Source organism: Lissotriton vulgaris, chromosome 1_1 (assembly GCF_964263255.1).
Source record: "Lissotriton vulgaris chromosome 1_1, aLisVul1.2, whole genome shotgun sequence".
Classification (NCBI taxonomy): domain Eukaryota; kingdom Metazoa; phylum Chordata; class Amphibia; order Caudata; family Salamandridae; genus Lissotriton; species Lissotriton vulgaris.
Genome location: NC_141685.1, coordinates 881,669,899 through 881,741,987, shown reverse-complemented (window position 1 = coordinate 881,741,987; position 72,089 = coordinate 881,669,899). Strand labels below are relative to the sequence as shown.

Sequence of the window (72,089 nt, the reverse complement as noted above, 5' to 3'; positions counted from 1 at the left end):
CCTCGCGGGGAAGTAGTGCGCTTTACAAGTGACTAATTGATTGATTGATTAGTTTGCTGCAGCAGCGGCCCAGAGAAGGTAGGAGCCAGCTGCGAATAATAATTGCACTAGTGGACTAAGCGGTAAGTATGCAATTAAGCTTTTGTATGTTGCTGATAAAGGTGCCATTCTTGGACAGAAAGCATGGTGAGGCATTTAATGCCTCTGCTAAATGTTGTCATAAACCCTGACCTGTCTATGATGGAGCTACAGGATGCAGGATGATCTAGAAGCCCCCTCTTCACAAGCATACCAATTCCTCTACCTGTAGAGAAAGAGAGGTATGGAACATATTTAGGATGTGGCTGACTTACTGGCCTCTCACTCTAGAACTGGAGCTGAGTAGATTTATTCAGAGATCTGACAGTTCACCATGAATCAAGATAAAGGCAATGCCTGCTCTCAGGTACTGCCAGGGGTGTTTATTGACTTTCTCTCTGCCAAGACACTTATCTCCACCCTTGTGCTATGTTGCATACGCTAACAGACTTTCTTCTTTCTTGGACTCCTACTACCCCTGCATCCTATTTTTAATTATTTAAAAAGGGGGGGAACACTTCTACTCATCCAGGCACAGTTCACCCCAATGATTTCTGGTAAATGCAGTATGCTTACTTCAAAGTTGTCGTTTTTTACTACATTTGGTGCAGGTAGAGGTGTTATCTGGGTCTCTAAATACAGAAACACATGTGTAGAGATAACAGCACTACTGGCACCAACTTTGGATTTGTATGAGAGGCAATGGGCTTCATTCCCCCTGGTGTTTAAAAGGCTTCCTTGAGCCAACCAGCTGACGAGCTGATCTGGGATGCACCTGTGTGCCTGTGGAGTGGTACAGTGACCCGTCAAGACTTGGGCAGCATGTCAGCAATTCCAGATTACTTTTCTATGCTCTTTAATACTTCTGCTCTCTACTGATGATAGGCTAATCCCAGAAACACGTCTAGAGATAACAGCACTACTGGAACCAACTTTGGTGATAAACCTTTGCAAATTTGAAGAAAGTGTACTGCATTTACCAGAATGCAATGGGGTGAACTATGCTGGGACAAACGGCAGTGTGTTTCCTCCCCCTTGTACTTTTAATTAATCATTACTCCTTTCCTAACCAGTGCCCCCCTTTTTTCATCTCATTCTTCTATCTGCTGGCTTCCATTATGCACATTTGTCTTTTTTTGTTTTCTATATATTACTTTACAACATTTTTCGATGCTCAGGCAAAATCCCACTTTATCATTTGGGCTCTCCGTACTTATTCTCCCTTCACTCACTTTTGCTTTATGTCCTTCTTTGGCCTTGCCACTAAGCTCCCAGTCTGCTTTGCTTCTTCTTTACATTCCTTAGCCTCCTTTTAGGAATCTGGGGCATAGCTACCATTGGTGCAGCAAGTGCAGTGACAGCAGGGCCCTGGGGCCTCATTGAACCCTGATAATTGCTGTATTTTAACATCAGTCAACGGGGAGATTCCTTACTTGAACCTGGGCCCATGGCATTGTTGCCACACTAGTCCTAAAAAGCACCTGCTTGCTTCTGATACACATTCATAATAATCCTGATGCAGTTTCCTTTTGCCTCTCCTGTTTGTGTCATATCACACACTGTTCAGTGCCTTTATGTCAGTACTCTAGAAAGTTGATGAAATAAAACACAGTTTTGTGCTGTGCCACTTTTTATATATGTTCTACTGTATTAACAAATCGCGCAAGAATGTCATTTGTACGACAGTCGAACAGGACGCGAACCAATTACTAGCCACATTCACTTGATAAAAAAGAATGAGGATGTTGGTAATACAACCATTGCCAGATCCAAGATATAAAACAAAAACAATAACAAAAAAAATACTAAGGAAAAAACATGCAAAAGACTGAAGGTGAGTTAGGTGTCGTAAAGAGCCTTCAGATGTGTTTATCACAAATGTATTGTATTGTAATTGCATTTATATAGCGCTTACTACCCCTGACGAGGCGTCTAATCCCTTTTTCGGCAAGTAGCACGCTTCTCCGGGACCCATAGAGGATTAGTGTTGAATTAGTATAGTGAAACATGCAAGTACATTTTAAGTGGTGTATAGGTTAGTCAGTTATTTGGATTTGGAAAGATAGCAGAAGTATGGAGGAGGAAAAAAGGTTTGTTTTTATATAGCGTGTGTTACCCCTAATGGGGTATTGATGCCTGCTATTCAGGAAGCCCGAAAGGATTAGTGGTGAATTAATATGGTGAAATATGAAAGTGATTTCAGTGGTGGATATTAGTCAGTTATTTGGAGTGAGAAAGATAGCAGACGGATAAAAGGGGAAGAAAGGTTTGCATTCAAATAGCACTTGTCACCCCTGATGGATGCTGAAGCGCTTTTCTGGTGAGTAGCACACCACTTCGGAACCCATAAAGGACTAGTGTTGAAAATTAGTACAGTAAAATATGAAGTAATTTGAGTAGTGGATATGTTATTCAGTTATTTGGGAAGAGAAGGGTAGGTGGCCGGATAGTGAAGGGAAAGAGGTTTGTACTTATATAGCGCTTGCTACCCCTGAAGGGGTTTAAAAGCGCAAGTAGCATGCTTCTCTGGAACACATCAGGATTAGTGTTGAATTAGTATGGTGAAACATGAAAGTAATTTTAGTGAAGGATATGTTAGTCAGTTATTTGGATTGAGAAGGGTTGGGGAGGGGTAGAAAAGAGGGAAGAATCTCGTAGGAGAGACAGACAGGCTCAATCCACACTTTGGACTTCTGCAGGTAAAGGTCTCACTAACTTGAAATCTAACAATACTGTTTGAATAAAACTTTACTCCCTCTCCTGGCCAAACAACGAAGTGCACAGTCCCTAGTAAACACAGTTTAAACAGCTCACAGAAGCACCCTCTGATGTAGAATATCCCTGTTGCTGGGGCGGGGGAGGCAGAGGGGCTGGTTTCATTGGCTTGTCAACACAAAATGGTGGATGGGCTGCACTGTTTTAACATACAGGTTTTAGCACAGAGCAAAGGAGAAATTTGGAGGGAAAACTGAATAGTCACCAGGAATGAGAGGGAAAAACGACAGAGTTTGGACTGCAAATTCCACAATTCAACACGGTAAATGGAAGCAATCATGGGCAGGAAAAACCACAAGTTTAAAACACAAAACTGGTGATAAAATATGCAATCACAGGCAGGTTAAAACTACAATTTTAAACTGCAACAACCACAGGCAAGGACAGTATTCACAGAAAATCGTTTTTGTTTAAACTTTTGTTTTGGGGAAGAGACAGCACTAGTCTGCCTTCATACCACTTCCTGGACTCTGCTCACTGCAATCTGGGGCCCAGGTAGGCTGCAACTCACAAGATGAAGGAGAATGATTTGGGGTGCACCCAGCAAGGCCTTAAGGGGCATGGGCAGTTGTGAGGGAACGGCTCAGTTGCCTGGTAGTTGAATAGCCAATCCCCAGTCCTGGGTCTGCTGGCCTTGGGGGGGCTGGGGAGCTGCTTTTCCTGTTCAGAATCTCCTAGGAGACTGACAGGCTGAATCCACACTTTGGACTTCTCTCAGGCCAGTTTGCAAAGCAGTGAATGTGAAGATGATGATTAGTAATACAAAATGCACATGCAACCTTTCTGATCATTTATTCCAATTCCACAAAATGTTGCAGCAGTCACCCACTGGTTTTCAGATTGTAAAATAATCCCTTGTCAGTCTCCCTCCCTTGTATTTGGTATTACAGCCTGTACAGGCTAGATCAAAGGATGAAAATGCAATCCAGCCTAAATTAGTTTTAAAACTTTACTACATGCTCAAAGTGAGCGACTTGAAAGCGAGACGTAAGCACGAGAGCGAAAACGAAAGATTTTTAGGACTATTCAATATTTCAAGCAGAACAAGCAGCACAGAATGCCGCCCAACAAACTAACCTCAACCCCCACCTCACCCCGGTTACAGTTCGCAATAGGTCATTATTAGGACGTGCAATGGGCGCCAGGGTGAGCAAAATGAACTCAGACAAAGCAAACAACTCAAAAGGGATGCCTTGCTGTCGCAGCAAGACACGCTTAAGGAAGCAAAAAAGAAAGTCAGCACAAGCTAAATTCTCAACTCTAGGCTAAAGAAAGGACGCCAAGAGCAAAAAAAAATAATAATAAAATAATCGATACTTCATGTATGGTCCAGCTTGTTCTACCTCATTTCTAAATTAGAAAATTCTGCTATGACCTAGGACAAGGTAGCTCCTTAGTTTCAATAAAGTCAAAAAAAGACAATTAAACACTCAGAATACACTTGCTGTACCACAAGGAACTTTATACGAAAAAAAACATATAAAGCGTACCTATCACCCAAGATACACCAGGTCAAACAGGTCACGTATTAGACCTGCACAGAAATCATGGAGGGGCCGAGCTTGAAATCGAGTGGATACAAATCGCTACTAAAGTTGCCCGTATTCTCGTACAAAGACTGGAATGAGTAGAATACAATATGAAAACGCTGCTTAAAAATCCAAGGATACAATGATAGAGACCTGTTGGATGTAAAGATTAATGAGATGCCTCTAGAATGAGGAAAAATTGACAACTTCAAAAATCAGAGTGGAGAACATGGCTGAAGAACTTAACAGAAAATGGAATGGATAGTCTTCAGTACTGGACGGGCACAAACTAGCCAAATCTCAATGAAGCCACTGACGAACCATTTCTTTATAGCTTATTTATTAGCTGCCCAACCAACTTCGCCCTGTGGCCAACCATGCCAAGGTAAGTTTATTCAAGAAAGCTTCTATCAACAAGCCTGAAATCGTAGCTGCAACTACCCTATTGGCAGCAGGTTAAGCCAGGCTGATGCCACAGATTCCCACACTTCTCTCCCCACCTTACTCCCAAAGTCAACTTGTTCTGGGCTATGACAGGATTTACCAACAGCAGAATCAAGCATCTGTACTTCAGTTCATCCCATCACCCATAAGGCCAAGCCTTACCACCTAAGAATAACCAAAGTTCTAGATTTGTGAAACCTTAAAGGCAATTTACCTTGACAACCACACAGCTGCAGCCAACTACTTTTCGAGGTTTGCCTTCTCCGTCAATTTTGCAAAGGCCAACCCACTCCCCCAGCTTTTTGCTGTCAATTTTAGCCTTATCTATTATACGAAAACTGCAGCATCCTCCATTCATTGCAATTCCTCAGGCTCACTAACTTGAAGACAAGGCTGAGCAGGCGATAGCAGGTCCAGAGAGGTTCTATCAATCCCTGAGAATGTGCCTGTGCTAGTATATTATGGTATTCACCAAGACGTCATGAAACCTGGGCACCCTTGCTGCTCCTTTAAATGTCATTTGTTGTTGCCTGGTGGGAGTGATGGAGCAGCTGCCCTCTCTCTCCTGTCCCGGCCTCTTTGCTGGGGACAGTCTACTAACAATTAGGCATCCTCCTTTTCCCCTATCCAGCAAATGTATTTTTTCGGCACCTGTGGGGTGTAGACAAAGACTGCCCTGTGCGGTCTGACCTTCTTGCTCGAACCTTCTACTGAGCCAATTCTGTTTCTTACTTGCTCATTTCTGTAGACTGTCTCCGATGATGGATGTGGGCGGCAGTGCTTCAGTGCTTATATCCTCTCTTTGTTAATGGCTAGCAAACTGTACCACTGGCAGCAGAACATCCTAGCGCTGAGCCTCTGGACTGCACATGCCTCATGCCAATGAAAAGCTCCAGTGCCCCCTTAATCAGCTCATGCCCTATCGCACAGTTGGTGGCAAGTCTTTTTAAGTAAAAATAACAGTGAATGACCTTGAGAAAATACATTCATCAAGATGTATTTTCAGTTCTCAGGCTTGAGGACAACATATTGTTGATTCTGTTTCCAGGCAGTTTATGCCTCGTGAGTAAGGACTATTTCATCGCACCCGGTAGAGGTGGGAGGGAGTGTGAATGCACGGACTCACTCCAATGAGATCCTTTGGTTGATTCTTAAAATATCCCTCCCCTTGCTCCAGGATGGACGAGTAAACACCCACATCACACACTCTCTCTCTCCTAGTGTTAGGGATGTTAGTGAAGGTCATCCTCTGACTGCCCTGGCTTAGTTCTGAAGTACCAAAATCGGTCTGTTGTGCCCAATTTCGAGGGGATAACTCGGAGTAGGCAATAATATCACTCAATAATTTCCTAACACAGAGGTCTTTCATTTTATCAGCTGTGATATTTATTGCATCAGACGATGGGCCCTTGAATTTGATGCATAGGTGTCTCTGGACCAGTGGCGGCTCTCCTTTATGGGTCCCATAGCTTCCCTACACCCTCCTTGTTTTCTGGTCCAATCTTATTATATCAAACGTGGTATATTACCAAAAATGCAGACCCGCTTAGCGTCCAGCAACAAACTGAGGCAGCTGGTGACATTGTCCGGTTGCTGCCACAGGTACATGAAGGTACCTGCGCCAGCCATCGGAGAGATTGTTCATTGCTCATGAAATCCCAACACTGTGAGCATGTCTGTGTGACTATGAGTGTGAGTTAAAGTGAGAGAGAGCCAGTGAAGGAGTGAGTCAGAGTGAGTGAGTGGGAATGAGTGACATTAAGAGCGAGTATGTGTGATAATGAATGTGAGTGAGGGAGAATGACAGTGAGTGTTAATATGAATGAGACTAGGTGAGTCACAGTAGGACTGTAATTCAGAATGAGTGGGAATGAGTGAGACAGAATGCTCAGAGAAGAAGGAGTGGGATTGTGTGAATTAGTGAGACTGAGCGAGTCCTTTATTCTGAATCAAATACCTTTATTCGGTCTAGTTAAAACTAAGCCTTAAAAGTACAGTATATTACATTACAATACAATATTATTTTTTTTAAAAAAAATGCAACAAAACATTAAAAATAATAAGCCATCTTTACGGATCTTCGGTCCTCTACTCCTTTTGGAATTTATCAAGGATTTGTTGACTGTTTTGCTGACTTTAATTCCGTTCTGATGCTGCTCTCTGGAACTCATGTAGACTGACTCTTAACAAGAAAAGAGGATTTGTTGCTCTCAGTCAAGATAATTATCACAGTGCTTGACGTCCGATTGCTAGTTCTATAGTGATGTAATGTTGTCGTTTTTTCAAAGGGTTTTCTAGGTAATGTAGTGGGTTTTTTAACTTCCTTTTTTTACGTCTCGTTTAGGCAGCGCATGTGCTGTCTCTCAAGACATGCTGTATCTACTGTATGGGCTTTCAGCACGCTCATCCGTTTTCTTTCGTTCCTCATGCGCTTTTCGAAATTCCTTTGTTTTCATTGGTGAATAGTTTTACATTTGTCCCTCCTTTTGCTGTTTTGGTCACACCCTGGAAACTGGCCCTATGACATGGATCACTTTGCTATCGGCCATATATGGTAGTTTTGGCACACTACTTTTTCTTTTGCCTTGGCTTGTTTGCCTTTCCGAACATGCTCAGCTGAGGGCTGCAAATCATTTCCTTATCTTGTTCTCCACTGTCTTTGGTTTCACAAGCACTTTTTCACCTGGAGGCTATGCTGCTTTTCATTCTATAATATTTTTGTTTAGCCGGAGGCTATTTTGTTTTTCATCCTATAACATTTTTGGATCCTTAGCTCAAATGTCCAAACCTTAAATAATATACCTACTTAACGGAAGTATAGTTTGAGAAGACGACCAACAGTAGGATCAACATACCTGCCAACTTGAAGAACAATCTCACTGTGTGAGCAGGAGGCAGGCCTTGAAGGGGGCGTGGCCTTGTGCCGAGAAGTACCTACGAGGCACTTTTGAACCCCACCCCCAAACACCCTCCTCCCAAAAACAAAAAGCTTGCTGAGCCTGGTGCCGATGTCCTGGAGTGTTTTCACACCTTTTAATGGACGTAGGCAGTTCAAAGCCTCAAAAAACAAGCTGGAAAACCATTCTTTTCTGTGGCTTTGAACTCGTTTTCCTGCCTCTGTGTGATATCCACTCCTCGCCATGTGACCCTGTGAATGGAGCCTATATTGTGTGTCACACAGTGGCACCACGTGAGTTGGCAGGTAAGGATCAGCCTATTTACATTGTGCTTTTGTCAGTGTGAATATTTGGATACGATTGAAGAGGTAAACATCAATCAGTGGTAAAATAAAACAATATCAATGGATGCCTCCTCATGTTCTCCAAACACGGCAGGTAATGTGAGGTTACTTAACAATATATCCTGCAAGTAGACAGTGCAACATCACCGCAGCATCTTCCTCAGCATCAGAGTAGCACCACTTCAGCGCCAGTCAGCGTCACTGAGCAGCACCTGAGCACCACCAGAACACCAGCACAGCACTACCTCACCATCACTCAGCACCAGTGCAGCACCAACGCAGCACCACCTCAGCACAGCACAACATCTGCACCAGTGCAGCACCACCTCACTACCAGCACAGCACTACCTTACCGTCAGTGCAGCACCACAACCTCATCGTCAGTGCAGCACCAGCATTGCATCACTCAGCACCACCTAAACACCAGTGCAGCATCTCCTCAGCCCCACCACAGCACCGCATCAGCACAGCACCACCTTTGCATCAGTGCAACAGCACAGCGCCACCTCAGCATGAGCACAGCAGCAACTCAGCACCAATTCAGCATTAGTGCAGCACCACCTCAACAACAGTGCAGAATCGCACCAGCACAGCACAACCTGATCACCACCACAGCATCACCTGAGCATCACCAAAGCATCACTCAACATCCTCAGCATCACTCAGCACAAGCTTAGTTTCACTTAGCACCACCTCTGCAAAAGCAGAGCGCCACCTCAATATCACTCAGCACCACTGTACAACCACCTCAGCACCAGCACTGAATCAGCACCGCACCACCCTACCAGTGCACAACCACCTCAGCACCAGCGCAGCACCAACTCAACATAAGCGCAGCACCACCTCAGCTCCATCTCAGCAGCAGCACCACCTCCGCGTCAGTGCACCACCATTAGCACAGTCCCACCTAAGCACCACCTGAGCACAAACACAGCATCACCTGAGCACCACCAGAGCATCACCTCAGCACCAGCACAGCACCAGCGCAGTACCACCGCCACATCAGCACAGTACCACCTCATCATAGGCACCGCACCATCTCAGCATCAGCACAGCACCACCTCCGCATCAGTGCCCCACCACCAGCGCAGCTCCACCACAGCAGCAATTCTGCACCAATGCAGCACCACTTAAGCATCAGCGCAGCTCCGCCTCAGCATCACCTCAGCACAGCACCAACTCAGCATCACCTGAGCACCAATGCAGCACCACCACCTCAGCATCATTCAGCAACACCACAGCATTACTCAGAACTACCACAGCACCACCTCAGTATCACTCAACATCCCCTCAACATCACTTCCACACCAGCACACCAACACCTCAGCATCCCATTTCAGTACCACACAGCATCACCTCAACATCGCCTCTGCACCAGCACACCACCACCTCAGCATCACTCGGCACCACCTCACTCTGCCCTTGGAATCTGCTATATGTTAATTCTCCCCTAGTGTCCGTCCGCTGCTCGTGTTGTAATTCAGGTACTATTTCCCAACCTCCCTCTCCTGTTGTTTATGTCCCTCCGCCCTATAACAAAATAAAAGCTATAACAAACATGCATTAGAACAGGCAGGAAGAAGTTGCCAAAATTGCAAGGACAAAAAAAAACTAGACTCGTTTTGTGTTCATTCTTTTTTAGGTCTCGGCCTTACGTAAGCAATGCATGCGCTGCCCTTGTCACACAAGGCTTCTTGGAATCTATTTGATTCCAGAAGCCTCGTCCCAGCTCCACCTTAACTTTTGTTTTGTGCACTTTGTTTTGCGTCACGAATTATGCCAAAGGCAGAGCAATGATTGCACTGAAGACATGTCACTCCCTCATTGTTGCCACCCTGTCTCCTTTTATCTACTCCCTGCGGGATTGGATCTTTTACCCGCGGCATTACACTAGTGCCTTTGATTACTGGGGAAGCACTGTTTGTTTTGCCTTCCATGTGTCTCTCTCAGAGACACAGCTGCTTGTTTACAGCGGCTGCCTGGCCAGCGCTTGTTAACCTAGACGTGTCACTAGGAGGTTTACTTCACAGAGGAGCGTCCTAAAACACACCCTCCTCACTTGCTCTGTAAACCAAAATGCGAGTTCCAGAATTTCGTCTAGGCGCTAAATTATATCCAGCGCTGCTATCAATACAACGTGCATGGCTCACAGATGCCTCATTTATTATTCTTGGTGCACGTCACTGAAAGCCCCACAGCTCCTCCCCCACCCCCATTACATTCTGCCACCCACCCGGCAGTGCGATATATCCTGCTGTTGGCTTGCACTTGATATCTCCTAGGATGCAGGGGTACGGCTGCACCCGTGCCAGCTGTATGGCTACCTGCACCACTCTACATACACCAGGGTCACAAGTAACAAAGTTAGAATTAAGGGCGGAGGGGCTTAACTGCGAGAGTCGGACTAGAGCAGTTAACTGCAACTTTAGAACTGGAGAACCAGGTTTGAGTCCTGGTGTCGCTCAACATCCTGTGATTCTGGGCACATCACTTATTTGCCCCGTGTTTAACAAATACATGAATCCGAACTTGTGTAATGGGACTAGTGCTCATTTAAAGCGCTAAAATGCCTTTAGACCAAGATTACGCTATATAATCATGCAAAAGAGTTACCCCCTCGCCTCCGAACCGGCAATAAAATATTCTACCCGTCTGTTCCAAGCCCACCAGAAGCACGTCACACAAGACAAATACGCAATAAATAACCAGTCCCACGATACAAATGGAAGTTTACTGGGACCAGTTTAGTAGTGTTCCAAAAACCAGTGGATATTGAAATCAGATGAAACCGCATGAACTTATCCACTGAACCAGGCGGTGGTTCTTTAATGAGACTGGGTCTTGGCTACCATGATGTGTGACTCTCTACAGTTTGGGGTGCAGAGCATAACGTGGATTGAGGTTGTGAATATAGTAGTGTTAGGTTGTGGGCCCAAGAGTCCCCTATTGTGGCAGCTCGCTGCCATAAGACCCCAGAAGTTCAGCAGAGCCCACATGCCTTCTATTGCTTTATTTAGTATTTCAAGCTGGAGGACCTATAGACCCTACCACACCCTACCCACTTGTGACGAACATCTGTGAATTGGAGTAACTTAGTCCCCGTTGATTACATTTCCATCAGGGGTGGTTGGGAGTCTTTAGGTTTCGCCTATTACCATTCGCTTGCGAATGGAATGGCGAAAATTCATGGGCTCGATCGAATAGTCAAACCACTGCGGTTTCCACTGCGGTTTCATTACAGTGCATGTGAGGTCACGTGACCACAAAAGCGGGTCACGTGACCACACACGCACGAGCATCTCCCTAATCCGCCTGCCCCCACCAGGCTCTCCCGCCCCCATCCGGCTTCCCTCCGCGCATCTGCCTATCACACTTCTCCCCTCGCACGCATTCCCGCCCCCCCCACCAGGCTCTCCCGCCCCCATCCGGCCATTTGCTTTTTCGAGCCGAGCATGGCGGAATAGTCTTGCTTTCCCGGTTTTAGCTTCTATTTGTCGATTCCCATCACTTCTCCCCTCGCACGCATTCCCGCCCCCCCACCAGGCTCTCCCGCCCCCATCCGGCCATTTGCTTTTTCGAGCCGAGCATGGCGGAATAGTCTTGCTTTCCCGGTTTTAGCTTCTATTTTTCGATTCCCATCGTTTTCTCGTCATTCTATACCTTCCCGCCCCCCACCAGGCTCTCCCGTCCCCATCCGGCTTCCCTCCGCGCAGCCATCTGACTGCCACACTTCTCCCCTATTCCCATCGTTTTCTTGTTTCATGTGCCCCTCTCTCCCAATCTACTTTACATGTTGCTCTGTCGTCAGCGTCCTTCTCCCCCACCCGCTCTACACTGCTCTTTCACCCATTGCTTCTCCTACCTACCCACGCCCTCTGTTGCTTCACCTCACCCGCACCTCACTGCTCGTTTCACTTCCCCCCAGCACTCCATCTACTCTCTATTTGGCACTCCGTCCCCCCGGCTGGTTTACCATTAAGGAGAAAGCTTTTCCGCAACGGCGACAGCTTGTTAATAGTGCAGCACAAGACGAGTTCTCAACACAGGCCTACAGAACAGATCTCAGCACACTCCATGCACGTTCGTGAGGTGTTTTACACGAGGCATGCCGACATATTCTCCGTCCAGTGTTTCCAGCATTTCTTCATTACATTTGGAGATAACTGGCCAGCTACAGACTGGCGAGTGGCTAAGGGCCCATGCAGTCAGTGGGGACGGAACATGACGTTTTCAACTTAAATGTCACATCGCATAATGCATTACTGTTCCCACGTTGTAACTGGCAACATTCATTACAAAAGGAGTTCCATTCCACTGTGTTTTTGCTTGAGTCCTTCTCTCTTCTCTGAGGCGATGGCAATACCTCCTAAAGCGTGCACGCGGCCCATAGACTGATGTAACCCACACACCATGTCTGCCCAGTGCCATGCTGCAGACTCCCAGGTGGCGCGTTGGCTGTCCTGTGGACGAAGAGCTCAAGTTTCTGAGCCTCTGCTCCTACCCCCTACCATGACTGATGCCCGGCTTCCCCGGCGAATGTTTCTAACCACATTAGCCGGAATCTACCCGAGTGCTTTCAGGTCGCTCTATGTGCATGACCCTGGTGAGTAACTCTGTCTGTTCACTTCTCTTGTATGAAATGAATCGCTTTGCCTGTTTCGCTTGTCTCTACATCGTCGCTACTCCCTTTCTCAATCTCCAATCCCCACCCCACCCCCTTGTTTGGTTGATCGCCAATTCTGAAGCTTCATGGTGCTACTTTGATTCAGCCTTGGCAGGACGCGGAAGCAGTGGCAATGGTACAAGGGAGCTTTAGACACGGGACCCCAAAATATAAAACGGAGCCGAGGTCACAAAGAAACGCACTGATACCCCTCTGCACTTTTCCAGTTTGACCACATCTGTCCCCCATCTGCCCCCGCCGATTCACCTATCCAGTTTTACCACTAACTCCCCCTGCTGCCCCCTCCTTTCTCCCCTCCTCGCTTTGTCTGTCCCCACCCACCTATTCTCAAGAGGAGCCCCCATGCAGGAGGGGGAGGAGGGCTAGGGACACAGGAAGCGAAAAGCAGATGTAAAGTGCTTCCCTGCCCCCTTTTTTTGCAACCCGCCCGGCTGCTTCTTTTGAGGTCAGTGATGAAGTGTGGGGTGGGGTGGGGTGGGGGAAAATGGCTCTCACGCCCCTGCTAGTCTGCATTGTGTCAGCATTCAAACCTGTGACCTGCTGGTTACCCAAACAAATCTTAGCAGCCGCAGCATCCTTTCAGTGAGCAAAAACGCAAACATTGACACCTGTGATCTGCGGGCCATGCGCCATTCTCGCCTGCTGGTGCATTAGCCACCCGAGCTGGCTCTGGCTCAGTGCCTGTGATTTACAGGTTAAACAGGGACCCTTCCAGTGGACCGAATCCATGGAGCAATGGCCTTCAAAGCATATAGTATCCGGCTGAACATTTATTTATTCAGGAAACTATACGCCGCGAACAAGGCTTCCGAGTTGGTCAGAGCGCCTCATATTTTATGCATGTTAAAATACAGTATATACAGCATTCCAGGCCAATAAGAAAGTATGGGGACTTTGATCCTGAGCACACTGGGTGCAGCGTCCGTGAGAGTCGAGGAGAGGTCAGATTACTAAACAAGCATTGGAAATGCAATAGGTCTCGCACCATTAGAGTTAGTGCTTTTAGAATTGTTTATGGGTTTTTTTTGTAAATGTTTAGCATTTTTGTTTCCTGTAGCCAATGCTAAAGTATTACAAATAAAAAAAGCCATAAACATTTCTAAAAGCTCTAACTGAAATGGTCTGAGAACTATTGCACTGTGTGAGGGTGAGGGTGAGGGTGAGTGAGGGTGAGTGAGGGTGAGGGAGGGTGAGTGTGAGGGGGGGTTGAGGGTGAGTGAGGGTGAGTGAGGGTGGGTGAGGGGTTGAGGGTGAGGTGTTGAGGGTGAGTGAGGGTGAGTGAGGGTGAGTGAGGGTGAGTGAGGGTGAGTGAGGGTGAGTGAGGGTGAGTGAGGTGTTGAGGGTGAGTGAGGGTGAGGGTGAGTGAGGGGTTTTGGGTGAGTGAGGGTGAGGGGGAGTAGTTGAGGCTGAGTGAGAGTGAGGGTGAGTGAGGGGTTGAGGGTGAGGGGTTGAGGGTGAGTGAGTGAGGGTGAGGGGTTGAGGGTGAGTGAGGGTGAGTGAGGGTGAGGGGTTGAGGGTGAGTGAGGATGAGTGAGAGTGAGGGTGAGTGAGGGGTTGAGGGTGAGGGGTTGAGGGTGAGGGGTTGAGGGTGAGTGAGGGTGAGGGTCTGAGGTCGAGGGGGAGGGGTTGAGGGTGAGTGAGGGTGAGTGAGTGAGAGTGAGGGGCTGAGGGTGAGTGAGTGAGGGTGAGGGGTTGAGGGTGAGTGAGGGTGAGGGTGAGTGAGGTGTTGAGGGTGAGTGAGGGTGAGGGTGAGTGAGGGGTTTTGGGTGAGTGAGGGTGAGGGGGAGTAGTTGAGGCTGAGTGAGAGTGAGGGTGAGTGAGGGGTTGAGGGTGAGGGGTTGAGGGTGAGTGAGTGAGGGTGAGGGGTTGAGGGTGAGTGAGGGTGAGTGAGGGTGAGTGAGGGTGAGGGGTTGAGGGTGAGTGAGGATGAGTGAGAGTGAGGGTGAGTGAGGGGTTGAGGGTGAGGGGTTGAGGGTGAGTGAGGGGTTGAGGGTGAGTGAGGGTCTGAGGTCGAGGGGGAGGGGTTGAGGGTGAGTGAGTGAGAGTGAGGGGTTGAGGGTGAGTGAGTGAGGGTGAGGGGTTGAGGGTGAGTGAGGGTGAGGGTGAGTGAGGATGAGTGAGAGTGAGGGTGAGTGAGGGGTTGAGGGTGAGGGGTTGAGGGTGAGTGAGGGGGTGAGGGTCTGAGGTCGAGGGGGAGGGGTTGAGGGTGAGTGAGTGAGAGTGAGGGGTTGAGGGTGAGTGAGTGAGGGTGAGGGGTTGAGGGTGGGTGAGTGAGGGTGAGGGTTTGAGGGTGAGGGGTTGAGGGTGAGTGAGTGAGGGTGAGGGGTTGAGGGTGAGGGGTTGGCGATTCTAAGGTGGCCCCTTACTGCAAAACTGGTTGCGGAAATCCTGGTGCATGAGCTGGATTGCTGCTGGGGCGCATTGGTGCTGTTACAAGGGTGTAAGTGCAGCAAAATCACCCGATTGAGCGCTGGGCGCTGCGCATCTAAAATGACGGCAGCGCACTGAGGGGGAGACTTCCACCGGCTGCGGCAACGGGAGATGTGCACTCTGTTTGTGAGCAGCTGGGAGGCGATTCGGCGTGCAGACTCACAGCGGAAAACTGCGGAGGCGGCAGTCCTGGGGGAGAAGTCTGAAGGGCGAGATCGCCTTAACCTTCCTGTGGTGCACTACGCTCCCAAGATGGCAGTTATGGGATGCGGGCGGAGGCCTGATGCCGGCGAAGGTGAGAGGCAGACCGAGGCGGTGAGGCGAGGAGGTGCTGAATGCTGGAGTGGCCGCTGGGACACGCACCTTGCGCCCTGACCTACAGCATTGAGAGGTGAGGTGGCAGCGCTGTACCGATCCTGCTACGCAGCAACAATGGTGTGGAGGCACCGAGGACGGAGGCTGACTAGTGGCTGTGAGGCGTGAGACTGCTGACCGGCGCTGGGTGCTGGTTGAGGAAATCGCAGGCGGCGCAAGATTAACTGAGACACGCCGTCTGACTCTCTGAGGCTCCTTACTGCAGAGCAATACTTGTGGGAAAATAGAAGTGTTTCCCTTTCATAACGGACTTGCTGGGGCTGTATGGCAGAGGGGGAGAGACCACGAAGGCTATGGCGGAGGGAAGAGAGGGGAGGGGGGAGGAGAAATGCGGGGGAGGAGAAATGCGACACGGCGGGAAGGGGAGGGGGCGGAGCGGGTAAAATAAACAACCAAACAAGACGGAGGGAAGAGAGGGGAGGGGGGAGGAGAAATGCGACGCGGCGGGAAGGGGAGGGACATCCAAACAAGACGGAGGGAAGAGAGGGGAGGGGGGAGGAGAAATGCGACACGGCGGGAAGGGGAGGGGGCAGAGTGGCCCCCTTGGCAAGAGTGATGCGTAGATATGGGTTCATCCCCGTATCTTACGCGGATGACACACAGCTCCTCTTCCCTTTTGAAACTCTTACTACTGAAATAAAAAACTCCTTTTCGGCTGGCATGAAGGCCGTTGCACAGTGGATGTCCTCCAATTTTCTGCAGTGCAACGTCAGCAAAACAGAACTCATGCTATTTGGAGAGGCCAAGCTTTTATGGGCTCCAGACTGGTGGCCTTCTGACCTTGGTGTGGTCCCAGAACCTAAACAGGTCGTGAAAAACCTGGGGATCCGCCTCGATCAGGAGTTGTCATTAAAGCAACACACTAACACTGTTGCAGGCTCATGTTTTCATGTCATCAGCATGCTGCGAAAAATCTTCCCTCTGTTGCCTGACACGTTCAGGAAGACCTTAGTGCAAGCCCTGGTTCTAAGTCGTATTGACTACTGCAACGGCCTGCTCCTATCTGCCAACGAGGGAGTGTTGGCCAGACTTCAGGTAGTCCAGAATACAGCGGCGCGCCTAGTTTTGAATGCCCCTCCAAGAACTGCATCCAAACCTCTTCTACATAAACTCCACTGGCTCTCCATACGACAGCGAGTCAAATTTAAAATTTGCTGCATAATACATAAAAACATAAATGGACAAGGCCCCACCTACCTGCGACAGAAATTCACTCCCTACATCCCGTCCAGGCCACTTAGATCCAGCACAAGCCACCAACTAGTGGTTCCTCGTGTCAAAAAGACCAGACACGGTGGCAGAGCACTGTCCGTAGCTGGACCTAATCTATGGAATCGACTCCCCTTACATCTCAGGATCTGCCCATCTCACATACAGTTTAGAAAACTTCTCAAAACTATATTATTTAAAAATGAGATCTAATCCATAGTAGTGTTCTTCTCTGTTTTGTTCACTGGCGCAAAAGCGCAGAGATATTCCTGTTGGAATCGATTCCAGCGCTATATAAGCTTGTAAATAAATAAATAAATAAATAAAAACCAAGACGGACGTGCACACGCTTTTAAGCTCAATGCGCATGCGCATTGAGCTTAAAAGTCACGGGCACTGCAAGGAATCGCCACGATTCCTTGCATGTTGGACAAAGAGTGGATAAGTCCCAATACTCTCGCTTGCTCGATGCGCATGCGCATCGACAGGCGAGACCTAAAAAAGGCTACATTGTTGGACTTCCACAGAGAGTAACTGCATATACAATATAATGCAGCTAATCTTTAAAGTGCAGGAGACCCACGTCTTTCCTTTCAGCCTGAGGTAACACAAGGTCACCATTGACTCTGCCGGAACAGTTCTTTTTTGACAAGAAGTGAGGGTATTTTTTTCATAACATTAAAAATGACTGGAAACATAGTTCTTCATACATCCCGTTCAGTTCGACTTCTGACTATATATAAGGGGTGCACAAGCAGATAGCACCGCCTGTGAAAGCACAGAATGAGCGAGTGTTGTCGACTTCACCCAACGTGGGAGGTAAATACCAGTCACAGCATACAAATAGTAAAAGCTATATTTTTCTGGAAGTAGTGCCTTGGTTTAGATGTATTTGCGTACATAAGCACCGGTAAATCAATATTACAAATAGTAAATTGCATCGCCCTAAAATATTGTCATGGATTAGGCGTACTTGATTGCTGAAACAAAGATCAAATCCCGTTCTAATGCTTATGGCATATCAGGTTTCGAGGTATCTGTCTGACAAATTAAACAAGCACTGGCGTTGCCAATAGGTTTCGCATTGGAAAGTTGGAGCTATTGGCTTTGTAAAGGACATTGTATATTTATATATTGTTATTAACAATGCCAATAACGATATATAAATATAAAATGTCATTTACAAAACCAATAACTCCAACTTTCTAAATGCGAAACCTATTGGCAACGCCAGTGCTTGTTTTGCTTTTGCTTCCGACAAAGTACAATGGGGAGGAAAAAGCACTGGACCAAACACAATGGATTCTGCGGATCTGAATACAAACAATGTTTAAGGAAAGACAAAGTAGATTTATGAACGAAATGGATGCTTAATTGGACAATGAATAAACATGGCTTAGAGATTAATAATGAGTGTCCTTCTATGCACCAATGCTAGAGACATTAGAGAAAACATTTCTTTCCCAGGTCTGACATGCTAGGTGGGTTTCATTGTAGGACGTCCCGAAGAGGCAGGAAGGAGGATGGGAGGGGGCATCTCACACTGCACACATTCACATCTGATTTCACTCAATGCATAAACCTACAAATAGGTAGAAGACACTGTGCTGCATTTAGCAGTGGTTTTCAAGCTGAGAAGTGCTTCTTTGTTATTGGTAGAAGCTACATTCTATCTTTTAACTTAATGCACATCATAAAATGGACTTGTGTTTATGTTTCTGCCCCTCCCCCCTTCCCAGGGTGATTCTGAAGGTGCATTAGTAAACAAGCATTTGCAATGCAATAGGACTTGCATTTGCCTGAGTTTAAGCTATTTGTATAGTAAATGACAATGCCTTTTATTTAAGTATTGTTTTTTAAAACATAAATAAAAGGCATTGTCGTTTACAATGCCAATAGCTTAAACTCTCAAAATGCAAGATCTATTGCATTCCAAATGCTTGTTAATTATGCTTGTTCAGTTGTACATAATGTCGTCTTGGTTATATAGAAGATAACGAGAATGCTTATAACACTTTTTTATTATAACTTTTCAGCATGCTGCACAGCAGCCACACTGCTCTTCTACATAGCTTAAAGACATTGGCAAAGCCAATAGCTCTGGATAAACACTTATAAGGTCCCAAAGGCGAGACCTATTGGCCATGCCAATACTTATCCTTCTTGGCTGCTGTTGATATTAAAGCAAGAAAAGAAAGCAGAATACTCATCTCCATGTCTCTAATAAAAACTCACCTTTCTGACACCAAAGGTAGGAATATCTCAATTACAGGATAACAGGCCACGCACACAAGCATGAGGGGCCGAGGAAGGGTAGTCAGTTTTCATCATACCATTATGGACCCTATTTCGAGTACTGGGCGTTTGTGTGATAGCCTAGTGCATTCTGGGTGTTGTAGTCAATTGTTGCATCCATTGAACTAAGCATGCTAACAAACCTGAAATCACTGATTTATAGATGACACGTTCAGGTCCGGAGCAAGTGTCTTTAATTACCAAGATTAAGGTGGCCACCGTTGCTTGGCACAGGCCAGTGGGCCACATGCAACCCATGCATAGGACGATCTGACAGGCTTTACTCACTGGTGTTATGTAAGCGCTCTGATACCCAATTCGGTTCGGGTCAAGTTTGCGATATATAAAAGCATTTACAATGTAATAGGTCTCCCAATAGCGAGATTTTGAGCTATTGGCATTGTTAATGGCAATTCCTTTTATAATAATAAAAGGCATTGCGAGGGTGAGAGGGGCGAGGGGAGGGTGGTGAGAGGGGAGAGTGGTGAGAGGGGAGAGTGGTGAGAGGGGAGGGTGGTGAGAGGGGAGGGTGGTGAGAGGGGAGGATGGTGAGAGGGGAGGGTGGTGAGAGGGGAGGGTGGTGAGAGGGGAGGGTGGTGAGAGGGGAGGGTGGTGAGAGGGGAGGGTGGTGAGAGGGGAGAGTGGTGAGAGGGGAGAGTGGTGATAGTGTAGAGGGGAAAGAGTGTTGAGAGGGTAGAGTGTTACCGCATTTGTAATGCAACATGTTTAGTATTAACGTGACTTAGATGTATTGATATAACAAATAACAATTGTTTTTTCTAAAATAATATTTAATACTTAAATAAAAGTAATTTTAATTTATAATGGCAATATCTTAAACTTTACTAAAAAACTTTTGTGAATGTTATGTTCAGTGTATTGTGGTGATGTCCCTGAGTGGTGTGGTGGTGTCCCTGAGTGGTGTGGTGGTGTCCCCGAGTGATGAGTGGTGGTGTCCCCGAGTGATGAGTGGTGGTGTCCCCGAGTGATGAGTGGTGGTGTCCCCGAGTGATGAGTGGTGGTGTCACCGAGAGGTGTGGTGGTGTCACCGAGAGGTGTGGTGGTGTCCCCGAGTGGTGAGTGGTGGTGTCCCCGAGTGATGAGTGGTGGTGTCACCGAGAGGTGTGGTGGTGTCCCTGAGTGGTGTAGTGGTGTCCCTGAGTGATGCGGTGGTGTCCCTGAGTGATGCGGTGGTGTCCCCGAGTGATGAGTGGTGGTGTCCCCGAGTGATGAGTGGTGGTGTCCCCGAGTGATGAGTGGTGGTGTCCCTGAGTGATGTGGTGGTGTATTAGAGTGATGTGGTGGTGTATTAGAGTGATGTGGTGGTGTATTAGAGTGATGTGGTGGTGTATTAGAGTGATGTGGTGGTGTATTAGAGTGATGTGGTGGTGTCCCTGAATGATGCGGTGATGTTCCTTGATACGAGGGGGTGTCTGTAAGTAGTGTGCCGGTGTCCATGAGTGAGGTTAGAGTGTTCCTAAGTAATGTGGTGTTGGCCATGAGTGTTGCCCCAGAGTGATGTTTGTCTATAAAGTGATTTGTAAAACGTGAATGAGAATGTGAGCATGTTTACATAAAACAGTAGAAACGAGTTTGGGCGCGTAAATTTAAAATTTTAAAAAAAAGAATTGTAAGTAAATAATTGTAAAGCACATGCTAAAAGCTTAAATATCAACTTTTTCATAAATACCCAGTGGCTAATGCAGGTGCAGAGATGGTATTATTTACCTTTCACAGATTTCAAATGTGACATTTTGCATTTTTTCTATGGATGGGCTCGGTATTATTTCCCACAAAATAATAGTGTCTATTTTTAGAATGAGCATGTAGTGTGCTGAAATGCTCTTATTCCGTCTGGGAGTCGAAGCCCCCTTTCCCCGTGGCTGCAAACCTGAGCGCTTTTCAGAAGGTGCCCCATCCTCCATGGCGCCCGTCCCCCCTCCCGCAGATATGCAAGGCAGGGCTTCTTTTGTCTTGCAGGCGTACGAGGAAAGGGTGTGAATTGGCGATTGCCCAGGCAATTCTGCATGAAAACGGGCCTAGACCTTGACACTCCCAGCTCCAGCCGAGTCACTTCCAGCCCCTCGCCTAGGTGTCTCCAAGTGAACTGCAGTCTGCAGTTTCAATAAGCGCACTCACCCCAACAAAAGCGTAGCATACAGGGAATGCCGTGCATTGAACGATAAAGGTCATCAGAGCTGTATCCCTTCACCATCCTTTCCCTCATGTAAAAAGGCGCAACTTGCGTTGGAAGGACTCTTAAGGAGATGTCCTACGAAAGGAATTATATTGCAATTCAAAGACAAAACGTATTTCCTGAAAACTGTGACAGTGTAACATTATCTTAAATGCGTGTTCATACACAAATGCCGACTGTCACCATGCCAAAGTTTGTGTGATTTTGGAGCTTGACCTTTCCAAATGTTGCCATCTTTCGTAAACAAGCAACGGCGTTGCCAATAGGTTTCGCATTTGGAAAGTTGGAGCTATTGGTTTTGTAAATGACATTTTATATTTATATATTGTTATTGACAATGCCAATAACGATATATAAATATAAAATGTAATTTACAAAACCAATAGCTCCAACTTTCCAAATGCGAAACCTATTGGCAACGCCAGTGCTTGTTAATGCTTGTTTCAGTTGTTTCAGCTCTCTCCAAGAGTGCATGTTGTCTCCTTTCCTCCGCCTAGCGCTATGTTCCTTTCTCCCATATATGCCTTTACCGAGGGCAATGTACGCACGAAGGTCTGTAAATGTACAAAAATGAAACACTATCAGTTTTGAAAATTTCTCCCCTACTGTGATTCGTGTGCCAAGGATGTCTCAGTGTTACATAAACAGCCCCTCTCTGCGAACCCTTCACAGACTGCGGTGCCCCCTGGGCCCACCTCCATGTAATGAAGAAATACCCTCCTTCAAATGAGCCAGGGTTAGGCTGTAAGCCGGTCACTTTAGGCTGCAGAAGTGGCACTACCAGAAGCCCCCCGCCACACACGAGAGCACCCTGGTATTCTCACAGCGGGATGTTATTTGTCACAGAGAACATGGCACCATGCTGGCGCAGCTCGGATAACAATCCGCAGTGACAGCACTAAAAGCGTTGTGTGTGTTTGTGCTGGGAGGCGGCGGGAGGAGTGTTTCACCAGTGGATGGCTGGGGAAGCTTTAGTAAGCACAGTAAATGGGAGGCATCTCGCAGAGAGCGCACACCAGCCATCTCAAAATGAAGACACGACCAGGAGGAAGCAGCTATAATGAAACTTTAAACTGGCAGCAGCAAATGCGTCTCAAAGCACACAAAACACGCTGCATTCTAAACAAATAATTTTAAAAAACATATTGCCAACCGATGAAATAAAGGAAGCAAAAAAAAAAAAAAAAAAAGATGAAGCACTGTGTCCGGAGGAGTGTTTCACCAGTGGACGGCTGGGAAAGCTTCAGTAAGCGCGAAAGTGAAAGCATTTTGCTCGCGCTTGGAGATGAATGCCAAAGAAAAACAAGCCGAGCCAGAGAAATGAAAGGAGCCTCAGCCATTGTTAAAGATAAACGCGTGGCAGGCGATTTAGGAAGATGCGCGGAGGGAAGCCGGATGGGGGCGGGAGAGCCTGGTGGGGGGGGCGGGAATGCGAGCGAGGAGAAGTGTGGCAGGCGGATAAGGGAGATGTGCGTGCTTGTGTGGTCACGTGACCCGCTTTTGTGGTCACGTGACTCACATGCACTGTGGAAAAACCGCAGTGGTTTGACGAGTCGATGGAGCACTTGAATTCTCGCCTATTACATTTGCAAGCGAATGATAATAGGCGAAACCTAAAAACTCTTTTAAAAGAGCACTCCGCAAGCAGCATTTCTTTTAGTAAAGACTTTCAGTGAGCTGGTCTTTGCATAGGAGCCAAAAGGAGCAGGGGAGTGAGCGAGTGGGAGGGAAGCCTGCTGGGGAGGTGATCCCCAGCCCCTGCGGGTGTGATGGCAGCACTCGGATTTTGTAGTGCGTTTAATTGTACACTTCTCCTCAGTGGCATAATGAAACTTGAGGGAAGAGCCTGCAAGGTACATGAAGGGGGACCCTCACAAGAGTTCTCAGTCAAGGGGCCAGTGCACAGTGCCGGAGGGGGGCTCTCCCGCACTGCGGGGACCGATGTCACGGCACTGCCCCTCCTGCGATTACCCGGGGGGGGGGGGGGGGGGACGGGTCCATGGAGTCTCCGGGGACTTTCACACGCCTCTGCATCTCCCCAGGCCCCTCCTTACCTCACCATCCCCAATTTACATTGTGATGTTAAACCCGGCGATAGAAACCACCATTTACGATCCCGAAACTTCTTAAACTCACAGCTGGGCGTCCCCATTGGTGTCCTCTTACAGCTCAAGGAGGAGGGCTTCAGTGAGTTGCTGTTGCTCCCACTGTCGCTGCTCTCCAGCTTCCTCCCGTGTCTGCCAGTTTCACCATATGCAGGTCTCTTTAGGTCCTTGCATTATTTATTTATTTATTTGCAGTTTTATTTTGAGCGAACTCGACCCGATTTGCTCAGATAAGAAAGCCGGGACTAGAACCTGCGACCACAGTTCCAAGGTAGACAGCGCTGGCCGTGACGCCACATCCTCCCACCCATGGCCTCTCTGGAGCAGCTATGGCGTCACTATATACGTGTGACACCTTGAACTCGTTCTCATTTTTAAGCGACTGCGCTTTGCCTCCTGGGATATTTCAGTCATGACTAGAAGTTACAACGCTAGTAGATACAAAACTTTGAAACGGGAATTCCTGGGGGGTGGGGGAGTATCTCTCCCGAAACTACGGAAATCCCACCCCCAATCCCTTTGTTGATACTGTGACAGAAGCCTGGTTCCATAGTTTCTTAAATCTGCAGCTCTTTCCTATTTTGCACATTATATATATATATATATATATATATATATATACATATACACACACACACATTGCAGTTTCTGCACAGCGTTCCTTTGCCCTGGTGTTCGCTGTAAAAAAAAAAAAAAAATTAAATTAACAGACCCCGTATAATGTAATCTGGTTATCGTGTAAAGCACTCCAATGCATTTAGGACATATTCACGCTATATAAAACTGACAAAGGCGAACGGCAAACCTACAAGTCCCAGAATGCAAAGTGCTGTTGGCATAAAAGGCCGGACAAGTTTAAAGTGCCACCACATATGACATGGGATTACTGAGGGGATGTATCTATTGTGGGCCTTAACAATGTAGAAATGTAGTCTATAATTTGTCAATATTTTGTAACACCCCCCCGCCCCCTCGGTCAGTGCCACCTACTGCTCCAGTGCCTGCCCCTTTTCTTCACCACCTCTGATGGGCTCTTGCAGTCAGATGAAAAGGTTCAAAAATCCCACCACAAATTAACAGAAAAACAAAGTTGCTTTTCAAACAGGAGGACGAGTCCAAGTTAATGAGTTTCCTCCCAGGAACGCCGGCCTGAGCCTGGGGAGTGGAGGGGAAGGGACTCTCCCTCCCTGATTGATGCTGTTTACCTGCTGGGGTGGGGGAGGAGAGCGCGTCAGGTCCTAGGGTGCGAAAACAAGGGGGGGGGAGGCCATGGGGTTTCCCCAGGACACAATGGGGCTCAAGGGGGTTGTGGGGGAGAGGGAGGGGCTCTGGGAAGATACTTCAGGGCCCGGGAGCTGTAGAGAGCAAAGTCCAGCACAGGAGAGCTGTAGCAGTGACACTCACAGTTAGTCTTCGGGGCGCTAGATTCAAGAGGGCTCCTCTCTGCCCCCGCAATCCGACCCCTTCTTCAAGCGCCAGGAGCTACCAGGGCTGATCTCCGAATGGGGCCCGTCGCCAAACCAGAGGTAAGCGGTTTAACTCGTGAGACAGTCATATTTTGCGCGAACATACAATCTCTCTAGACGACCCACCTGCATCTTTTGGCACTTTTCCTCCAACCCCCAAATCTGTCGTCCAATGTGTCAGTGTTTTGGGGAGTAAAACGATAAAGAAACTTATTTTCCAACTAGCAACTAAGAGTCCTAATTTAAGTGGTTGCCAAGTAGCTCAATGTGCGTTATCCTCAAGGCGCACGTTTAAAAAAAAAAAATCCCGTAACGCTTTAGATGCTGGAAGCTTTCAAGGCCCTAAATACAATGGAACTACATGTCCCAGAATGCAAAGTGCGGGGAACTCGAGCCAGGACCGAGCGGGGTGACACGCGGGTGTAGTTGGCAGCTAAGGATGCAAGGGCGCTTCTCTTGGAGGGGTGCGGGCTCGCACCGGACAGAGTCGGCCGTGAAGGAATGTTCCCTCTGTTTTATGCCTCATCCCCATGCCAGTCGCTGCTGTAATGCCAGTTTTCCTTGTGGTTTTATCTTGGCTAGCCTTGGTACAGCCTCTGAATGTGCGGTAAAAGCAGCTCAACAGGTGCTTGCTGGCACTATCCGGCTTTCAGGCAGTTTATTGGGGCTTCTGCCTGTTTTCTGGCAACTCGCGAGTCGCGGCCAACCACTCTTGCTGACCTTTCACCCGGGAAGGACAGGTCGAACCGGTTCCTGTCACTAGGAGGCGCAGCCAGGCCAGAGTCCTATGATGGTCGCTATTTATTTACTCTTTAGGTAACGCTTTGGCTCTGGGAGAAGGAGTCGGAGCGCTTTACATATTCGAGGAACACCGAACGTCATTACTTATTAAACAAACCCAGAGGTTGTGCAATGCGGAGCTTTCATGGTGTAGTTTATACAGTAGGTAAGGCTCATTTACACAGCAAGACTCCCGAGCCTCCTTCTGCAGAAATGCCCATCTATCTGTCTATACCTCTGGAAACCTGCATCGAGGTGCTGCTGGAGACTAAACCCACTTCTAGGCGCTAGCGATATCGAATCCACGTTTATGATTTAAGGGAGCCCAAACGAAGACGTGCAGGTTCTAGTGGCGCGAAGTCCCGCGGCTAGGAGAACAGGATGTTGAGGCTTATCTGGCCCAAATCGTTTTCTGCTCTGACGCCTTGGTTTGTGCCGGAACCATACTTCTCGTGCAATAAAGAGCCAACCACAAGCCTGTTATAGCAACAAAAGGCTCCTTTATTAGGACAGGCTGCAGTTATTAACATTCATTTATTTATATATGCAAACAAAATAATCGTTATCACTAGTACATAATATATCCTTAGACTTGGAGGTGTAACCTTACGGCTAGAGCGGTCGACCTCGAAACTGGGGAACCGGGCTCGAGTCTCGGCAAGAAGCTCAACATCCTGTGATTCTGGGCAAATCACTTAATCTCCCCCCGCCTAACAAAAATGAATGTGTCCTTCTGTAAAGAAACTGGTGCTCGTATCAATCAATCAATCATAGTACTTGTAGAGCGCGCTACATACCAGTGAGGGTCTCAAGGCGCTGAGGGGAGGGGGTGCTGCTACTGCAAGAAGAGCCAGGTCTTGAGGAGTCTTCTGAAGGAGAGTAGGTCTTGGGTCTGCCGTATGTGGGTAGGAAGGGTGTTCCAGGTCTTGGCGGCGAGGTAGGAGAAGGATCTGTCGCCGGAGGTCGTTCGTTGGATGCGGGGGACCCCGGCGAGGGCGAAGCTGGCGGGTGGGGGTGTCGAAGCTAAGTCTGTTGTTCAGGTAGGCTGGTCCGGCGTTTTCGAGTGCTTTGTGCGAGTGGGTGAGGAGCTTGAAGGTGATCCTCTTGTAGACAGGGAGCCAGGGTAGGTCTCTCAGGTGGGGGGTGATGTGGCTGCGGCGGGGGACGTTGACGATCAGTCGGGCGGAGGCATTTTGGATGCGTTGTAGTCCACGTAGGTGTTTAGCTGGGATTCCTGCGTAGAGTGTGTTGCTGTAGTTCAGGATGCTGCTGACGAGGGCCTGTGTCACCGTTCTTCTTGTTTCGTTCAGTATCCACTTGTAGATCCTGCGGAGCATGCAGAGAGTGTTGTAGCAGGAGGAGGAGACAGCGTTGACCTGTTTAGACATGGAGCGGGAGGAGTCGAAGATGAATCCTAGGTTGCGTGCCTGGTCGGTGGGTGTTGGTACTTCTCCCAGTGTGGTTGGTCACCAGGAGCCGTCCCAGGCTGAAGGGGGTGGGTCCGAGGATGAGTACCTCCGTCTTGTCCGAGTTCAGCTTCAGACAGCTGCTCCTCATCCAGTCGGCGACTGCCTTCATTCCCTCATGGAGGTTGTTTTTGGCGGTGTGTGGGTCCTTGGTGAGGGAGAGGATGAGCTGGGTGTCATCTGCGTAAGAGATGATGTTGAGGTCGTGATTGCGGGCCACTTGTGTGAGGGAGGTCATGTAGATGTTGAACAGTATCGGACTGAGGTGTGAGCCCTGGGGGACGCCGCAGATTATTTTGGTGGCTTCGGATTGGAAGGGTGGGAGGCGGACGCTTTAGGTTCTGCCGGAGAGCAAGGGCGTGGTCCAGTCAAGGGCCTTCTCTTGGATTCCGGCTTCTAAGAGGTGTGTCTTTAGAGTGCGTTGGCAGACCGTGTCGAAGGCGGCCGACAGGTCCAAGAGGATGAGGGCTGATGTTTCGCTGTTGTCTAGTTGGCGCCTGATGTCATATGTGGCGGCGATGAGGGCTGTCTCGGTGCTGTGGTCTTTGGGCACAAATCGCCAGTGATAGTGACCAGGCACCAAGGATCTGTGGGGATAGGACTGGAATTTCTCCACCTTGTCCCCAGCCGCGGCCTTAGGCATGTAAGCTGTGCACCTGCACAGGGCAGCCAAACCCCAGGGGCTGCCACGCAAATATATATATCCTTAATATTATAATCCTCTGAGGATGGATACATATGTGCGTGGCGGCCCCTGGCAGGGATTTGGCGGCCTTCGGCTCTGTTCCACTTTCAAACACTCTGAAACCCCCCCGCGCCCCCACCCCTACCCGGACCCGCTCTTCCGAGCACCTCTACCAACGCTCCCTGCCCAGGGCCGCCATGAGCCTAGAGCCGCCCCTGCTTGTCCCGACAGATTTCAGTAAATGTTGCACATTTCCTGTTTTTCAGAGAGCCGACTAAACACAGAGGAAGGCAAGTTTTTACATATTCTAATACAGAATTAGCAACCCCTAGCAAAAAGTAACGTATTTAACATTAGCATTAATTTAATTAGCCCCTAATGTCTCATCGTCTGTAGTTTCTATGTTTCTGAGCACTGACATTTAAGCTAGTCTGCTGCTTGATTGATGCAAAAGTATAGTCCTTCTTCTATCTTCATTTAATCTCTTGGTTTCAAACTTTAGTCACCTGACTATAATATATATATATATATATATATATTATATATGCACTGGTGCATCCTGGGAACTGGAGTCCGTTGATTTGCTCGGACTGGCTATTTCTTTCACCTGAGGATTGTACATGCTGTGGGCGGAGCGGACATTTGCACCTATCAGTGTGCGGTATGGTGCATTCAAAGGCCGAGCGTCAGGACTTCCTTTTTTCACCCACCGCAGGCGCTGACGAAGGCCAACCCGGCCGAAATGCATTCGCCATTCAATTGAATAAAACGGTGCTGCACCTTTATCCCCGCTGAGGCTCCTGCTTCTTTCTTTCAAGAAGACGCTTGCTTTATTTATATATATATATATATATATATATATATATATATATATATATATATCTGCAGTAATAAATCAATGCCCAGCCAAATTTTATTTTAATGAGTTTTACACAACGCAGAGCTACTCAGAGTGTGTCCCGGCACTAACAGATATAACAACACCTACAGTGTGTGGCCTATGCAGATTGTTGAAAGAGCCATGTCTTTAAGTGAGGAGATCGAAGGTAGTATGTAACCCCAAAGGGAGTTTTTAGGTCTCGGCTAGCATGGCTGCGCACATGCGTAGCTCGCTCGGTGAGATTTAATGATTTTGAGTAACTTCGGTAAAGGGCTTTAAGCCCCGCCCCTCTTTTCCATTGGCTGTGGCCAGCCATTGGAAAAGAGCTTTTTATGTCGTGTACTTTTGGCTTTTTCTGACGGCCCACTTGGGCGGGCTTGCCTGCTTTACTGTGCGTCACAAAAGGTCTCTTATCTTTATGGGGCCATGTGTTTCAAACACATGGCCCCATAAAGACAAGAGATCGGCTGCAGCGCGGTCCATGTGGTTGAACGGGTTTTGATGATCTACGCTCCAATGACTGTGAAATAAGTGTAGGCTTTCTTTGCAAAGCTCTGAGCTGCGATCGGCTAAGGGTGGATAGTTGTGTGATAACAATGAAACCTGGGACGTATGTGGACTGGCTCTGTAAACCTAGCACCTCGAAGCGCTGTATCTTCAGCGAAGAATCGTAGCAAAGGGGAGTTTTGTGGGTTTTTTATCTACGAAAAGATGATGGTCTCTCTTGTGCAGAGTGTAAACATGGCGCTCTACCATCTTTTATTGCCGGGGTCCCTGACTGCAAAGCCTCTACCTGTCTCCCTTCAGAGTCTGTATAGGGGCATTGGGGGGGGGTTTGGCAAGTTAGGTTTTACTTGACACACTTGGGTATATTTGTATTTGAGGCAGGGCTCTTTGCGTGAGCCAGACACTGACCGCCTGGGAGAGCGAGTTCTGGAGTTCAGTTTCATTTTCATATCTTAGCGCCTGGGTAATCGTTGATTGCTTTAAAGCACTTGTTGAACTAGGGATGGGGAGAGGAAACAGACAGAGCCCTTGTAGTTATTCTGGGTATGATGCTTGAAGGAAGAGGTAGGTCTTAAGCTGTTTACACACAAATTATCTAAGATTTGCGTTGAGACCGAGGGGCAAAGGAGAGCGCCTTATCCAGGGAGGGCCAGAGAGTGCAGAGACCGCCCCAAACCGCTTATCTTGACGGAAGCAGAGTGAGATGGTTGTGGGAGGTACATTCACTGCATCACCTGACGGGCAGCCTGCCTGCAGTATGATGAGCTTCTTGGAGGCGGCGGGCGTGTGGTTCTGACGGAGTTTGAATAAAGAGCAGTTAATGGTACCTTCTGAAGGAGGGGGGGGGGGGGGGAGGTGGGATGGCCGGGTTACGTGGAGGGGGCCAGTCAGTGGGACAAGGGGTTCCTGTCACCTATATAACTAGGGGCCAAGTCGAGGATCTATCTTCAAGGGCGAACTGCCTCAATCGATCATTGATAGTTTACAGGTGGGGGTCTTCGGCTGGTGTTGGTTTTACTCGCTGGTCTATTTGTGCGCCTCCCTGCCCCGGTGGAGCGCCTCCGAACTACATGTTGGAAGGGAGCGATGCCTTGCTAGACGTTCCTCTATCAGTCTATCTGGTTCAGGAGTAGTACGCCCCCAGGGGCATAGCTTCCATTGGTGCACCAGGTGCAGTGACGCGAGGGCTCAGAGACCTGAGGGGCCAACTGAGCACTGTTTATTACTGCTTTTCACAATTTAAACAGTGGCTAGCGGTTCCATTTCCAGCCTTGCCCTAGGGCCCATGACACACTAACTTCCTAAAAATGGCGGAGAGAGAGGGTGTCAGTGTGTGTGAGCTGTACAGATCATAAACACTTACAAGCTAGGTGATCCTTACCTAGTCACCAGTTTTAATCTGCCAGTGTGAGAACAGTTAGTTTTAAGTAGATGTACTAAGAAGCTGCCAAACAGTAAACTTGCTGCCTGTAGGCTTGGTGTCAGAAATGCTTCCTGAACAAAGCATTCAGTGTTCCTCAAACATTGTGGTTCACATGTTCACTTTTGGTATGCCCGGGGAGATTAAGGGCCAGATGTATCAAAGGGTTTCACCCATTCTGTGCCTATGGGAAAATGTGTTCATACATATGGCCCTATGTAATTTGCCCAGAATCACAGGCTGTTGAGCTGATGCTGAGGCTCGAACTCTGGCCGTCAGGCCACATCTTCCCTCCTTCCCTGGTAGTATCCATTACTGTATTCAATCAACCGTAAAAACTGCAGCAGTGGTTAGCTGTGTCAGATGAATGAGTAATATCCGTGATTTTGTTGCGAATAATAAGATTTTTAGATATGGAATTGTAAATCTGATATTAACAAGGTCGGTGGAGGGGTACTATATTCGTTGTTGAGCATTTCTACATCTACTCCCCAAAACGATCAGCTTTGGCAATTCCGGACTTTGATTAGGCAAGAAAATATAAAATAAAGTGTTAAATAAAGAGCTCTCTCTTCGCAGCAAAGTTGTTTTAAATTCTAGGGAACGGAGCCGCATAAAATTGGCTTTACCTTAATTGTTATCGATTTGACCACATATGTATACTAAAGCCTTATGTATTCATGAAATAATGTAATCTGTAAGAGAAAGTGCACTTAAAGTGACAAATGAAGTGCACATGTTTGTAATCAACAGACAGCAAGTCATCCCAGGGCACCAGTCGCACACATCACTTGCAACCAAACAAAATATCTGTCTGTAAAGATTCAGGGCGGTCTCAATACGGCGCTATTTTAGATATCTGTTCGCATTTCGTTTGTGTTTTAATGACGTGTCTACAAAAAGCTTGTCACTTGATCACGTCAACATTATTTGTTTCGTCACTTGCTATTTTACTTTTCAAATTAATGTTTATACATGTTGTTGCCCGCCCTCCCTCCTAGCAGCCTGCCAAACTGTTTGATAGTAAAACAAGCATTGAAAATGCAAGAGGTCTCGCCTTTTATTAAGTTAAAGCTATTTGCTTTGCTAATGGTATGGTATAAAAAAGTAAAGCAAATGGCTTTAACTTAATAAAAGATTAGACCTATTGCATTTTTAATGCTTGTTTTCCATGTAACCGGACGAAGATAGGCGAAGGATCTACTGCCTGTTCTGAGCCGATGGATTTTCAGGAACTCTACCCAGATGTTCTGAAGAAGAATGTAGGGTTCTGGGAGGACGTAGTCCTGAATCCTCTCCCTCAGATAGCTGGCTCCTGAGCCGTGCAGAGCTTTGTGTACCAAGACCATGGATTTAAACAAGATCCTTTTTTTTATTATTGGAAGCCAATGGAGGGTCTTCCTATGAGAGGATGTGTGTTCTCAGGGGAAAATTGAGAAGCATCCGGGCTGCTAAGTTCTGTACCACCTAAAGTCTGCCAAAGAGGTACCCTGGGAGACCTAGGTAGAGAGCATTTCCGTAATCCAATTATGAAGTAATTAATGCGTGGATTACAGTTTTTTGGAATAGTCTATGTAAATGACAACACCTTTTTTATTTTGTTTTAAAAACCAAAACATAAATAAAAGGCATTGTCATTTACAATGCCAATAGCTGAAACTCTTGTAAATGCGAGACATATTGCATTGCAAATGCTTGTTTTTTCAACGTCCCTACTGCAAAAGTATTTGTAGATTTGAAGGGAAACTAATGAGGCAGCAAAACATAGCCATACCACTAAATGCCGCCAGATGCTGGAGCTGCTGTCTCTCCTCATACATTGTATGATATGTGGTTTACGCTCCTAGGTCACGTGATAGGAGAGGGCTAATCACATCCCTTGATTCACGTCTCTAAATCTTTCCTTTATCTGCAGGTCTCACCTGGACGAACCCGCAGCCCGGCCGGTGATGGAGAAGAGGCGCAAAGCAGCACTGGGGATTTCGAGGATAAATTCGCCTTTGAACAGCTTGCCAAGGACGTGACGAGCCCCTTGGAGTCCACCCACCTGAACGGGTACAGACAGAGGGAACAGTAGGGGGCTATCACTGGCGTCACGAGGCCTCGCACTTCAAAAGAGTCTCACATATTGTATATACTGCATTACACACTTAAATGGAGTCCCTCTTCTTAGACACCAATGCCTGGCTTAAAGGAGTTTCATATTCTATACCGCTGCCTCATACACATCACTAGAGGTTTATTCATGCCCCATTTGTGGCCATATATGTTAAGTTTGCCTTTTCCTTTCTGCCCACAGAAGTTTCCAGGCTGTTTGGCCCGAAACATTTGAACTTCCCACTATCCACGAGGACCAGTTTGAGGACTATGGCGAAGTCGAGAGCCCCAGCCTTCATAGGCGCAGCCCCGCTCGGTGAGGAGTCGACGGGATGGGTGTATTTCTGGCGGGGGTCGGGAGGGATGGGCACTGGGAGGAGGGTGGGCACCTGGCTGTGCAATGACCTGTATTTAAAAAAAATTAGGCAAATAATCTAAAGTCAGTATTTTCCCTTAATCTTTGCATACTTTAAACAGTGCATATAAGACGTCGTCATTTTAAAAGGATTTTGGGAACTTTAATGATCCCTGACTGATAATTAAATTAACATAAACAAAAAAAAACCATGGCAAAAATGAATACTGAGGAATGGGTTCTGTTCAAGTATCGTTTCTGGTCCTTTGCAGAATCTTAAAATGTGAACAAATGGCTGACATCTTTCTCTGGGAAAGGTGGCATTCCTAATTGGGCGGGAGAGTCAAGTACTGCCCTTACAGTGACACCTGCTGATCAGTGCTGGGAGTGCTGCTGAAATAACAGAAAAAGGAGAAAGGAAAGGCAAGTGATTGCTCTTAGCAGAGACGCCTGCTGGTATAGGAGCCCGGTTCATCAGATTGTTGGTGGGGCCTAAAGTGGCCATCTGGTACCAGGCAGTGTATAGGAGATTACCACTAACCTCGATGCCAGGCAAGTCAAAGGGGGGGTTATAAAAGGGGCTGGACGGCGCAACAGTACAAAGCATACTTGTCGGGTGCTAAGTGTGTGCCTTCATGCAGAATCGAAATGCCCTGTGCCACGAAAAGTCCTAGTTTGGTCCCCGGAATATGGACCACAAGGTGGTCCTCCATTGCGTGTTCCTGGCTCCCCCTGCAACATCATCAGCTGATCGGACGGATGACATACATGTGTGACTGCGACTGGCATTGGTGACCTGAAGTCACAACATCACCAAGTCACGTTGCTGGTGCACTGGAGGGGGGTGCGGGGGAGACATTTTAGGGTACGGGAAAAGTGACTACTTGCCCAGGACCCCCACCTCTGTAGGTGTCTCTCGATACATGTTCAGAGTAGTCCTGTGATTTTCACAATTCCATAAAGATGCCTGCTGTGATGGAGATGTATTTGTGATTACGAATATCCAGCAACTTCTAATGCAATGTCCATGTTTTTTATTTTTATTTTGTGTATTACTCCACTAAACATTTACCAATTTGCACTTGCGGTGTCATTTAAAAGTGGGAGGAACAGCCTATTTAGACACTGAACTCTCTACTTAAAATATTGTTGTCGCAGGCAAGAAATATAGATTTAAATGCAAAAAAGAATAGCTTAAAAATGTGCTCAAGTTTCCTTTTGGTGTTGACTGGCAGGCAGCAGTCAGTTTGAGATTTTGGCTGATTGTGCATGTCCCTGGTTCTGAAAGTTTAACTTGAAATTACATTCTATTTAGCATCAATGTGCCTTGAATGAACCGAAATGTATTATAAATGTAAAGTTTTTCCAAACAGGACTCCCGAAACATGTCTCTTTCGGTGCCTTAAAATGGCACTGGGAACTGGATTGGTGGCACAGGTCTGTCACTCTTCTGATTGGTTGCATATTTGAGCTGTGATTCTCCTTGGATGGCACGTTTTGTCACTCTGTCACTTCCAACTTCTTTCCAGCAGGCAACGCACTGTCCACTAGCAATGGTGAGAGGAAAGGGGAGCAGGGGGAGGAAGATGATGAACAGGAGAAATGGGAGGACAAAGAAGATCAGCAGGAGAAGTGGGAGGAGGAGGAGGAAAACAGGAGAGGAACAAAAGCTTGCAGCAGGGGCGTTGCACACAGAACAAAGTGAAGGAATAACTTGTTTTGGCTTTAGCCATAATCAGAATGAGATCCCATGGAATGAAAAAATAATAAATCAAACATCAACTACAAACCGGAGTGGGAGGAAGATGTAAAAAAAAAAAAGAACACTGGTACATTAATACAGTGAGCTGTCTTTGTGTAGGAGTAAAGAACGTACTGAGAAGCTTGACTGTGCAACTAGACTGCACGCGCACAGGGCAGCACATCATCGCTGGACTTTAGGTGCACCATTTGCTCATCCCTTGTCCTTCACCAACCACATGCCGCTATGAGCGACAGTGACAACACCATGGACAAGGGCCGAAGCAGCACTCCGTGACAAGAAGCTAAGCGAATCGGCGGACTCCGCCCCAAAGGTACCACCCAACAAGTGGAGACTCAGTTCCCAAAGCACCCATCCACCAGGTAGGCAGAGCAGCAGGAAACCCCCTACCTCCACTCAGCTGGCTTTCCGACCCACCAACAGCAGTGCCAAGATGGCATATATGGCTGGACACGAAAGGGTATTTTAAGACTCCGAAAGAAATCCGCAGTGGTGTAAAAAGTTCCCTGCAGCTGCACTGCGCAAATGAAGAAATATTCAAACCGTACTAAACCTTGACCAACACAGGGAGCAAAGACGATGACATCACTGTGGCAACAAGGCAGGCCTGAGCCAACCCACAATAGAACCCGGTCTATGAGTAGTTCAAACTACGACAAGCGAAAATGCATGAAAACCAATCCATCAACCGGTTCTGTGCACAACTGCACAATCGGGTCAGCATCCTCACGATTAGACTACAGACACCAGGGATGTAAGAACCCTGAAAACACATTGACAGTGAGAAGCTTCCTCAGGATGACCATCTACTCTGGGAGGTTCCTTCCCTAACGTAGGCACACTGATAGTCACTCAGACCCAACAGAACGGAATACCGCTATACGTGTTGAGGATCAAAGTAAAAAAGCATAGAAAACCTTCAAATCACATGTGGAAAATCGAGACCTGGAAAGTCAATAAACAATGATGGCTCTTTGGTGGGTGGTGGAACAACTCTGCTTGACACTGAATGCCCTTTTTAGGTCTCGGCCTGAGTAGGCTGCACTTGCGCAGTCTCGCCGGCGAGATCTTATGTTTTTTCAGAGTGGGGCTTATTAAAGGGAGTCAAGATCATAATACTCTTGCATATAAAGGAATATATATATATTTATATATATATATATATATAGTACATATTGCACAACAGAGCCACCAGGGTATTTTGAAGGCTAATGCCCCTTTATTGGAAAAGTTGTGGTACTCAGAAATGGACTGACAGCTAAAAATACCAATGCCAATAGCGAAGGAAGAAGCCTGCATTGCTCCTTGGCTCATCTTCAGTGCAGATTTCAGTTTTTTTCTTGATTGAAGGCAACTGCACTTGGTTATTGATCCCCACTCCAAATATTCAGCTATGTTTATTGTGACCACGACTGCCTATAAGCAGGCAACAGAAACAATATTTGTGGCATATGGCGACTGTAAATAATCAAACATAGACAATGGACCCTGTCGGAACCCCTTTCAGAGGGCCATGGGGCCGAACTGTGGAGGTTGAGGCCTCTTTACTCCTGATGTCCTAGGGCGTGACCTATTACTTGATCCTGAACAACTGGATCAAGTACGCCTTCTGTACTTGACTCTCAGGATAGTGCAGTTCCAGCAGTCTACGGCTCAATCCGGGAGAGGTCGTAACACGCACTGGCAGGCGCAAACTAACTGGAGTTCCTGAGTGCTCAGGTAAGTTGACTGCACTTTGCAGGTGCTGAGTCTCACTCGCGGTCATGCTCCCGAAGCGACTGGGGGCTCTCTGTGGCTCCTCCTGCAGGGTAAATGTCCAGTGCGTTCTCCCATGGGTGTTGGCTGCGAGGATCCTGTCTTGGGTCCCACGCCTATATGATGGTGCGCAGGTGTTTCTACGGTGCCCTCGCTTCTCTGGTGGGGGGTGGCAGAGCAGGTCACAATTTTTGGTGCTCCCGGTGACCCTCTGGCTTACAGATCACTGTATTTCAGAGTGCACAGGCTCCTTCGTGATTGGCATGGTGAAGTTCTTCTTGGTGGCCCCTTCTGGCATATCGGGTTGCTGCCCTCTACCGCAGAAGGCCACTGCCCTTACCGCATTGCAGTCTTTTTAGGTCAAGCTTAAGCATACGACCTCTTGTATACTTTAGTATACTTCTCTTGTGAGCTTAAGGCCATCGCCCTGCTTTTGATTAGTTTGTTTCAGTGTCCGTTTAAAATCCTTGCTTGCTCGTGGTCAGTCTGGCATCTTTGTCCCTCCTTTTCTTTTTCGTTTCTCCCAGGATCAGGGACTTACTATAGTATCATTACACTTTGTCGTGTTTATCTGTTCTTTTGGGCATTTTTTTTTCTTGGTTTCCTGTTCGTGTTTGCCTCTGAGCATTCTTGTTCTGAGCCTAGCTTTGCTACAACGCTGTTTCTATAAACCGCTGTAAATCATGCTGTTATCTCAGTCACATTTACTTTTACCACGCCCTTGCCTCACTTGTGTTTAATTTTTATTCCCCCCTCAGCCGACTGCTGTGCTCGGTTCTGCTCCCAGTGCCCCTGGCCCCACCCTCCAAACCTTCTTGGCCTTAGTCACTTCCTTGCAGTCTGCCTGCTATGCTGAAGGTCACCACGCCCTCTGTGGATTTTTTTGTTAAACTTTCCATCCTTGCCAAACTATAAATCGTACAGTAACCCCAATAATGCAATGGACGTTATTTACTGGAAGGCAATAGAGTACATTCTTCAGACCCCCAACTGATTTCGCGACCAGCGATTTGCCGGTGAAAGAATAAAATAAGAAACCATCGCCGTATTTTATTTTATGTTCCTTTGTTTACAAAATGCCCGGCAATGTTTTCCAAGTAGCACTCCAGACGTACTTCTCTATGCCATGCATCCCTGCTTCACGTGTAACAGTAGAGGCGTAAACCTGTATGCGTTGCCACCCCTTCCCTACTTGCATATTCAGTTTTCACAAATGCACTGCGAAATGTGAGTTTAAAAATACAAGCAGATTCTCTTACTATTTTCATTTAACATCATGTTTGTGCCTTTGCTAAAAGTACAGGCTTATTTTTTTAACCTTTTACATTACACTTGCATCATGTTTTAGTTTGATCTACTGCACAGATTTACAGCAATTCAGTGAATGTCCCTAAACAAAATCCATATGCAGTTCAGGAGAGCGATGGTAATCTTTACAGCTATGCCTCTCCTTTCACAACACAGCTATAAGCTATTCATCCCTCTTCCGTCACCCCTCCCTCCTGCTGGTAGCGTGTTTCACTTCTAGGGGTGGGTGGAATTTGCATAGTCGTGCTACGCAAAGCTCAGTGAAATGGTAAAAGATCTCCGCGAGCAAGCGGAATTGCTTGTTTGCGAGCTTTTTTCCTGTTAACGACCTATCCCTCTCATTCCTCCTCTGTATCCTCTGCAGCTCTTACCCCTATCTATTCACAATGCCACATAATTCCACTTCACAAATACACTGCACACAATTCCACAACTAACAAGTGCAATACAACCCACATAAATCCACACCACATACATCCTGTGCGCTCCAAACAAAAACACATGGGTAAAAGACATTATCATTTATAACACAGATAGCTCTAATTCTTGCGAAAGCGTGACCTATTATATTGCAAATGTTTGTTTATCATGGCAACCTGTCCTGGCATATGGAGTTGCCGACTATGCAGAGCTCTGGCCTGATCGATGCAGTACAGCACACGGCTCAAGCCATGGCGGTCCTCTCTTGGCATACAGCGTTAGTTGAATCTATCTTGCACACAGTCCATGCCCCAATCAGTGCAGCAGCTGTTTTCACACCCCTCGCAAAGGGAATCCACTCAACAGGGCTCCCCACTGGACTATGCTTCTTCCAATGATCTGCTCTCCCTCAGAGGGCACACTGGTCTTAGCAGGCGCTGGTGCTCAAGGGACCAGGTAGGTGGTCTTTGTCTCCCTTGGTGGTGGGTCCTCACCCAGCAGGGAGACTAGCAGGCCTTGGCCCCAGTCCTGGTAACGGGCACAAGTCTTGCAGAGCTTCCACTCCTCACACAGCCCGTAAGGCTGCTTGGCAGATGACAATTTTTCTTTTTGGGTGGGGGGGGGGGGGGGGTGTTTGGATGGGTTCTCAAACTTCTCTTCTTATAGTCCATTTCCAGACACCAAATGTGAGTTAGGGTCTGAACCTCTTGAAATTCTAGCCGCTTAACCGCGGCGCAAATTCCGCGGCGGTTTGACTGAGTCAGTGGGGCCGCGTCGGATAACGGACATGCGCAGCACTACTGAGGTAGTTCTCGCGACGGTCGTTGGCCGATGCGCGCATCAAAGGGCTTGTGTTGGGTTCTGCTTCTGTGGAAGTGTTCAAACCTCCACTCTACTTTCCTCTTGAAAGCATTCCGATACGGTCTAGGGGTACATTGATGCAAGCAGGGTGGGAATTAAGGGACTGGTGGGTGTATGTGGAGTGAAGGATGTACATGATGTGCACTGTGAGCCATGCTGTCATTCATCCCTCTTTTCTACCCCTCCCCAACCCTTCTCAATCCAAATGACTGACTAACATATCCACCACTAAAATGATTTTCTTGTTTCACCATACTAATTCGACACTAATCCTGAGGGGTTCCAGAGTAGCGTGCTACTTGTGCTTCAAAACCCCATCTGGGGTAGTAAGCACTATATAAATACAAACCTCTTTCCCTTCACTATCCCGCCACCTACCCTTCTCTACCCAAATAACTGAATAACATATCCACTACTCAAATCACTTCATATTTTACTATACTAATTTTCAACACTAATCCTTTATGGGTTCCAGAGTGGCATGCTACTCGCCAGAAAAGCGCTTCAACATCCATCAGGGGTAACAAGTGCTATATGAATGCAAACCTTTCTTCTCCTTTTATCCCTCCGGTATCCTTCTCACTCCAAATAACTGACTAATATCCACCACTAAAATTACTTTCATATTTCACCATATTAATTCACCACCAATCCTTTATGGGCTTCCTGAATAGCGTGCTTCAACACCCCATCAGGGGTAACAAGCGCTATATAAATACAAACTTTTTCTCCTCCTCTATTCTTCTGCTATCATTCAAAATTCAAATAACTGACTAACCTATCCACCACTTAAAATGTACTTGCATGTTTCACTATACTAATTCAACACTAATCCTCTATGGGTCCCGGAGTAGCGTGCTACTTGCCAAAAAAGCGCTTTGACGCCACGTCGGGGGTAGAAAGCGCTATATAAATGCAATTACAATACAATACAATTCCAACTTGCCCTTTAAATTATGCCTCATGTCTCTTAAAGAGGCTCTGATACAGCCTAGAACATTATTGTAAAATCTATCCCTATACCACACCCCGGGGTAAGCCTTCTCTGGTCACTATTGCTACCTTTGGCAAGCCAAGTATGCAAAGGCAGTAATTTGGGGATGAAATTAAATTTTAGGCCCCATAATCCTCCTTATTCCTTCGGTCTCTCATCTGGAAACCTTAGTAATGCTTAGAAACTGGCTCTGTAAAGGAAGCAAGTGCAATAAAAACTCTGGCACCGAGCACTCCACTTTATGGAGACGAACTAGAAGTGTTGTTGATAGAAGGAGCGTATTGGCGGGTTCCTCTTAACTGTGCTTTGTAGTGTCCGTTTACATACTTCCTTTATTGCATTTGATTATACCAATGTGCAGTTTTGGATACTTGTGTGAAAAGTCCTCTGAATAGGCCCTTGCACTGTTTTCAGCTGATCCTATTAAAATCTGTCATAATGTTTTGTGGAGATGGGAATTAGAAATAACACTATATATATATATATATATATGTTTCCTTGGTGAAGATTAGTCTTTTTCAGCACTTGCGTTGATCTTCAGTACTGAATTAAAAGCATAGAAGTGTGTGCCAGATATATGAGCCAATGCTATTTACATTAAAGTATGCTGCTTCTTTCAAGACCTGTGTAAAAACAGGATTGTTAAAAAGATGTGTGCCAACAAAGGTTCATTCATGAATTGACATTTCACAATTGCCGTGCACCAGTGGTGCTGGAACAATTTTCAGAGTGGGGGTGATGCCATTAATGTTTCATGACCTCCCGCTGGGACACTCTAGGGAGTAGCTGTGCTTGATATACATTCATTCATTCATTCATTCGTTCACTGTGCTTTGTTATAGCTAGGATTGCTGAAGTAACAACTCTTAGAGGGAAAGCAGAGTACTGGTCTAACAGAGACACCTGCTGGCCTGGGCTGGAAGTTCTGCTGACATAACACAGCCCCTGGAAGGGAGCTAAATATACCAATATTACTTTTACAGTAACACCTGCTATTCCTTACTCTAACTGTCTTGGAATTAACCAAAAGATGACCCTCTTTCATTCCATTTCAGTGGCCTTGAAAGTTGGCGGAGCACCTGCGATCTCTCTGGCTTGGATGGTGAGGGGTCCTGCTCTTCCTGCAGCGAGACCAGTGAGAAGGTAAGATTGATCTGACTTCCATTGCTTTCCTACCTTTTAGGGTAAGCTGCCAGACAGTTTTTGTAGTCTAGAACTGTTCAGTGATATCCTGGTATGTGTATAGTGTTAAAATAGACTCTCCTCCATTCCTCTTAGGAGTGAATTTTTTAAATGTCGGATGAAGACATCAAAGGGATTTTAATTCCCAGAGTGGTCTCAGCTGTGGAGTTTAAATCATCAGTCTTCAGACACCAGGTTGGTGTCGGAAGAGGGATTTTTGAATGGCCAGCCTCTGGACACTGGTATTGTGCTAATGGGCGGATTTGAAACCAATTGCCTCCTGACAACAGGATAGTGTCCTATAAAGAGATATTAAATCACATATTATAAAAGCCTCAGAAATTCGAAAGCAAATTTCCCCAAAAACTATCTGAGCTTGTTAAACTTCAATCCGATAGCTTACCCAACTCTTCCTCAGCTGGATACAGTCCACTACCAAATCATGAAGTATTTGCCTCCTTCTACATTGCGAAGACCGAAAACATGAGAACTGACTTACAGATGGCATTGGAGCAACGTCCTCTCTTCCCTTTCCCCTTCCCGGGCTATTGTGCCCTCATGTCTGCAGGGGCACTGCCTCAAAAACGCCTCATGGAACTCTTTCAAAACCTTTGAGGAACATGCCATTGTAAAATTTCTAGTAGACTTGAAACCCTCAAACCACTTCAATGACCCACTGCCCCCAAACCTATGCAATGAGATCAAAACGTAGATACTCCCCCTTTAGACTAAGATTGTTATTGACGCTCAACTCCAAGGCACAATCCCTGATTGCCTAAAGTCTGGGCAGGTTACCCCTGTCCTTAAAAAAAAAAAACACCGGCAGATCACATTGACCTAACAGCTCTGTAACCACATTGAACAATTCCATCTTCTTGACAAATTCCTATCCGGCTACCGCTAGAGGCATAGCACCAAAACTGTCCTCAAACGCACAGTTGAAAATGCTCTAAAAATATTGAATCAGGAAGAATCTTGCTGACTAATCCTCCTGGGCCTATCTTCAGCATTTGATACGGTTAACCAAGCCTACCTACTAGAGTTATTGGAACATAACATGGGACTTTCAGGATCCGCCCTAAATTGGCTCATCTAGTTTCTCCAAAACAGAACTCAAAAAGTCATGGTTAATCAATCCCTGTCTGTGACTGCTCCAGTCACATTAAGGGTCCCACAGGGTTTCTCCCTTTCACCCACCCTCTTTAACTTGTACATGGAGCCTCTAATGGAAATTCTGAGTTCTTCCGACATCCACTATCCCATGTATGCGAGATGACATCCAATTATACCTGAAAATGTCCTCCCCTAAAGACCTCAAAGCCCTCAATCTAACTCTACGAAAAAAGAAAAAAAATTGGCTGTCATGCAACCACCTCAAATTAACACTCTCTCAAAACCTGAATTCCTCCTAATCATCCCACCCAAACAGTCATCCATCATTAATGAATGAATGGATGCAGCATCTAGCACCATTTAACTGCTTACCACAAGTTACTGATCCAACAAGATCATTGGGATTAACGCTCAACAAGAACCGTAACATGCAGCTGCACATTAGTGCTGCCACTAAAGGAGCAAACCTCCAAATGAACATCTTAAGGAAATTAAAACCCTTCCTTCCCCGCAATGACTTCAAGTCTGCTGCCTAAACCCTAGTGAATCCCAGGTTGTACTATGGAAGTGCTACCTTCTATGGCTTGCCCAGATCCAAAACCACTCTATTAAGGGCCTCATTCAACTCTCCTGTCACAGGATAATCACAGGATCAAAAAGAAATAACCAAATCACTCCCGATTTTAAATCACTCAATTGGCTCCCCTACGAAGCAAAACTTCAACTGAAAATTGCTTGCATGACCCCCAAGACTCTATACTTCCAACACCCCTAGCTACCTTGCTCAGAAGCTTGAACTTTCAGGAGACTCCAGATCCTCGAATCTCCAGCACCTTACTAATTTGGAGCTCCTTCGTCCCTGAAATCAAAAAGAATCTTTTAATAACATCTGTCAAGAAAGAAGTCAACCTACTATTTATGAACACATTTCTGCCCTAGACCCTAGAAACTCCTCTCTCTGAGTATTTCATGATTCTTCAACATCACTCATGACTACTGCTCGTCTGTTATCTATTGTCTTTTTTCTCTATCTGTCGAAACATTGAGCTGACACCGCCCTCATTGGGGGAATTGCCTTATCCTGTACTGTTCTTGATTATGACATTATTGGTTCTATATGTCTCTGCTCCTTGAGCATTTGTAGAGCTCTCTGATACTCACGAGGATACTGTCCGTGCTATATAAAGCTTTCGAAATAAAATACATTTATTCTTCAAACTCCAGTATAGTGTCTGTGGTGCCTTGTAACCCAGTTGACCTCCGAATACCCACAGGAACTGGTAGCTCCAGATGAGTTGATTGCTATCTCAGTGGGTCGGAATGGCTCTTCTGGATCATGTCCGATCCTTTCCATTAGCCCTCTGTCTGAAAAGTGGGGATTTGAAAGGGAAAGTTGTGGTAAAGGCGGGAGTGAGTGTCGTGAAGTACTTACGAGTTGTACTGTTTGCAGCTCAGCTTCATGGAAGATCGTCTGTCTGACATGGAAATCGAGAGTTTGAAGCAGGAAGAAACTGCACGGAGGCAGAGGAACATCAGCAAGAGACTTGTAAAGAGGTGAGAATAAAAAATAAAAAAACGTTCTGTCCTGTGATGTGCAGACACTCAGCATTAGGGTTCAGAGCTGTGATTAATTTTTAGGGATGTGGATTCACTGCATTTGTTGGTGATAGAGAAGATCCTTGCCTCTAAGACAAGCAGGCACACTGGGATTGCATGCTGGGATAGTTGCACAGTGACAATGTTCTCTGTTATTTTTCTATGTACATAGGGGCGCTGACAGAACCTGGATGAGGCCTTTCCCCTCTGTATCCCTTTGCTCCCCCCACCACTATTATACCCCTCTCTCAGGATCACTAACCCGTTTAACAGACCCCCCAGGATTTTGCGGCATGGATTAGCAAATTTAGCGGCACAAATATGGAAATTTAGCGGCATTTTTGCGGCACTTTATTTTACTCATAATCCTTCATTTTCAGCCTGAAATTAATGGAAGCTGTTTTAGCAAAGTATTCCACTTTGAAATAGGCATGTTTAAATTGTCTGCAGCTCTACTGAAGCACAGCTCCAGTCCTAACCTTGTGGGAGGGAGCTGCATTTATCCCTGGGATGTTCTAGTGTCATGTATGCACCACAGCTGCCTAGTGATCCAAGAGGCTGGACACCTTTTCCTTAGGCACCCTCTTTTGCCAATTGAGGGTGCCACTGGTGCCCTGCAACAATGGTTGCAATATAATATTTCTTTTTTTAAATTTGCTGTAAAGATATTGGTAACAGATGACAAATGTGACAGTAAATCTGTTCTAGGTTACTCAATTGGTTACATAGAGGCTGCATTTTAAAATATCTTACAGAGTTCAGATATCTGTTGTAGAGACCATTGTGTGCCCTGCCATTTCGAGGGGACAGAGAAAAACGTAATTACGATACTAACCAGGTACTACACATGTTTTAATAAAACAATGTTCAGGGCTTAAGTAACAGTTCTCTGGGTGCTGGTGAGGGTTGAAGGTCCTCTGTGGCCTCCTCCTGGTGTAGAAGCAGGTAAACCTCTGACCCTGTCTCGTACGCAGTCCTTGGATGAAGGGAAACTCTCTAAAACTAAATTCAGATAAAATAGAGGTGGTGTACGGGCCATTTGGTATTTCAGAGCCGTCCAAATTATTCCTGACTGCTTAGTGCGATAATAAGGCAAACAAAGGCATCGTTTCTATGGTAAAAAGGAATACAGAGGATTTCACATACACATGTTTTAGGTGCCCGCTCCTGCCCTTCCAGTACCTCCAGACAGGATCAAATGGCTGCTTTATTTCTCGGAGAAGCATGCTAGTGAAAGCAGCCGCGTTTTATTGGACACTGCACGAGGCAAACCTGGATTTTAAAACCACAATCAGTGCTGAAAGGAGAATTGTGTCAAGGTGAGCATGCACATATTGACAAAAAGCTATGAAACCAATGCACGTCTGATCTTGCACATCATAGCTTATTAAATTAGGCATCATTGCGTTATGACGCACTCTTTTCGAATGTAGCACTTGTTCTGCTAAACCTTGTAGAGTGGCCCAATTACCTTTATGTTCCCAAATACATGTTGCTACATCATTTTGTGACATATAATAGGACGCACCTCTGTCGTCCCCCCCCCCCCCCCCCCCCCCCCCACCTATTTCGCCTGCTCCCCCACAGGATGCTCAGGCTATCCGAAATCTCGCTTTTCCGGCATCTACCGTATATTCACCTGGGGGGGGGGGGTTACTTCTAGGAGTGAAGTCGCCCCCCTCTTCCCCACGAGGGCGACGTGCAGGAATAGACACGTGGGGGCCGACATTCCAGCAGGTAAGGCAAGTTCGAGTTCTGCTAAAAAGAGACCTTCCTTAGCTCCTGAAAGATTAGAAGACATATCTCTGATACAGAAGCATGTACTTCTCAGCCGCTAGAGCAGAGCTGAGCCACTAGAGCAGAGCTGTACAGTCAACACAGACCTAAAAGGAACCTCCTTCCAAGAGCTGACCGACCGTCCAAATTTCGCGGGCAGTTTTGTAAAAATCACGGCATTTTTTCAAAACTGCCGATTTCGTGATTTTTAAAATAGCCATTTTGTGGCTTCCCTTTATGCCCCTTCTGTAACACTATCCCTTTGTGTGCCTCCTGTTCCTTTGCATCTCTCCTATCACAAAATGTCTCCACAATCCTTTTGTCTCCCGTCCCTATTTTTGTCTCCCGTCCCTATTTTTGTCTCCCGTCCCTAATTTTGTCTCCCCCCCCCCCCCCCTAATTTTGTCTCCCCCCATCCCTGCATGCCTTCCCCATACCTTTTGGGTTCTCCTCCACGTACTATTTCAGTCCCTCATTTGGTTGTTCCACTATCACTTCTGCTTTATAATTAAGCAGTTCCCTTCACACCTGCTGACAAATAGCATCTCATCAGTTCTTGTGATCTCATTCATATTGCAGCCACTCTCCTCGCTCGCCACTGGCACCCGGTTCAGGAGAGATCACGGTTCAAAACATTGTGCCTTGCCCACAAATTTTCTCATGGTTATGCTCCATCATAACTCAAGTGAGTCCTTCACCCATACCAATCTGATAGGAGCTTAAGATCATCCTCTACAAGTCTACTTTTGGTTCGTGCGCACAAATTAAAAAAGAACAAGCATTGGTAAAGCCAATGGTTCTGGCCTTGATATGCTGGCGGAATCGTTATTTCTTTTTATTGAAAGCCTATACCACAAAAAGGGAAACTCACCATCTGTAAGTGGATCCCACAAACTTCAATTAAAAAATTATAAAGAATATGGGGTTTTCTAGTATATAAATCCATCTTCATTTTTAATGCACATCACAGGAAAATGTTTCTTATGGTAAAGAAGAAAAAGTACTTCTAGCTTTGAATTATTGGATCCTGAAGACCTAATTTAAACGCACATGGATGAGAAAAAAGTTAAAAAAAATATAGAAAATGCAAAGAAAACAGTACTGACAGAGTAAAGTACTAGCCGCAACCCTAATGCCGAGGTACACTTGTTTAAGTTAGTATGCACATGATCATGCAAAATGCTGCCACTTGCAGTGCAAGAGAGCCAATGGCTGCAGGGGGTTGACCCATTTCCCCATGCTGTGGTGGGAAGAAGCAGAATGTGAATTGTATTTGTGCAGACCTCTAAATGAAGGGACTGACCCAAGGCCCCTGCAAATATGTACATAAATGTATGCATTTTTATGTATGAATTGTTACTTCTGCTAGAAAGCACTGCATGAAATGAGATTGTCATGTGGGATACCTCATGTATCACACCTATGGACTAGTTGATTATTGTCAACACACGCACACAATATTTGTTTTGTTTGTGCAGCTTTTTTCTTGTTACCCCTTGATCTGGTCCTCTGATGCAGCATTCTGAAGTATGTAACATCTCACAAAAATCATACATAAATAAAAATAAACAAGTATGCTGCTTTGTGCTTTAATAACATGTAGATGCTGAACTTACAGGCTACCAGCAACTGCTGCAAAACAGTGGAAGAATAGGCTTGGTCTATTTTAATACAGAGACAAAAAAATCAGTGATGAACTAGATTTCACCCGGCATGTATCTGTGCTTCCATGTTTAAATTGATCTAGATATATGTACACAGCTGCATACATATTTATATAAACACACATAAATATACATGTGAAGGTGTATTTTCAATTTCCTTTTCCAACAACCAGGAAAGAGATACTTCATATAAGCAGCAAAGTAAAACTAAGTGCTTGTGTCGCTTTTTTACAGCACTTCCAGTGCAAACTGCTTTTTGGCAAACTTTGGCACTATGAGATGTAGAACACTGTCATTTGTGCCTATACTCGTATATACACAAAGATTTAATTGCCAAGTCAAGTTGTTACACAGAATAGCTCACTAATACAGACAGTTCTTCTACCTGCTTTGTTAGAATAAAAACTCCATTGCATTTTTGTTAGAAACTAGCATTGCCCCTTTACAGTTCTTAAATTCAAAACAGCTGACACAAGTTAAGATGGCCTGCACAAATTTAAATAAGGCTAACAGCAATTGCAGTTCGGCAGCCCTACATTACCACAGCTCTTTTAAGTTAAAAAAGAGACATTTAGTGATATATTCAGTATGCAGTGATTTCAAAGGACAGGGATACTATAGGTTCCCCCAGGGGACATCGTTTATGTCAAATACTTCCTAAAACCTCCACTAGCGATAACAGTGTGGCTAATTTTAAGGGGTATGTCCTATAAATCATATCTTTCTCACACCAATATTCTTAAAATGTAAAATTATAGAATGTGCGTGCTTTACAAGGCATGCTCGGTTGTGCGAAGCTACCTTACACCATGCTTTGCTCTCATCACTGCTTCTACACATTCTATTTAAAGGCAACATCAGGTAAAGAAAGGGTAAACGGAGTAATCTCTAGTAAGAAGGGCTAAGGATATCTTTATAAAGATTTGATAAATACAAAGAAAACATTTTTAAGTTGACCATTGGCCACTTGCATGTGCTATACATGCGCAAAAGGTAACACGTGGATCTGCATAGCTCTACATCGAGATAATGCCATTCTGTTTCCTGAGTGTTGTCTCAGCCATACTATGATGTGTTGGAACATGTAACAAGACTTATGCTGCTGGTCCCTCTTGCCATCTGCTCTTACTGTGCAGGAAAATTTGCTCTCTTTTAATCACTCACTTTTAGAACAGAGCCTTAACAACCCTGACCGCAGAAAATTTCAGTAGAGATTACTTTACCTGACGGTACCCTTGGAATCCCTAGTCACAAGGCCTTTTTTTTTCCATTGCTTTCAACTAAACAGAATGTATGGTGCACTTATTTCTTGTAAAATGCAACTTTGGTTTCAATTTTTGCATACAGTTTTGCTGAAGGTGTCAAAGTTGGGACACACTTTGTCCTCCTGCAAGGGCATAGGGTAAAGGCAAAAAATCCAGATATGAAAGCATACTACTTGCATCGTTATTCTGACCTCTCCTAGTACCCAGCATGGGTTAGAGTAACTTCAAGACAAAGCAAAGCACAAGGGTATTTAGGTTGCATTTCTACAAGACTCACTTAAATACTAGAGGTTGAGCTAGTTATAAGAAATTCAATCACAGGTTCAAGTATACACTGTTGACTGTAATGCCCATTATTACACCTCGTCAAAAGAAAGTTGCGGTAAAGAAAGAACAAAGGCTTAACAATCTTACCCTCACCACACACTATTTAAAGACCAATGTTGATATCTCAGAAAAATGCAACTAAAGCCATTTACAACAAAGAGTGTCATGAGCTGAGGTATACTCCACAACAGTGTCATCACCAAGGCAACAGAAATATGGGCAAGAAAGGTACAAGGATGACCTCTTTTAGTGAAGCCAAAAACGCAACATCTTGTGGGTAACAATACAACAGTAAGAGCACAACTAGCATTGGCAAAGCCAATAGGTCTCAGCAATCCAAGAGCTATAGGCGTTAGCAATGTTAATGCATTTGTGTATATTAATAAAAACCGCCCCAGAGCCATACACAAATACATTTTACATTGCCTACTCCTATAGCTCTAGGATTGCCAAGACCTATTGGCTTTTGCAACGCTTGTTATCCTTACTTCCCCAAAGTTCAACACGAAACACATGGTTTTAGAGAATCCATTTAATAATCTGCCCTCATTGTCTCTAGACCTCGCTAATCGAGTGATTTCCACCAATTTCGACCAGCAAAGTGAGAATGCCGTCAGTCATCCAATACCGAGGCTGTAAGTATTGGCAGAATTACAAAATGACCAGAATTAGAATCACTCTGGTCCCCTTGAAAGTTAAACACATCAAAAGTAAAAAAGATATGACGTTATGCTTCCAACAGTCAGGGTGGCAGTAAATTGATTTGTAAACGTGTTACTTCCTCCCACTTAATGCAATTCAAGCCAACAGTATAATTAAAGTCTTCCAACTTTTTCCAAATTCTCACTGAGTGTGAGGTGGGCCAACATTTAACAACAAAGAGGGTACAACCCACTAGGCTTAATGAGAAGAATGATACAATGCTACACTTGCAGGCCCATAAGAGCCGTATTCCCAATGTGAACTCTGCGCATCCAACGCTTCTACTCGCATTGCTGGTATACCATTGAGAATTCCATACAATATTACTTACCTGTGTGCGAGGCTGAACTCGGACCAGAAGAAGGATGGCACTGGATGCCTCCAGATACCTATTGTGACCAGGCTAAGCACATCCAACTGTACGCTCATTTTCAAACGAAAGAGGTAAGTAACATGGTGGGAGGGGTGAGGGTCAGGGACAGGAGCACAAGAGGGAGTGGGAATGGGCTGAAATGCTTCATGCTCTCCATGCAGAACAGACCTGTAATGAAAATGTAATGGAGAAAGGCATCCAAAATGGATACAGTTGTTAAAACAAGTTTGCTTTTCACGTTATCAGTCTGAGAGAATGTGGGGTAACATACAGGACTACTCACTTTGGAACTAGTCAAGTCAAGTCAAGTCAATAGATTTATATAGCGCGCTACATACCCATAGGGTCTCAAGGCGCTTGAAGAAGTGTGGAGAGTTACTTGTCAAATATCCATGTTTTGAGTTGCTTTCTGAATGCTAGGTGGTTCTGAGTAAGGCGAAGGTGAGTGGGGAGTGAGTTCCAAGTTTTAGCTGCTAGGTAGGAGAAGGATCTACCTCCCATGGTGGTTTTGTTGATGCGAGGTACAGTGGCGAGGGCTTGGGTGGAGGATCGTAGCTGGCGGGAGGGGGTGTAGAAGGATAGTCGTGTGTTGAGGCATTCGGGTCCTATTTCGTAGAGTGCTTTGTGTGCGTGGGTTAGGAGCTGGAAAGTAATCCTCTTATTGACGGGGAGCCAGTGGAGGTTTTTCAGGTGATCAGAGATGTGTTCTTTACGCAGGATGTCTAATATGAGCCTGGCTGAGGCGTTCTGGATGCGTTGTAGTTTTTTCTGGAGTTTTGCGGTGATGCCGGCGTAGAGGGTGTTTCCGTAGTCCAGTCGGCTCGTGACCAGAGCGTGGGTGACTGTTTTTCTAGTATCGGTAGGGATCCAGCGAAATGTTTTTTTGAGCATGCGAAGAATGTTGAAGCAAGATGAAGAGACGGCGTTGACTTGTCTGTTCATCGAGAGTGAGGCATCCAGGATGACGCCCAGGTTCCGTGCGTGGTCCGTCGGGATGGGTGCTTTTCCAAGGGCCTCTGGCCACCAAGAGTCGTCCCAGGCGGGACGGGTTTGAGTCTCGGCATCGGCTCTCCCCGTGCCTACAAAAAACCATGTCTCCTGTAACAAATAAAATTAAACAATGGCGAATCCAAACAAAATACAGAACTGAAACAAAATTACAAATGATAATCGGTACTATGGCAATTGATGAACTCCCTTTTTGAATGTATACAGGATCAGGTGAAGAAATGGCACAGGACCAATTCAAAGAAGAAAAAAAAGAATGTGGCGACCAAACCATAAATATACATAAGAGTAGAAAGACATGTAACAGGGGCAGTAGCCATGAAAATGAAAAAGACCCCCAAAGGCTGGACAAGGCTGGACAAATTGCAATGTTTCACCACTGATAAGAAAGGAATTCAGAAAGGCACATGAAGGAACAAATTGAAAACTATGGGCGTGATGAAAGCCAACAATGTCGATACAGCATGTCTTGGTTCGAGACAGCGCATGCGTGCCGTCTAGAGCTGAGACCTAAAAATGGCCCACCACCTGACTTCAAAAGACGATCGGTGTGCTTGAAACAAATCAGTGATTCAACTTCCACAGAGGAGCGATGTGTTAAAAAGCATTCATACATGTCAACTAAAAGGGAGTCCTCAAAGCTCAACTTCCGAGTACAATTGAGGCTGTGTAAAAGTGGTCCATGACTCTGCTTTGTAAGATGATTGAGTACGTGTTGAAGGGACCCGATCATAACCTCCAAACCAGGCCCAAATAGGACAAATCACACAAAATGACTTTGAAAATCTGTCCATTTCTAATTTGTCTTAGAAGGCAAGCCAATAAGCTTCAAGAAACCCTCCATAAAGAAACCAGTGTACAATTAAACCAGGGGGGTTCCACACCAAATGCAGGTTGACCTCCCTGACAACAATAAAAATTATATACATAATTAAATAATTAAGTAAAAATGAATTTGCAGCAGACTGACACAAACTGCAGTCGATCACTCATTATGGAAAAGACCCAGAAAACTGCACAGTGGTCCTGACACACACACACAGGACAACAAATCCTTCAGGTTTCAGTCATATAGGTGGACAATTCCAGTTAACTTTTAGATACAAAAACAGTTGCACAATCGGAATTAAGGCATCCTAGTGGTTGGTAACCGTGAAATCAACATCCTACAATTACAAATTGAGTTAAAACAAATTGAGAGCACAGAAATTGAACTAAATATAGAAAGTCTGTTTCATGCTAATTAACCACATGCGCGCTGCTCTTATTCTGCTGGTATGCTGACTTTTTAAAAAACGCACTTTACATGACGAGCTGGGCTCGTCATCAGTGTGCGAGGAGGCTACACCATGACGAGCCCAGCTCGTCATCAGCCTCGAAGGGGTTAACAACAAAAACAGACATTCTCTTTAGGTCAGTGGCACAGAAGCCTCTAGTCATTGCTGATCATGTTCCATAAACTGTTGTATACACATGCAATCAAATGTCTAATAGGGAAGACTTTTTTGTCACCATTCAAACTTAAATACTGCTACATAATCTATGCACAGTGTGTGAATCTAGAAGAGATTCATGCTGCAAAAGAAATAAACTACCTGTAGCGAAGGTTTTGCAGCCTGAAGTTCTTCTAGGTGACCCTACCACCTCCCCAGTAAAGAGAAAAAAAAGAAAGAAAAATAAAAGGGGGGCAAAAAAAAGTGTGTATATGTAAATGGAAACAGAATCAACTCCCAAAAAAGAACACTCAATAAATATAGAACTATGTACTTTAAACCACTTGAGTTCTTCAGAGAAGTCAAATATACCATGCTCCACATAAAAGAAATCACTTCTGTACTCTCATATAATGGTGTGTTCTGCCTATTATCAAAACACGTAATAATGCTAAAAATACAGACCGCATTGCTCTTGTGTTGTAAACATAACTAGAAATAAAAAATACCATAAAAATGAGTGTGTGTGTGTATGTATGTATGTATGTATATGTGTATATGTGTGCATATATATATATATATATATATATATATATATATATAATATTGTGCTAAAAGGTGAGGTATACCAGTACACAAGATCAAACTCTGTCTACTGCAACAAAGGGTAATGATCCATATAAAGTCACTCATACCCTACTGCCTAAATGAAATACAAACTGCATCTCTGCATACTGTGGTCTTAGACCAATAAGAGGATGTGGCAGGGCACTTACTGCCAAACGGGTCCAATGGCATTAGGGGGTTTCTGTGTGCAGAAGGTCACACAGACACACTATTGCAAAGTTAATATTTACTAATTCTGATTATATTCCTCGCATTTCAAGGATTATTCCATTATTGACTTGAATACTATGCATTTTGACTTTTTGATGGAACAATAAAAAAAAGTTGAGGTAAAATCTGAGGTGCAGACATTATGAGGCGCAAAAATGCCAATGTCCATGTACTTTATGAAATAAGTATTTGATGCACCAAAATGAGTACACCCTGATAATTTACTTTCTGATACCCTAATCTCCATGCAGAATTAACTCTCTTGAAGAACACTTGGAACTAGAGAAAATAGCCGCAGAGGAAGCTTTGCAAAAAATGCGGTCTGTGCATGAGGTGTCGCTGCGGAAGGCAGAGCGGACAAGGGAGATGCAGGTGGAAAACCTCAACAGTAGGTAAGGAGAGAAATGGGAACTGCTAAAAAGAGAGCTGCTGATGGGGAGGAACAAGGGGTAAACAATGAGAGAGCAGGCAGGAGTGGGGCCAATACTAACTAATAGGTTGACTTGAACCGGTGGAGGTGGGCAGTATTTAAGTTTGGTGCTTGTTGGTGGGAGTGTAGGGGCCTACTGTTTTTTGACAGGAGTTGCCATCAGATTACTGAATACAAAGGCAGCCCTAGTCTTGATTCCTTCTCATGTCTGTTTCTTCCACCACCTTACTATTCCGGTCTCTCTTTCTCTATCTGTTTTGGGTACTTTCATCCCATTTTTCTTTCCTTTATCACTTTGTAACTAGTTTGCTCTCTTTACCTTCCTCCTTTTCCCACATTCTGCTTTGTCTTCTCTTCCTTGGATTCAAAGTATTATGAAAAAGTCTCAGCCACCAAAAATGAGTACTGGTGACCCCTGTCAGCATTCACGGGCACAAATTAAGCATAGGTAGTAAATGCTGAATTATATGGTGCAGGAGATCAGGAACTGCTATAGTTGGCGTGAGGGTAGAAGCAGCTGAGGAGAGAGTAAAATACGAGGCTAATAGCTTCTACTCAAGGTACAGTGGAGGGGCCTGCTAAGGGAAAAGGGCAGAGGGAATGCGCAAAAGGTTGTGGGAGGGATTGTAAACTTAAGTGAGGCAGAGAGAGAGTTTCTGGAGATTTTGATAGGTGCCAATACTGATTTATGCCTCTACTGATTTTTGCTTCTCTGAACCCTTTCCGGCAGTATGCAAGTACTTCAGGACGAGAACGCCTACATGTCCCGGAAGATCTCTGCTTTAAGCACCCAGAACCGAGCCCTAGAGAAGGTGAGTACCTAAGGGGGTACTATCTGCCATTCTGTCACGCTGGCATTTCCCCAGTAGGCTGCAGGCTAGGAGGCTGCTATCATTGCAGGGTGTACTGCCAGGACCCAAAAATGAACCTACCCCCCACCCATTGCCATATTTTAGTTGTGACCTCCTGCAGTGTGAGGCTGATATTTGAAAATGTTTTTTTACAAGCCTGATTTATATTTCCAGGCCAGCACCGATGGTGCTCTGTTGAAAATGGAGGCGGGGAGAGAATACTGCAGTGTCCAAGAGTGCAGCGTACGCAGAACATGAAGAATGTATCTTCTTATAGCAGGGTTGGCGCTAATATTGCACCTTTCTTTGTAACTGCTTAGGCATTGCTGGTAAGGTTGTGCTGGGCCTAGGTCTGTCCAAGGAAAACACCTTTATACAAGCTCCATGTGGGTGTGGTGGTCATCAGGTGAGGCTGCCCCTCAACTGAAAATACAGGGTGCAGTACTTAAAAGATTTCCACCATGCGACAGCAAAGCTTTTGCAAACGAACAGGAAGTCAGTCAAGGTAGACGTTAGAACCACCCTTGCAACTTTAATTCTTTCTCACGGAAGATTACCTAGTAAGTGACACCTATGAAGTGTGCACGAGAACTTCCTTGTAGCGCTAACAAGATGAGAGGAGTCCCCAACAGAAGTTATAGTAGCATCCGAGCGCAAGGAATCTCCATGGAAAGTTTATACTGACTCCCTCAGGCAGGGACACTCCTTATGTAGCGAATTCCCAGTTGTGCCACAGATTTCAAGTTTCCCAGGTCCATGCGTAACTAGTTGGGCAAGTCCCGTTTTTATTTTCTCTTAGAATTCTGGGACTTGTAGTCTTAGTTAACCCGGTTCAATACCAGTACTACAAGTCCCAGGATTCTACAACTGAATTGGGACTACCTACCTAGTCATGCATTTACCTGGGAAATTTAGCAGTTATGGCGGCCAGCAACTCACTGCGGCACGCATGGTGATCGGGGGGGGAGGGAGCTTCTAAGAGCTAACAGTGGCTCTCATAGCCAATTGGGCCTCCTCTTGTAGCTGACTGGGACATCTTAGGGTCAGTTAGAGCGCAAAAGGTCTCACTGCCACCTCCTGGAGTGAGAGCTGTGCTGTCTTAACACATGGGCACGCTTGACAGTTGCCCGCGGACCCCACAAGCATAGGGGTCCCGTCCTATTATTATTTATTTATTTATTTATTTATTTTATAGCATTTATAAGGCGCAACAGCTACCCACAAAGGGTTTCCCGGCGCCGAAAATCAGCAAAAACACAAGGCACAGCTAGAGAGAGAACAGGTCTGGGAGCAAAGATTATTGATCAAACAGCCAGGTTTTCACGCTTTTTCTGAAACTCCTGTAGTTTTCTTCTTTGCGTATCTGAGTAGGCAGTGTGTTCCAAAGGGTTGGTCCCAGAAAAGAAAAAGATCTTCCACCCAATCTGGCCCGTTTGTACCTTGGCACCGCAAACTTCGCAGATGTCGTAGAGCGGAGATTGCGATTTGGTAGGTAAGGCTTGGCAAGGTCTTGAAGATATTTGGGTGCAGTCCCAGCTTTAATTTGGAACAAATAGCTCAGGGCTTTAAAACGGATCCGATTTTCGACCCTAAGCCAGTGTAGATCTCTGAGATGTTTAGTTATTCTGGCATATCTGGGGATTCTACAAAGCAGTCTGGCCGCAGCATTTTGTACCATCTGCAGGCGTCTTATGACTGCTTTGTTTGCACCCAGGTACAGGATGTTGCCGTAGTCAAGCCGAGATGTCACTAAGGCATTGACTACGGTCTTCTGGGTGATTGATGGTAACATCCAGACGATTTTACGAAGCCATCTGAGAATAGTAAAACAGATACCAGCCACTTTATTAGCTTGCTGAACCATAGATAAGCTGTCATCAATGATGACTCCAAGATTCCTGACATGGGTGGCAGGGGTCGGGAGCTTGCCCAGTGAGATCGGCCAATGGGAATCACTCCAGAGATTTTTGCTGTTTCCTAAAAGGAGGATCTCTGTTTTCTCCCCATTTAACTTGAGTTGGTTGGCCGACATCCAGCAGAAAATTTCCTAATCTATGCACAGACCAGAATTTAACCAGGGACCTTGGGAGGTGAGAGGAGGAGTGGTAGATGTTAACTTTTAAGTGCACATGTCAGTTTGGCCGGCCGTCTCATGCCGGCCCACTTCGGTTTCTCCAACCCGGCTGTGCATACAGCCAGGTTGGAGAAATAGCACAGACTCCCTCTGTCTGAGCGAGCTTTGGATCCTGCATGCTCAGGCCAATCCCCACGCTACTCATGCTTGAGAGCAGCGCAGGGATTGGAAGGGGAATTGTGATGCTGGCCCAGGGACTGCTGGGACAAGGAAGTGGACGCAGAGAAGCACAAGGCCAGCAGCATAGGGTACGTTTTGTTATTATTACGCCCCGCGGGCTCCTCCCTGCACCCCTTTCTTCCCCGCTCCGCCTGCCCTACCACTCAAAATCCATGTTGGCCGCCACTGAATTTCAAACTAATTTTCAGATCACCTGCCTCAACATTCAAATCTCCCACTAACTCGGTAGAACGAGAAAATTACGACTTGTAGTGGAGAGTTGGCATGTCTGCATTTGCGAGAGAAATATTGCTGTTTTTATTGCTTGCAATGTTATGGAAGCCGAATATTGTAAAAGGTTCGCGGGAGGTATTTAACGGCCGGGGACAACAATTGCTGACCGTGTGCCTTTCCATTATCTGAAGCAGAGCCTCCGCTTTGTGTTCTAAGAATTCTATTTATCTGGTGAAGGGTTCGAGGAAGTGTAAGAAAGTGAAGTGAAAAAGAAACTAAACTTATTACATGTTAGTGATGTTCGTAAATAACCCTTTGTACAGCATGTTTTTTTATGTCAAAACACAGATTTTGTTGGAGGTACCAATAAATATGTTTCTTTTATCTGATAATTTATATTTTATTCCTGTGAGTGGTTGTGTAGGCAGCGCCCAGTGCACTGCTGTGCCTGGAGGCCTATAATGCTGTTAAGATGGCCCTGATTGAGAGAGTTCCTACCGATCTGATGGTAACATGTCCTTGCTCTTGTTGCAGAAGGTCAACTCCTTGGAGGATGACATCATAGACATGCAGGACTCCCTGCAGCGGCTGCAGGAACACGCACAAAAACTGGAGGAGACTCTGGTGCAGGAGCGGAGTGCTCGGGAGATGGAGAAGGAGTCCATGAGCCAGGTATGTTGTCCCCTGTAGGTAAAGCAGGACTCCGAGGACTACCTGCTTCTGCTCCACAGCCCTCCACCCCAATCCCAGGGTAGAACAAGGATGGCTGCCCCTTAGAGCAGAGATGGGATTACCACTCTTGTTCCCTCAAGGCATCTCAACTACATTACTGTGCTGTTTCAGCTCCCTGACACCCCTTTAGCAGAGTAGAGAGAACCACTCTATCCCCTACAGAAGTTCATGACCCTCTTCTAGAGAACATAACTCCCTGTAGAACAGGACCTAGACCATAACCCCGCCAAGATTGACTGCTGCTGCCCCCTATAGAATCTGACTGATTGGTATCACCCACTCCCTCCAGATGTGTGTGTGTGTGTGTGTGTGTGTGTGTGTGTGTATATATATATATATGTGATCAAGCTTTGTAAGAGGCGAAACGCGTAATGGCGGCGGCAGGCTTGCTGGAGAAGAATAAACACCTCCATGAAGCACAAAATCTGGGTCTGTTCTTTCGTCATTTAAATCGAGAGCTGAGGCGGCTGCTCCTGCGGATGTGGCGAATCAACATATATATATATATATATATATATATATATATATATATATATATGTGTTCAGTGGCGGCTGTTGACATTCAAAAGTGTTGCGGCGTAAACGATTGCAATGAGTGCCCAGTGGCGAGCGAACCTGACTGCCCTTAAAGGTGTTCGTGGGTGGGAGTTCTCCCCCAGAGAACATTTTGAAAAATTAGTGGGCAAGTGGTGCATTTTCAAGCATATTTGAGAAAGCAAGGTTAATAAAGCACGTGTGAAAATGTAGTTATGACATCAATAAAGAGCTTCAAGTGATTCAATCAATTGAATCCAATACCGTCTTCTAAGAACCCTTTACATTTGCAGATTGACCAGTTGCAAACATTTACATTTCTTTCTCGGAAGCAGGCACACAGGCAAGAAGGATTGTTTAGCTGTCTACTCCTCCTTCGGCTTCACAGAACAGGAGACTCGTGCCTTACACTTCAGCTGAAGCATTTCAACTGTCGGTACAGGTGTCGTTTCATGTTGTGCCCTTCAGATCCCCCCCATTTGACCACTGGATCACATAACGTGACAACAAGGCTCCGCCTCAGAACAAATGAGACTCGAGCCTGGCCACACCACAGGTCATGAGGAGTGGTCTCCATCTGGTCTTGTCTCTCCTTCGTTCACACCCTTCTGCAAACAACGTTTGGCAGCCGTTCAGCGTACAAAGATGGGAGGAGGAGACAAGACTGCTGTGCTTTATTGTTCACAGAGTCCTAACCCGCATTCGGCCTGTACAAAATATCAAGGCATGAAGCAAAAGTAGTAACACCAACTGTGCAACCAAAATGTCCATTTAGATTGTAGAGTAGACACGAGTATTGCATATACAGAGGTACTTTGCTTGAATATTCATAATTAATAACCAGGTATCACCATTACTTACAAGAAACAATCCCTACCTTTAGCAGCCCAAACAGATCAATAGTTAAACTTTCAAAGGGTAACTCATGTCAGATAAGCAAATAATGACAGACGTGCTTGGATCTGGTCAACAGTGTGCCATATTTAAATTCGATAAAATGCTAAATGATGGCATTAAATAAAGCTGAAGAGCACAGAATGCGTTTTGTTGAGCTACTATTTTCTTTAAGGGAGCATAAGGACAAAAAAAACTAACTCCGGCATTTGCATTTATTCCTTCATGCATAGCACTTCTCAACAACAATATTTTTTCACATTTATTATGGCAGAGGATTGAAATTTTTTATGGCTCTGCCACGAAACGGGCAAGGGCTTGATTAATTTCAATCTGTGATAGGGTTATCTTGCCGAAGAACTAACTAAGTAATGGGCTGCTTTCCATATCCATCACTGTACCTTTAAAATGCCCTTTTCTGCATGGCCATTCTTCAGCTAATTAATGCTCTTGTCTATTACCTTTACTATATTTGAAGTTATTATGGCTCTATCAGTCTTTACCTGTCTAGTGAGTTTGCACATTTAAAACACGATTTCCCAATGAGCGAGTACCCCTCATGGTGAAATAAGCCCTCCGACAAGAAACCTAAAATATGACAGGCCCCCACACCCTCAAAATGGATGAGCCATGCTGAGCCAAGGCCCCTAATGACGAGAAAGCGGCTCTTTGTTGTGTGTATGATTAAAGCAATCATTACGTTTGCCACACAGTAACACAGAAAAATACTAGCTTCTGCTGATCTCCAAGCTTGCTCCAAGACAGACATAACATGGGCATTTTATTATACGATTACATTAATAAATAATGGGCTTAGCCTGCCAGTGGGAGAATTATTACTGGCGCATAAATGAGAGAATAAGTTCCTCTGATAGCGATTGCAGTACTGTTCCACCCATACATACACCCTTCACTCTCACTGCCAATTTGCATGTGTTTTTTTTCCAATCAAATGAATGGAGATTCCTTACCTTAAGGAAAAAAATTCAGGCAAAACTTGACCTCCCGGTCATATAGCTCGACTCATCATTTTTAGATAAATACAGAGTTATTTTAATAACCACAGCCATATCCCCGAGAACCAGAATGGAGCAGACACACAACTAGTTTTAACGACCGGCCTCCCGCCCTTTTTATTACTGGATTAAATTTGCCAAAAGCCAAATTTCTATGCACTTTGCAATCCTCCAAACATTAAGCATGCCAGTGACAACTGTAATGTCTGCTTGGGGTCAGTGATGGCCTACGCCACAGAGTGGGGCCTAACTGTAACTATATAGCAATAACGCACAGACACTATCTACTGGGTAAGGACCGAAGACCACGAGCGGTCTCGCGCCCATTTATTTATACCCGAGGGCTGACTCGCCCCCAGGCTGTGTGCGTGCGTGAGTGGACGGGCCGTGTGGCTCCGTCAGTACGTCCCTCCAAACTCACAGATGAATGGTCTAGTCTTATTTAGAGTTCCTGGTGACTCGTAGCCTCCATGCATAGTCCTGGAGTCTTTGACTGGGAGTCAGGTTTGGTCGTAGGTTGTACCTCCAGCTTCGTTGTCCTTCGGCCACTTCTTCTCTCGCCGGTTATGCCGCTTCTCTCTCGGGGTTGGCCTGGATGACATTTGGCTCTGTGTCTCTTCTGGGTGGTGATGGTTCTCTGTCTCGTTGACTGACTGATGCCTCGGGAGGAGCCGGGTTGTCTTCGCCGCTCTCAGTATCTTCTGACATCTGTTCCTGTGTAGCCTCATTCGTAGATATACGCTTGAACCATGACACATTTCGTGTCACTACCCTTGATCCGTGGGACGCTGACACCATGGTGCCATGAATGTTCACGATCTCCCACACCTCGGGTTCACGTTGTTTGATATTTCCAGTTGTGGTGGCGAGTCTTGAGGACCACATACTCTCCTACTGTCAGTGGCCTGACCCCGGCTCTTCTCGTTCGGCTTGCTCTCTCATTAGTGCGTCGTCTCCGGTCCTGGGCTGCTTCGTGGTTTAGCTCTGGGGCCTGCCACGCTGGGCTTGTCGGTACACAATCTTTTGGCGGTCTCCGGAACATGACGTGAGCCGGGGCGCACTTAGTGGTACAATGTGGTGTCTGTCTGTAGGTATTCAGAAACTGCGACAAGCATTCCTCGGGCACTTCCCCTTTCTCCACACCGATCTTCAATGCCCGGTTAATTGTCCTCATGAACCTTTCGACCTCTCCATTGGCCTGTGGCCATTGTGGCGTGATCTTTCGGTGATGTATAATTCGTCTGGTTAGATATACTTTGAAATCAGTACCCTGAAACGGCGGTCCATTGTCTGACCTGATCTCATCTGGGAAGCCTAGCATGGCGAATGTCCGATCCAAGGCTGGCTTGACGTGGCTGAAAGCGGTGGAAGGAATCACCTCCACCACCGGAAACCGGGAGCATGAATCGATCAGTACCAGGGCTTGTCGTCCATCCGGGAATGACCCGAAATCAACGCTTATTTTGGACCAGGGAGTGTCACATGAGTCTTCCGTGATGACTGGGTGCGGCGCAGGCTCCTGACTTGTGATGACACACGAGTGGCAGTTGCGGATCTCCTCCTCCACCGCACTATCAATGCCGGGGAACCACACCCTTCCACGCAGCCGAGCTTTCATCTTGGCTGCGCCTTGATGTCCTTGATGGGCGAGGCGTACCACCTCCCGATGCAGGCTCGAGGGAATGACAATTGTGGCACCTCGCAAGACCACTCCGTGGGGCCCCGTGCTAAGTTCACTTTGCGCTCGCCACATTTGTTGGCGAAACATCTGTTCCTCCGTTGTGAGGGCACTGGCCCCGTCCAGAAAGTGCTTCCAGCTGCAATCTCTAGAGTTTGTTTCACCCTACGGAGACACTCATCCTGGTCCGTGGCCGCTCCGATCTCTTCCAGTGTGAGGGCTTTGGGGCTAGCGTCTTGCGACAGTACCCTGACAAACTCATCCACCTCCTACAGGTCCTCATGTTCCGATGTGTTGGAAGCGTGCCCCGGATGTCGCGAGAGGAAATACGCGGGGTTGTCCGCTCCGGGGCGGAATATGACTTCGAATCTGTACGTCTGGAGCTGAGCGGCCCACCTCTCAATCCTGTGCGGCGCAAGTCTGGCCGTCCCTGCTAACAGCGGAACCAGGGGTTTGTGGTCCGTCACGACCATGAACTCGTGCCCGAAGAGGTATAGATGAAAGTGTTGACATACCCACTTTATGGCGAGTGCCTCTCTTTCAATCTGCGCATAGCGCATCTCGGTTGCTGTCAACGCCCGTCTGGCGTATGCCGTGAGCACCCACTCGTGATCTTCCGTTTTCTGCATCAGGACTGCTCCCAGCCCTACCGGGCTGGCATCCACGATGACCTCCATCTGTCGATGCGGCCTGAAGTACGCCATGACCTTGTCATCGATCAGGGCCTCTTTCACGGCTCAAAATGCGTCTTCCTCTCTTGTGGACCATGCCCACGGTTGCCCTGCTTCGGTGAGTGCGCGCAGGGGTTCCAATAGGGATGCCATATTGGGGATGAATCTGCCACAATATGTGGCCATCCCAAGGAAACTGCGGACTTCGGTTGCTGACGTCTGCTTGGGTGCCGACCGGATGGCCTCAGCTTTCTTCGGGTCTACTCTGAGTCCGTCGCGAGAAAAGATGTAGCCAAAGAATTCTACCGATTCGTTATAAAACAAGCACTTTTCTCGGTGTAATGTGAGTCCGTGGTCTGCCAGGCACTGAAGCGTGGCTCTCAGGTGTCCATGGTGCTCCTCTAGGGTGTTGGAGAAGACTAGAATATCATCACTCAGATTGATGACTCCTGGCAGTCCCGACACCGTCTCCTTGATTGCATTTTGGAACACTTCGGCGGCCGAGGACACGCCGAAGCTTAGGCGCTTGTGCCTGCGGAGGCCGACATGGGTCGAAAACGTTGTGATATTGCGGCTGTCTGGATGGAGCTCCAGCTGGTGGTAGCCCACATTTAAGTACAGCTTAGAGAACCACTTGGCCCCGTTTAGATCAGCCACTATGTCGTCCATAGTTGGCGTGAGGTGGCGCTCCCTCTTGACTGCCTTGTTTGGGAGGCGCATGTCCACGCACAATCTTATCGTGCCTGGCTGTTTGGGCTTGGGCGCTACGACGAGGGGTGACACCCATGGGCTGGGCCCCGATACCTTTTTGATCACCCCCAGCTTCTCGAGTTTCGTCAGCTCTTCCTCCACTTGCGGCCGCAGGTGGAACAGCACTCTCCGATGCCGCAGTGCTGTTGGCCTCACTGTGCGGTCGATGTGCAACTTGAAGACTTTCCCTCGTAGGCAGCCCAGACCCTGGAAGAGCGTCGGGAAGTCCCTCAGCATGGCGTCCGCGTGTCGTTCGTGAACTTGGTTAGCGAAAAATACCAGATGGCGGTCTTCTGCAGTGTGGCAGCTGAGCAGCGTGCCACGTTTGCCACCGGTCACCTGGAATTTCGTGTGCACCTTTTGATCATTGCACGACACCATCACGTCAATGACTCCGCGTAGAGGCAGGGGTTCATCACTGTCGTACGTGTAAAACCTGGCTTTTGAGGGCAAGAGTGGTGGGCGATGACGTAACTGTTCGTATTGCGTACTGTCCATTCACTGATGCCCCAGTGTCAATCAATGCCTGTACCGGGGAACCCCCTATCTCGACTTCACACATCGGTGGCGGCCTCTTTCTGGATCCATCCCGACCAACGAAAGAGACAAAGAAGACGTCGTCGTCTTCGTCCTCATCTAACCGGAACGCTGTCTGAGGCGCGTCACTGCACGGCCCTGGGTCCTCGAGAGAGCTTTGACGTACCCCTTGGGCTGCGCTCCTTCCGCTTGGACCGGTGCAGCGGCTGCTGCGGCATACTTTCGCGAAATGATTCATCTTGCCACAGTTGGAGCACGCCTTTCCTCGTGCAAAATATCGTCCGTTCGGGGGATGCTCCATCCCCCAGTTTCCACATGCGGAGCGTGAGGTCGCCGACAGCTGATTTCTCTGTGTTGAGGGAGGAGGCCTTCTCCGGATTACATCCACGTGCTCTTCTTTGATGGACAAGTGTTTCGCTGGCGCCGCTGGTCCGTCTAACGCGGCCTGCATCGCTTCCGCTCTTGCATTAGATAGTTTGTGAGACCTCGCCAGCACGAGGATCTCGTCCAGGCTGATCCGTGGCTGTCGTAGGATTAGGCGTCTCAGTTGGACCGACCGACATCCTTGTATGTTGTGCTCTGATCTCTAGCGTCCTGTCCGGCAGCTCGCACGACGTCGCTAGCTTACACAGCCTCGCGTAGAAGACGTCAATCGATTCGCCCTCCGCTTGGTGGGCCTGGCGCAGCTTGAACCACTCATAATCTGGGTTGGCGCGGGGGTCAAAATGGCGGTTGAGAGCCGTGACTGCACCCGTGTAGTCGCTGTCGTCACCTCTGTCCGGCAGAGTTTCGAATAGTTCATAGAGCTCGTCACCCCCATAACACATCAGGAGCGAGTGTTTGACTTTGCTGTCGGTTTCTCTGACGCCCACAAAGTAATGTTTTAAGCGTCCGAGCCAGAGGCGCCACCGCGCGGCTGCTGTGGCGGGTTCAGATAGTTCACTGAATGGCGGGAGCGGGGCCGCCATGGCATGGCCAGGCGTGGTAGTCACAACGTTGACAGCAGGGTCCTGAGCTGGTGGCCCTGCTTGCGCTGGCCAGGCATTCAGTGGTGGCAAAGGTGGCGGAGTTGGAACTCGTTGGGCTGGTCCAGCGGCTGCCCCCACCCCCCCTCTTGTTTGCTAGCTCATTTCTGGCCTTGTGGTAGCACGTGGGCTGCGTACTGTTGTGAGTGAGTGGGGTGTCACGTGGGGACTCGCTGCTGTGGTAGGCTGATGGACTCTCCTCCTTATTGGAGTACAAATCTGTGCTGCACACAATGCTACTCAGCCCTTCCAGATGCTCCAGGGCCTGGACAGCCGGTATGTGTGGCACTGGGCGTGTTTCTCCCCTCAGAACGGCACAATCGGCAACTCCGCGAGATGCGTGAGCTTTAGTAGGGCGAATCTTCTGCTTCCGCGAGAAGCGTGAGCAGCCGCAGGTGTGTGGCGAGGGCCGAGCTAGTCCCTCCGATCAGCGCCGAGCACGTTGCCGCTTCTCTCCTCCCATGCGCAAACAGGCCTTAGCGCTGGGGCAGCAGTGAGGCAGTGCTGGGCCTCCGAGGTGGGGACGCAGGAGTATGCAGCAGTGCGGGGCAAACGGCGAATGCAGTGTTTCCCCCTGGAGGGCTCACCTCGAGCGCCGCGACAGGCGCGAAGCACCTACCGGCAGTAGGTAAGGGCGGACCGGCCAGCACAGCGGGGTGGCATCCGCGAAGGATCTTGGTGATGGCCGTAGGCTCCAGCGCAGGCAGCACGAGCGTGGCTCGGGTGGAGCCGCGGGACACGGCAGGCGCGGGGGCGAGGCGTGGGCAGAGTACCCGCCTCGTCGCCAGTGTAATGTCTGCTTGGGGTCAGTGATGGCCTACGCCACAGAGTGGGGCCTAACTGTAACTATGTAGCAATAACACACAGACACTATCTACTGGGTAAGGGCCGAAGACCACGAGCGGTCTCGCGCCCATTTATTTATACCCGAGGGCTGACCCGCCCCCAGGCTGTGTGCGTGCGTGCGTGAGTGGACTGGCCGTGTGGCTCCGTCAGTACAACAACGAACGGGTCTCTCAGAACTAAGCAAGAAGAATATCTGAATACATACCGCCAGGACACGACTGGAAAGATTCACACTTGTATGCTTGCATTTCACTCTGACAAGCATGTATTTAAAGGCAAGCATGCAAGTGTGAAGCTTGGCATTCGTGCTCAGGCCTTTCTGCTAAAGTTCACACTTGCATGCTTGCATTGCACTCTAACATACACGTGTATATAAAGACAATGTGTCTTCAAATAAGTGCGTGTCAGAGTGCAATGCAAGCATGCAAGTGTGAATTTTAGCAGTCGTGGTCAGGCTTTTCTGATAAGGTTCACACTTGCATTCTTGCAAGTTGCATTGCAGTCTTATACGCAGTGTTCCAAAGGGAGATGTTAGAGGCCGGAGGTGGGAATAGGGAGCGATCGCAAACCCTAAAAACAGATGACGCCGGGCAAAGACTCAGCAGCTTGACAGACAGAGGAGGCAAAGGATAGTACTCACGCTTTCGGCTAACGGGTGTAATGGCGTTCCTGTCAGCTGTAGCTGGTGAAGGACGAAGGGAAATATGGGCCCCTGCAGAGGCACACGTCACTGAATGCTCCCAGCTTCGATGCAGGTGAGCCAGAAGAAGTCGATTGGCCGGCCCGAGTATAAAGACAGAGGGCTGCAGAGGCTGAAGGGTGAGCAGGAGGCAAAAGGCTTCACCAATGGTTGTTATGAAGGGACACATGAAAATACTTTGTTCCAACTATAATCCAGCCTCGTATTCTCATAGGCTGACAGTATCACGGGTCAGCCATTCAGAAAGGGAGGCGATATCCTGGAACGACGACATAACCTACGTAACCGATCCGGGCAAGCTGATTACTCGACCGAAGCCCTGGAAATACTGCTGCTTTAGGCAGTGTCAGATTGTCTTCACCTCTGCCTCACAAACACATATTGCGCATGCGGGATTCGGGCGATATTGAAGTTGTCCGTGTCACATGCATGTTTGTATACTGCTGTGGTGCGCTGCTACTTATAGGCTGGACAGTATGAGTGCCTCAGACCAATATTTCAGTCTTCTTCTTCTCCTTCCTCCAAGACTAGCGGGGCTCCGCCCCCAATGCCCTCATAAGGGAACCGCCCCTGTGATTTGTTTCCAAAAGTAGCCAAATGTGCCTTTCTCTCGCGCAAAGGTGCTGCTTACTCACGGAGGCGATTCCATTACCTATTTTTTAAAAATCCTTCACAGGAAGCGCAGTGCACTCAGGACTGTGACTTCAAAAGCATTTTAGTACACCACCATGATACTGACAAACGAGTTTCGGCCTCAAAAGCCTTTGTCAATGTCCCAGGCACTGCTGGGACCAAGAAGTATATTTCTTTCTGCCTCTGACAAGGAATTTTAGGATATAAAGTACTTATAATAAGGTAGACGGATATCCGTCACATTTATGACTAAGTAATTCATTTGCAGTGGCGTAGCTAGGGGAATGGGTTTCACCCGAGTGGCACTTGTTTTGGGGGCGGCGGCTTCCCCCCGCTATCACCTGCCGTATCGGTGCGGCAACAGCACCTCCCGCTCCTCAATGCATTTGCTGCGAGGGGGTAACAAATGCACAAAGTAATCGCCAGCACCTCCCCCTCCCGCTCTTCATTGCCACTGTGTGCGGCAAACAGAGACCGCCACTTGCGCCCATAGGGCTAGCTATGACACTGCCCATTCGAAACCCTAAAATCCATCTTACATCTAAATATGAGTGTACTTTTATTGCCTAAATAAATGCAAAAATATATAATAATGGCCTAATTTTTTAGCAAAATCCGAACAAATCTGAATAAACACAAATAAAAGTAGCAAAATAAAATGTGCATAAATAAACGAAGAGTAAATCTACAAAAAGTACCCTAAAACTAGGATTTAGCTATATTCCATGATACTTGTTTGTTGCCTGTGAAATAATTCTAAATTTCAAAGTTTACCTGCACTTTTTTGTCGAAGGAAGTGTTGGATACCTCTACAAACATGAAGCCAGTATACTTTCCACTTTGTAATAGTCGAGAACCTGACAGTCTAAAATAAAAAACGGACATTGAGCATTCTTAATCTCTTTTTTAAATACCGCAAAGACGCATGGTGGCATCAGTGCACAGTCAATGCAGATGGCAAAACCAATGGTGTGGCATTTAACTCTTTAAGAATACGGCCGCAAAGTAAAAAAAAAAAGGGCTCAATCGCCAAATGCAGGAAAATATATCCTATACTCATCACGTGCTATGATTCTGGTACCAACTTATCAGCGTAACTAAGATTGTGGAATTGGGTTGGGTAAATAAAAACTAATTCAGAGACCTTGACAATAAGCTCTAAAAACCAGTTAAGTAGTCGAGCAAACAATGAGGCCAGAAATAGCAAAAAATAGGTGATTTTAGATTGTGTCCCCTGCACCAGAGCTGGCAGTGAACCGATCTGGCCTTGCAAGGTCCAGAGGAGCTAATTTTACCTATGCTTCTAATGCACACTGATACTTATGCATATAGAGTGGATTCTGATTTATTGCAGCAGAACTGGGGTTCCCTTCTAATATAGAAGAATCAGACTGGCCAATCCCGTTCCATATATAACCATGGATTCCCCTGGCTCGGTGACCACAGACTGGTATCTACCCCTGAGAGAGGAGGAAACCTCAGATTACAACCTTTTTATCCCCTTCTCCTGATTTCTTCTTTTGTGTCCTCAGGTAATTGATGGACTGAGGAACCAGCTGCCAGATTATTGGGATCAGGAAGATGTTGCCCTTCAACCGGTGCAAAGGCCCCCAAAAAAGGATATGGTTGTTCAGACGTACTCAGATGACTTCCTGAAGGAGATGGACCCAATGGCTCAGGTGAGGGCAGAGTGCCCAGTTGGTGCCCACATCTACTATGCCATGTGCCTCAAGTTTAAACTTAGTTTTATGCCACTTCCTCCTTTGTGATACTCTAACAAACGTCTTCTTTTTTTCTCCTTGCCAGGAGAACTTGCGACTGCGGGCAGAGGTTGAAGAGCTGCAGGAGGCCCTATCTGCACAAGGTCGGGCACTCTTATGGCAGCAGAATGGGGACCCTCGACCACCAGCACCGGGCTCGGATTTCTGCTCCTTGGTGGATGAGATGGAGCTGGTCTCCCTTGAGCAGGTAAGATACATCCCAGTCCCTCCACTCCCTCCACTCCCACTTGCCTTCTCCCAGGAACAACCCACAACTCTGCTGGCTCAGTCCTTGACCACCTCTAATCCTCACTCTTCCAAGCTTTTCAGATGCATTGCCCTGATATATGACCGACTGTTGCACAACCCTGCTTCCTTTCCAATTGCATCTGCTGGTCATATGCTGGACTTATGTATCTCAGGAATGCTTCCATCCCCAAGGCCAGAGGATGGTTTCCTAGTGACTCTTCCCCAGCCCTTCGATTACCACCTCTAACACTGTCCCCTTCTCTTCCTAGGTCCAAGCCCTGCAGGAACAAAAGGACATTAACAAACATCTGCGGCAGTACCTGGACCGCGTTATCTTGACCATATTGGAGAAAGACCCCACATTGCTGGAAGTGAAGCGCCTGCCATGTGACTGATTGCACCACTAGGGAATGGAGACCAGTTCCACCTACTGGCCGCTTTTTTTTGTTTGCTCCATCATGGGTGTTGCCAAAGACTATGAGCTCCAACCGATCACACTGAGTGGTTCCTAGCCTTTTCTCGGGGGTGAAACGCCACCTCTTGAAAGCTGCTCGGGGTGAGCGTGGTGTGGTGAAGATACGGTGCAAGTCACAGACTGTGATCTCTGATCAGTGATGCGTACCCAATTCACTCCTTACCAGTGGGGCTTTTACTACATGATGTGGTATAGCACCACATCCCTGGCCTCTACGGATCTGCCCATTTGATGTGTACAATCCAGAATGTAAGCCTGGCCATGGATATGTTTCATCACACTCAAGTATGCACAACCACTACCTCACCAAATACACCACTCCCCATACACAACTCTCTCCTGTGTGTGGCACGTTCCCAAGCTAACAATCTTGTTTCACCACTGTCTCCACAGGAACAGCCCTCAGTTCCTTACCCATCACTGGTCACACCTACATGACTACCATTTCCCCCTTCATAACAGGAGGCATATTGTATGCGTCTGTTCACTAACACAATTCCGTCCTCATCCATAGGTACCACAGCATCACTTGCATTTGCTCTTAGCAAATAAACTGCAGTGTGCACCGCCCCTTTCTCTTTTCCTGAGAGAGGACCTGCTGGAGGGGTGGCCTTAGATTTACAACCTCTCCCTGGAGCTTTTCCCATATATGGCCAAGAGAAGAGGATGGTATAACTAGTTCAGTTTCCTATGCAGTACTGTTGATTCATGGCACAATATTGAACAACCTGCACTGAGGCCTAATGTCCTGTAAATTAATTTGGTACTAAATGTCCTGCCCTCTTTACTAGCCGTTTTCTGAAGGTTATTTATTTTCTCAATAAATTGTGTTGTTGGAAGACTACCAGACTTGGGGAGTGAGTTATTTTCTCTTTATTTGGATATTGTGGGCTCTGAGATGCTGGGGGATTGGCCACACCAGGATATAGTTACACTTTTGTTACTTGTGGGCTGTTGGGTATGATGCAGGAATAGGTATACTTTAAAATGTTATTCTTTGCAATGAACAGCGTTGTACAGCTTTACACATCATGGTCAACATCTAAATAAACATAGTTCTCACATGCCATTGATCATGCACAATTTTTCCTATTTATAGTCCACTCTCTTGTAGGTGTCCCACCACTTACCCCATCTCCTGTGGTACTTCTGAGGGCAGCCCCTAGATGTATACACATGCTCATCGGTATTCGTGCAGTTGTCATGCTCCTGTTCCATTCCCCAAAAAAGGGGGCCTTGTCTGATCGCCAATGGTGACAATGTCTCTTTTCCCAATCAATCAATCATGGTTTATATAGCGCGACTCCTCACCTGTGATGGTCTCAAGGTGCTAAGGTGGCAGGGTGCTGATCTGTTTGGGTGCTGGGATTCAGTCGAAGAGCCAGGTCTTGAGAAATTTCCTGAATTGGGTCAGCGACGGTGGATGGTGCTTCCCGGAGGGGGAGGGGCAGGGTGTTCCAGGGCTAGGCCGCAAGGTAGTAGAAGGATATTCCTCTGTTCCTGGTCTTGCGGGTCCGTGGGACAGTGCCCAGAGCCAGTTGGACAGAGCTGAGGTGTCTGGTGAGTACGTGGAATGAGAGGCAGTGGTTCAGGTATGCTGGTCCTGCGTTGTGGAGGGATTTGTGGGCATGTGTGAGGAGCTTGAGTGACTCTTTTCTTGACTGGGAGCCAGTGGATTTCTAGCAGGCGTTCAGTGATGTAGCTGCCATGGGAAATGTTGAGGACCAGTCGGGCTGCAGCGCTTTGAATGTTTTGTAGTTTTCTGAGGAGTTTGTGTCATGCTGGCATAGAGAGCGTTTCCGTAGGAGAGTCTGCTGCTGATGAGCACGCGGGTGACTGTCTTTCTGGATTCAGCGGGGATCCATCTGAAGGTCTTTCGAAGCAGGCGAAGCAGGTGGAAGCATGATGAAGAAGCGTTGAGCTGGTGGTTCATTTTGAGTGAGGAGTCCAGTATGATGCAGAGGTTGCATGTGTGGTCTATGGGTGTGGGGGGTGTTCCTAGTGAAGCAAGCCACCAGGAGTCATCCCAAGCGGAGGGGGTTGGTCCCAAGATGAGGATTTCGGTCTCCTAAATCCTGCTGCTATAAAAAGGCTTGTATCTTGTGGACCACCCCATTCATCCGTTAAGGGAGCCATTTTGAGTTCAACTTGGATTGTTCTTGTGAAGTTGCAGCATATAGAAGAAAGATGCTCAAACAGGATAGAGATAACTCAGATTCCCTTCCAGGAAATGAAACAAAAAAATTAAGCTATTTGTGAGCAATCACATTGTTATGAGAGGCAATAGGCTTGTGGTTCCTGAAGGGCTTACACATCGCTTGTTAGAATTGGCTCACGATGGTCACCAAGGCATTTGCAAGACCAAAGAACAATTAAGGACAACTATT

At 46.8% G+C, this 72,089-nt stretch overlaps 1 protein-coding gene across 1 annotated transcript; it reads left to right on the top strand.

Annotated features, from left to right (window-relative positions):
* The first annotated feature begins 24,722 nt into the window (after positions 1-24,722).
* On the top strand, positions 24,723-70,764 carry LOC147748087 (rab11 family-interacting protein 4A-like). The gene is made up of 11 exons (XM_086958531.1): positions 24,723-24,888; positions 32,482-32,621; positions 32,866-32,979; positions 41,174-41,261; positions 43,864-43,967; positions 53,646-53,786; positions 54,555-54,636; positions 57,737-57,874; positions 68,751-68,897; positions 69,025-69,186; positions 69,497-70,764. Exons 1-11 carry the CDS (start codon positions 24,865-24,867, stop codon positions 69,620-69,622), a joined length of 1,266 nt encoding a protein of 421 aa, XP_086814657.1. The 5' UTR covers positions 24,723-24,864; the 3' UTR covers positions 69,623-70,764.
* The last annotated feature ends 1,325 nt before the right edge of the window (positions 70,765-72,089 follow it).

Bases quoted from the DNA above. Each gene is read 5' to 3' on its own strand.
- LOC147748087 (XM_086958531.1), top strand. From the start codon at position 24,865: ATGGGGCCCGTCGCCAAACCAGAG. The intron at 32,622-32,865 runs GTACAGACAGAG...TTCTGCCCACAG, and splicing joins GAGTCCACCCACCTGAACGG to AAGTTTCCAGGCTGTTTGGC. The intron at 41,262-43,863 runs GTAAGATTGATC...TACTGTTTGCAG, and splicing joins GCAGCGAGACCAGTGAGAAG to CTCAGCTTCATGGAAGATCG.